The following is a 72,089-nucleotide window of genomic DNA, read 5'->3' as shown; positions in this document are numbered from 1 at the left end:
TCACACACTCTCTCTCTCTCCCTCGGCAGGAGAAGAGCGAAAAGCGGTCTGTCTTCGCGCGGATAGGATATACTTTTGTGCTTCCCTCGCACACCAAGCCACACGCAGACACACGGAACCACCAACCCACACAATCACACACAGCCAAAGGCACTCGCACCACACACTCGCACACAGGCAAAAGAAACTCGCGGACGATCCGTGGATGTAATAGATAAAGAGCGGGAGAAAATGGGCAAATAACTGCTAAACCGCTGAATCTCCTTCCTTCGAGTGGATACTACTTTTCTGGGGGAACTTTTCTCGAAAATTCCATTACCTCTATCTCAGCGACTTCCCCTTCCTCACCCTTCCAACCCCTCCCTCTCCGCGCGCAGTCCAAAATCCTTCCTGCTGTCTAGCGGCTAAGGCTCTCTCGAATAAAAGAAAAGACACAAAAGCGGAACTTTCAAAGTTGAATAAAATAAGATCCTCTTTTTCTAACCCAGAGCTGCTCTCTTCCTTATTTCTAGTTTCTCTTTACTTTTAAACCGGGGGACTTTTTAAGTATCGTCTTAGGATTTGGCAGTTAGTACGGAGGGCCGAGATAGTTCCAAAAACTGTTAGGATTCCCCTCAGTTACAAATGTCCCTCATTCAAACCCCTGCAGATGCATCCAATGTACAGGCGTACTTCCAAACAATGTGAAAAAACCCCACGATAGCTTTAGGGTGTGGGAGGGTGGTGTAGGGGTGGAGTCTTGCTCTTGGAATGCTCACTTGCCAAGTGTACAAGAACTTTGAACTGGCTGAAACTTTTCCTTGCTAAAATATTATCCTTTTACGACATCTCCGCGATACAGTCCTACTTCTTAGTCACTTGAAACTGGCACTCACATGACATTCCTCCCGTCGTTGCACTTTCAGAATACGACGGGCGATAGCCTCGAATGACTCCGTGCCGTCGCAGCCCGAAGGGCATCGACGCTCGTAAAAAATATACCGTCCGGAAGAAATAATTCGTATGTCACTGCTGCCAGGCTCTTTGCTGTCGCGTCGAGGCGGCAAATGTCTCGTAGGCTCCCGGTCGAATCGCCACCCGGCCGAGCGTAGAGAGCGACCACCCCTCACCGGGATACGACCGGAAATAACACGCGTCGACGAGACTGCGGACCGAACGCCCACACCACACCAGACACGGTAACGCACGCGAAAATGGCAGAGCACGCAGCACCCTGCCAAGTCCTCGTTATTTCTGCACTCCCTCGCGCACACGACACAATCTGGGTGATGACGAGTCTTTTCCCAAGTCCGCGTTTAATTCAGCACGGCAAGAGGAGGCGAAGACGGAAAACACATTCGCGGTCCGAATAAGTCGGCGGTGAGGAGTCCCCACGGCGCCGGGGCTCGAAGGGCCCCGTTCCCTGGCACAGTCGCCCGTCAGCTGTTCTCTTCTCGTCAGCAGAACTCGAAAACGAGGTGGTTCGAGGAATCGAGAGATAGCGGCACTCCTGGTAAACACACCCCTCTTTCGAATTGGCAGACCTTGGATAAACTTCAAAAAAGTCGACGACGCTTGACGGCACGAGACTCCCCCTTGTCAAACGCCTTATCACCGAGGGATCTCCGCCGATGGCCTCGAGCGCGTCCAGGGGACTGAACGATGACCACGAGGGTGAGAGGACAAGGGCACGGCGTGTATCTTCCTCCTCCGTCAACGCCTCCAGAGGAACCTCTCCGTATGATGCGGATGGAGGGGAGGAGAAGGGCTTTCGCACTTCAAAACTCACGTCGAAGGGGAAAGGGAGCGCGCGCGCCAGGCTTTGAACAACCGCGGCCACACACTCAAAATACAATCGCCCCCCCGCCTCCGGCGTGGTATCCAGCGAAGACCCTTCGAAGTAGTCTGCGGAGGGAAGCGTCGAGCGGTATGGTCCGTCCTACTATCGGCAGAGCTCTCCGTCGAAAGGGGGCGGCGCGCTCGAGGGAGGCTCGTGGTGTTCGGGAGTTGCGTCTTCGACTCGGGCGACAGACAGCCTCGCACGCGAATCAAACAGCCTTAACCGGCCACCTGCGCGACTGCCAGTGGATCACTGCCGGAGCGAGGGCGAGGACAAGGGAGGGGAAGCGAGAGGCTCTCGGGGCGGGAGGGGGGAGGCGGGAAGGGGGGTTTGTTGGAGGGGCGGGGCGTAGTTGGCGGCGGCGTAGAGGGCGGGGGAGGAGGGCGGGGGAGGAGGGCGGGGGCGTCGGGAGGTTTAGAAGAGGGGTATTGCGCAGAGTGGGGAGGAGGGGAAGAAGTTGGTAGAGCGAAAAGGGGGGAACGGCAGGGAGTGAGAGAGAGAGTTGGTTGCGGTGAGTGCGAGGGGAAGGGGGTCTAGAGGCCGCGGTAGAGGTCCGCTCTTGGGATTTTGGCAGGATAAATAGGCGCTGGAATTTCATTATTAGCGAGATTATGAGTAGCGGACGAGATGGTGGAGAGAGGAAAGGAGAGCATCGCGGCGGTAGGGATAACGGGGTGGTGGGCATTCTTCCCGGCCACCTTGCTCTACGTTTAAGTAGTCATATTGGGAGAGGAGGGGACCGGAGACCTTACGTATGCAAGGGGAGTAATTACTGCCCTTCGTGGGTTGGTCGCTCGCCCTCGCGCGCGGGATCCCTACACCCACCGTCAGCGGGGCGACCACGAGACAGTCCGAGCTCGACCCTTCCGTTTGTGAGCAGTGCAAGCACTACTACATTTGGGACCCCCAACGAAGCAATTGTGTGTCGTAAGATAGGTTTTCGAAAACTTACAAGTATATCGAAAGGGAAAATATATTTTTTCGAAGTATTAAGGACATTATCACGTCAGCGTAGGATTTCCAACTTGTGTTATGGGCAAAACCGTTTTTTGGTGATTATTAGTCTATTTATACTATAATTATAATTCTATTTCGTGTGGATTGAAAAAAAGTTTGGACTTAACGGTATATTTGTTGTGTTTCTAGTAAAAATGTCCAGGCTAAGGAGCTGAAGCTAGAGGCTCACTGGTGGGAGGTTATATTTAGGGACCGGGACCTCGTTGACACATTTAGATTACGGTACGTTTTAAGAATATTTATTCTGCATTCCAATGAAGAGCCTTCAGGATAAAAAAAAATATAAAAATACCTTTCTTTACCGGTGCTTCCCTTTTCAATGGAAATAAGTTAGTATCTTGTAACTCGAAAGTACTGCCCTCATTTGAAACAGGAGGCCCTTTAGAATGTATAGTATTCACTGCTAAAGCAATCTAACCTGATCAAGTTTCTTAAAAATTTATATCAACCATTGGTTGAAGGAAAAAAACGGATTTTCCGACGAACCCAAAATATGATGACCACGAAGAAGTGAGATATTTCGTATTTTTTTAAAGAAAACATCTACGCCTTTCGTAAAAAAAAGCATTTGATAAAATAAAAATTCGAATGCATAAATAAGAATGCATACCCATGTTTACTTTTAGAAAAAAATATCCCCAAATAGACATTTTCAAGCCCGCTGCGTTAGGAAACTGGAAGATTCGTGGACCCGCACAGGTCAATGGAATACACTTAGAGGTGCACTGCTGCAGGACAACCTCGCGCTTCGGCCGTCCCCTACGGCCATTTCACACCCCTCTCCACTCACAAACATGTCTGATTGAACGAGCGGCTGCGGAGGTCGGGAGTCGTTTGTATTGCCAGCGGGAGCCCGCACGCTAGGCAGCGGGGAGGAGGAAAGGAGTGTGGAGTCCGTCGCGGAGTGCCCTTATGTTGCGCCGTCCGTTCGCGACGTGACGCGTGGGAGGGATTCCGGCCTTGCGTTTTTTACGCGAGCGCTGCACACTAGGTCTCTTTCGCTACCCCTTCTCGAGGGAGTGTGCGTCTTGTGGCTTGACGTGCTCATGGCGGTGACACCAATTAACCAGTGATGTGCGTAATTTCGCGTCGCTCCGAATCCATTTTCCAAATTTTTCCGAGGGAAAAAATCTCAAGGGCATCCCACCCTGCTTTCCTCCCAACTGCAATTGACTAACAGAGTCGACACGAACCACTGCCGCATGAGCTAATCTTCACGAAATGTTTCCAGTGAAATTGCTTCTAATTTTCTTCGGGATTCCCTCAAGCTTTCCTGCTGGCCGCGACGACTCTTTTCGGATGTCACGACTGGCCTCTTTTGGCAGGAATTACATTCGTAGAATAAGCGACAGCACCGTGAAGACGCCGCCTTCTATAATGGCATGCATGGAAAATATGTAGCCTTAGAAAAGGCTACATATTTTCAATTACAAAAGGCTACATATTACAAGTTATTCCATTGTTTCATTTCGGTATCTTCGAGTAGAAGTTTGGAACATTCACAGCAAACTACATCGCGAGAATTAAATAATAATCGTAGAAAGGTTTTGAGGTCCGTGAAGAACCGTCATGAATGGATATTAAAACCCTAAACACTGTACTGCTCAATGCCAGAGTTAACTTAATGCAAATGTATCAACATTGAAATTATGCATAGACCATCGTGTAATAAGGCTAAATTGGAAAATGGGAATGAATTATTAAGTCGCTCTTTAGAGGTATACTGTCAACCGCAAAAATAAGAATAGCGTTTTTCCATCCCCCAACTCAATTTCACAACACAAAGAGTATCAAACTAACTAATTAACCCGAATCTCATTTTTTTTAAGAGTTAGCTGAAATGGCTGACATATTCAAATGGCTGATTCCCTTTCACACCATGCTACACGCTTATCAGTTTTGTGTGGATCTGGAACGATTTCGGTTGATAAATCATCACACTTTTTGATGCCGTTCTTCAATAAATTCTCCCTAGATCTGAACTACTTCGTCAGTATTTTTCCGCCTCCATTTTTCATATGTGCTCTTGGATTGTCCTAACGTGGGCTATAGCTCACGGCTTCCATTTTCCAGGGGAGGCCACTCATCCTCTATAAAGAGTATAACGAAAACCACCGTGAAATTCCATCCCACTCGATTTTTTTAAATATCTAATTCAAAAAGTGACGAGAAATATTTTGACTAGGGGCAATTAAGAAAACAGTTCCAAATGATTGAAATACTGCACCCTTTGCTAAATAACTTTCCAGATTGTAATAAATCTTTCGTCCGCTACTTCTGCTCATACTCATTAAAGTTTTATCCTTTCGTCTTCACTAGCAGTTCAAAAGACAAAATTACCAGTTTGAAAGTATGCATTCTAAATAATTTTCATCCTAGCAATATTTTTTCAAATAAATTTTATCAACTGGTGCGATCTTGATTTTTGACATAAAAAACTCTTTTACAGAAATAAATTTAATGATGATTCATCTTTAAAGTAAAATCATTACCTAAGATTTAAGTGAGTTGATTGTTTATGTTACTTACAAAGAGACTAATTTTAATACCATTTCGGAAACTATACAAGCAATGGTATTGCTTTACGTGGGCATAAAATTTTTGCATGTGCAGTTTGGTTATTTCTATATCTGCTGTATTCTGTGCAATTAGATAACGTAATTTCTATATATTGAACATATAAATATTTTTCAATTGCTTTTAAAGCCTTCTACAGTAGTTTTATTGAACGTATTGAACTAATTTATATAATATTCATGTTAGTAATTTCACACCAAATTGCACCAGAACGAAATTAAGATTCAAATTTTTCTCAAAAATTTAAAACTGCGTATTAAAATAATATATTTTAGCTTAATTTATACTATAACTATTTCTCCTTCATTTCTTATATCGGCTTCGTAGCTTAAGAAAAATGCACTCGAAATTTGAAGTTAAGGAGCTGGATTATGTATCAGTAGAAAGCTTACTTATTACTGCCTTTGACAGAGAAAGTTAACCCTGCAACTTGTCATTTAAATAGCTCGTCTTGTCGGATTTAACGCATTATTACAGTCTACGTGGCAAAAGTGGTGCTAAAGCCTGGTGCTACAGAGAATCCCATGTTAACCGTCTCATAACACGGAGCCTGATATTCAAAGGCGACCCCACTTCTCCGAGTATCATGGTGTAATTATGTAATCTGCCAGGTGAATAGACATCTGGGCACCGTGCAGAGTGAGACTTAACTATCGTTGGCGGGGGTTGGTGCTCCAACTTGAGCATGGTGATAGCCGCGGCTCGGCAATTGAGCACAAGTTCGACGGCGAAGGAGCGGAGGAGGTCAAGAGAGTGAGTAGGCAGGGGTGAAACCACTGCCCACTCCCCAGACAAGCTCAACAGGCACAGGATAACTGTTTAACCAGCGGCCCTAACAATATACACATAAACGTATTCACTCAGCGGGGGATCAGTGATTGCTACCTCTGACGAAGTTTTCCTTGGCGGAAACGCTTATCGTTTAGCGGCAGTAATGGACGATTATCCACTTACCGTGCCTCGGATCCAGCTCTCGCGACATGCTAGGAAGTTGCGACAGCGAGGTCAAGCGATCCGGCCATAACGGAGATATGCTCTATGGTCAGCTTATTACAAATTGACAGGGTCAGGTAAAGGATTACCCAAGGATGGGGCGGGGTACGTGCGCATATAAGTAATGGCCGCATCTAGGAATTACTGGAGTTGGAGTGATTGTTGGATAGGAACCTACCACAAGGAGCGTACTCCAGGTATTATTTGAGATAAATTTTACAGCCGTTTACCAAAAAATTATTCGAATACGCTATGTAAGTGGCTTGATTTTAAAAATCATTTAATGTTCCCATGACTTTCTCTAGACGGAAGAAAGAAATGTTTTCGCTCGAGATGTTAGGCAAATCTGGCAGGCCGTTCTCCGTTTTTACCTCTGTTTCGAGGGAATCCAATAGAAAACATATCAAAAATAGAGAAACTACGGAAAACTACCAGGTATTCAATGGAATCATTACTGCCACCATCGCCCCCTGGTCACAATTATAGACCTGGGACTAGCAACTACAAATTACTCAACTGGCTACGTCCACCCCTTCTTTTCAAATGAAAGTGAAGCGGATTTATTTTATAACGGATATATATATATATATATATATATTTATTTATTTATATATATATATACACTTCAATACTTATCACGTAATATTTTTACAGTGCTCATTGATTAACATATTGCTGTAAAAATTATATCTATTAATCTTCTTAATTGGCTTTTAACGCTGTGTGCTAATAGGTGCACATGTGGTAGAAGCTACAGAAAATATCATTTCTATCCCTCGTCTTAGATCAAAGGGTTTGTGAGATTTGGATAACTGTGACTTAAATCCGACTTATTCCAAAGCTTAATATTAAGTACTTGCGAATGCTTTATTAATTGGAAGTTTGGTACAGAGCGTGAGCTAAAATTTCGGACAGTAAAGAAACCGTACTTTTTTCTCTATAAAATTGAACAATCACTCAACCAAGAGTGATAGTAAAAGAAGTGAATAGAAATGCCAATGTTTAGATGTCATACTCGACGGTCTCGTGGACAGAGCTTTTGGCGTTTATTTTTACCGCCTTTTCCGAAGCAGTTTCATATCTACGGAAAGAGTGTTGGTAATATGATTCATTGGAATTCATATAACCAATTATTACCCTTCATTTACAAAATCAGTAGAGCAAACGACATGTTTAGGACCTTGCCACAGGCCGTGTGTGACCTGATGCGCGTTCCGCGTTCATTCTCGTTTCTCTGGAAATCGGAGTGGTTTCCGTTCTAACATACATCACTCATTAAACCCACCTTTCAAATGGAGAGAACAACATGTTTGTTGCCACTATCGTCTCCACCTTCACCGAATATCGAGAAATGTTGTAATACTCAAACCAAAACGTTTCTCTGATTCAAGGGATACGATGGCTTAAGTCTTCACTATATGCAATTATCATAACTCATGACATAATCATCCGTATTTGCCTATTGTTTTGGTAAAGCAATGCATTGATATGAGCATATGTGAGAGCACAAAAAGAATTGTAATCAATTCCATCCTTCAAGATGTGCTACCTCATAGGATCACGCGAACTGGAAAAATATACTCAAAATATATGTTCATACATTTTTATCGTAAAAATACAGGTTTATATTTCACAGAAAAACTACATTATTCGCCAATTATGACGTCATTGAATAGATTCCCCTAGAAGATGTACGGGGGGCTGCAATAAGTATCGCCCTAATGAATAGGAACTTTGGCTATTGGCCAAGGGCCCTGCGTTTCTCTTTTTCTAATTCCTCATCTATCATCTCTTTTTAATTATGGGATGAAGTTTCGAAGAAAACTTAAGGTTTGCTGACTTATGAACTTCGGTTGGTTACTCAGTGACCAGATAATCAAAAATCATTTAATAAAAACGTATCTGTATCGGCATTCATTTATTCATAACTTTATCTGAGATCTGAGAGAGAGATCAGTTTTTTTAAGAAAAATATTGGACAATAAATTCTAATAATGAATATTAAATGGAATGATATTGTATTCTCAGGACAGGCAAGGTATTTTTGAACGCATTTGCAGATAATCATCCCTACCAACCCCGCTTTTATTTTTTACGAATATTTTCTCACGTATAAATTAATTAGTAAGCACAATCCATTCATTGTTTTCTTGCTCACACTGTTCCACATATATTTTCTTCATCCTAACGGTAGCACGGTTCAAACAAGTTTTTAAACAATTTGTTCCACAGATGGAAAACATAGACCTGCATATATTTTTTCAATGCGGTTCTAGAGATAACTTATATGAACGAAGAATATGGAAAAAACGAGCTGATTAGGTGAAAGAGAAATTGCAGTAACTTCCAACATAGCTCACGGTGAAACATCAGATTACGCGCGCCTCTAAATAAGCCACTACCCTTGCATTTGATCAAACAATTCCAAACATACCTAGTCTGCCAGGGAGCATTCCACAAATTGAAATCCACGAATGCATAACAGCAATGGAGTATCCGGAGAGTGAGACGGGCATCATAGGCCTCGTACTTCGCAACGGTAGCCGTACTCGTACAATAGTATACTGAATTCGTAATGGATCCGCGTCATGCCAGAATTATGATCACAAACTTTCAAACTCGAGGTGGAACCACGGGAGACAACTCGAACTGTTTATGACATAATGAATTCAAGTCTAAACTGTAGGACGTCAGCTGAGCTACTAGTGAACGGCCTCTGCAGGGATATTTCCAATTCTTTCATTCAATGTTTCCGTACATTTCCCAATTGACAATTTACCAATGAAGGACTGATGAATCCGCTCGGATGTTTCCCAGAAATATTTTTTAAGAATATGAATTGAGAAAATCATGGAAAAAAATTTGGTTCATAGATTTTTACCTATGATGATCACCGCTGGAATTAAACTATTGGCATATATTTGTCTTTTAATTTACTTTCCTCCCTCCCGAGTTTTGCTATTTTGTTTGAGAAAACAAAGCTGGTGGAAAAATAGAAGTTTTTTAACATTTGATGCACTAGAGTGACTCCGATTCTTTTACAAAATTGTGTATCAAATTCTGTGAAAAAGAAGAAAACTAATAGTCGTCTTCTCTATATGCGAAATCAATTAGTCGGTTATAGATATTTAAGAGGGAATATGTCCGTTATTTTGGAACGCACTAAACCCGGAAAACAACATTCAAATGACGTGTTTTTCACGTTAGACAGCTCAAGCATTACATGAATAAAACCTTCTCCTCTGTAAAGCGAGGAAGCGAACCTGCGGTGCGTTTCATCATGGAGCAAAACATTCCCCTACATTTCCTCGCGGAGTTATGAATCTTGTAGATATCCCTAATAAAGACAAAATTCCTCTATCCAACTCTCGTGGTCTATAATGGGGCAATGCCTCATTAATGAATGGACGCAGGTATAGACTGTTAGCGGGCACGGGTACATCAAAGTAATGAGTTGACCATCTGTTGAATGAGTAAGTTTCTGGATACCCACTGACACGCTGTGGCCAACGAGGAAGATTATCATTTAAAGATAATGCATATAATTTCTGAATTTTTCCAGCATTTTAATACCTCGAAAACAATACCTACATATTGATGTAATTTACTTGTTTTCATCTACAGGAAAATTTCATATATTGGTCAAACCTCTCTATCCGACTCAGAATAGTAATCAGACATTAAGTTAAATCTAAAATAAAAATATTCCAAAAGGCTGAATTTGGTGACTTCTTTATCCAGTAAATTAAAGCAGAAAGAGGAAACAAATAACAAGAAAATGAATTCTATGGTCTCGGGCTCAACTTTGTGGAGGTTCATGTTCGTTTAAATGAATATACTTTGTAACTTCCACACAATTTTTATTCGTACTACCGGTTTCAACGCAACGGCGTCATCAACGGCGTACCTGATGATGACGCCGTTGCGTTGAAACCGGTAGTACGAATAAAAATTGTGTGGAAGTTACAAAGTATATTCATTTAAACGAACAAGAAAATGATTAATTCCTCATTTTTGGAACGTCTTTTCCAAAATATTTAGTAATTATATTTCCACAGTCATCACTTATTACGAATCTAAAACAGAGCATGAAAACTTATTTCCCTTAAATAAAAAGCAAAGTCATAACCAGGAAACAATCTATCTAGATTCTGAATGCCTATAGATGTGCTAAGAAATTAAACTGAGACAAAGGTTATGCATGTTAATAGTATAAAATAGAATAGCTGAGGAAGATAAACGATATTTGTAAAAAAAATCAATTTGGAAACATCGGCCATCCAGGAGAGACATACCTGTATATATTCTTGCAAAATAAACAGAAAGTGCAACAGTTTGGGTACTGTATGTATAAAAAGACCTTGATTATGATACCCTGGAATGAATTAAGAAATTACAAGAACTAAATGCCTGCTATTGAGAAATTTAAAGGTTTCCCCCAATTTAATGCAAAGCTAATTGCGTTGAATGGTAATCCAATTATTTCTCTATGTCAAAAGAGTACTTAAATAGTTCATGAACATAATGATGACGTAATTCAAAGAAGACTTATTTGAAAGCTATTCAAAGCCAGCTTTGCGAAACAATTAGTCAGAAGTAGGTGATGAAGAAGTAGTAAAGGGCAAAGAAGCCCATAAGACATACGGATTCCCACAAGACCTTTCCACTTAAACCAAGGATCGGGGTTAAAGAAGGCTGGTAATTTAAGGAGGAATCTCAACACAATATTAATTTGATATGTGTATAACTCACAACATAAAGAATAACAATCGCACTCAATCAAGTTTGCGACTGAGGAATGGTATGCGCACTAACAATTGGACTACCAAAGCTGGAAAAAACTGGTTTCTATTTCGAAGGCATTTTCAACGACTATGGCAAACGTTTAAAGAGTATAGCAGAAGAATGGTGGAAGACGGAAAGGCATTCTACGAAATAACTACCGTACTTACGGCAAGACTATTTACGCATCGAAATTAGGAAAGCCTTTGAAGGGCATTTAATTTAATAAGAAACATGGATTATTGCTAAAAAAGAGAAAAGAATATTAAAAGAAATGGTAAAGTGAAATCATATGGGAGTGTTGATAATGATAAATTGGCGTGATTTGACAAATTAACAAAATCTGATTCGACAAGAAGGAGAAGGAAGAAATGAATTGATAACTTAAATAGGAAGGAAAGCCATTTTGGAGTCAATACCTCAACATAAATTAAGCTGAAAGGGAAAAAAATGAAAGATTAGAATCACATGATAAATATATTTCATGGCTCAATTATGTATAAAAACTTTGCCACAGAACCGAGTGTATCGTGGCTCAGAAAACTCTATGAGGAAAGACAATAAACAGAAGTTAGAGGATTTTGAATGAGGACGCGGAGAAAAATATAAAAATTGGATCAAAAGGAATGAAAAAATAATCGTACGAAAACGATAGAGGAAACAACGATTCTGATAGGCAGGTAAAGAGAGAAAAGGAAGTAGTATGTGGAATGGAATATGAGGATCAGTAATAAGGGTTTAGTACATTCGCAGTTCCCTGGTACTGTTAACTTATATCTTAATTATCAGGAAAGGCAGTTTTTAGTCTTTTTTATCAGATTTTGAGACTATCGAATAAGAACGAAGATAAGAAGCAAACACCAAAACCCAAGTTGGAGAAAAACGCACCTAAACGGAAATTACCTCTGGGTGGACAGACGAAGCCGACAACAGGGTCGACAAAAACGCATGTAATGCACTAAACATTTCTTTATGTTTTCATGAAACAAAGAAAAGGAACTTACTCGACCTTTCTCATCCTATTTCATTATAACCATCTAGTGTCACGAGAAAGATTTAATCAAGTGCTCCATTGTATCTGACCTATTGTCCTTAGCTAAGGACAATTCTTTTATAGGATTTCATGTTCTTCGAATATTTCATTTAATCACATATTTGAGGTGAAATTTCAAACAGTATGTTTCCCATCATTTAAAACAGCCAGAATACCTAAATACTAAATAATTATAGTAAAATAACTTTCTTTGCTACAAGTTGAAGATGAAAGAACTGGCGTGTTACGGTATTTACCTAGAATTAAAATATTCATTTTCAGATTAGTGCTGCTGAGAATACAGTCAAGGTTATTTCTTAAAGATTTACAGAATGATTCGGAGAACTGGGATTCAATAGCCAATTCTGAGAAGAAAACTTTCAATTTTGATTTCAAGGAAGGTATGTATCCTTGTTATATATGCCAATATCAAGGTGACTACAGTTCACAATTTGAAAAATATGGAAATATATATTTCCATGAAACGTTTGAAGCAATAAAGTGTACATAGTTATTACATAATACTAGGATCCTTATATGAATAGATGCCCTTGCGCCCTGGAACTCTATTTTCCCAGAACAACTCCATAAATCTCATACCTCCTCCCACTCACTATTGCCAAATGTGACCGAAAGAAATACCATCGACTCATAGATATGTTCAAAGCTTCAACTCCGAAATTAAGGAAGTGAAATATTTAACTTGGCGCCATATTTGTTTTACAAATAGAAAATTTACAAAAAAAGTACATAAAGTCGTATTTAAATTTCGCTAATTAAAATTATTTTATATTTATGGATTATCATAATTGTGCTTCATGACATACAATATTATGAGTGAAAATATTTAGAACTGAGTAAATACCGCGGAATTGTATGATTGCTTCGAAAAGGAGGGCAAAATAAGAACTGATGTAATCATCCGGAAAAATATAAATTCATTCTTCATCAAATTCATCCGAGAGTGATCTTCTTGCCTGAGTGCATACATGTGTTTGTGACTTTATTCATAGAGACGATTGAAAATATAACTTTTGTACCAATATTATACCAAGGTTGATGCTAATTTTGGTGGATAAAATAATCATTTGTAGCAAATTAACTATAATGGCATCCATTTTTCAAAAGGGAATGAAATTTTTCGAATAACTTTAAAAAACCTCAAAAAGAAGGAAACGTATAAAATAAAGCAAGCAAAAAGTAACAGACATATTGTGTGGAAAAGTGAACATTGCATGAATATTCACAGGACATGTGACGTGAAATTCGAGACATTATTTAAAATAAGCATATTTGTTAATTTACTCCATTTCCGAGGAAATTATTCAATACATTTTCTATAAATAAATCTCCCGGAGATAATATTAGTTTATAATGCTTAAGTTATAGCAAATAAATCAAGCATTTTAGGTACAGTCATTAAAATTTGGTTTTCAAGAAACTTACCCAAGAAGACACTGAAGAGCCTTACAAGCCAGTGTATTTTGCCAGATTTTGAACTTTATATTAAAATAAGGTTTGGGTTAAAAGAAAGGGTAAGTAAAAACTTAATATCTGTAAGATGATGATTCACGATTAATTTCTTTTGTAATATCGTAGTCTTAAAATATGAATGAAAATATGATGCTATCGTTATTAAGCTGTTCGAAGAGATGTAATACCATCTAGCTCATTAAGTACTTACCTAGGTTGTGAAATTAAATTAGCTAGAAGCAAAAAAAATAGTCAGAGAGAGAGCTAATGCCAAAATAAAATTAATTGACCGTTTCTAAGATTACGACAAATTAATCATTGACTGGGTCATTTATGTACACACACTCATGTATATTATAAAATGTATACCATACCATGTACTACAACCCTGACGTGGTGGAGGGGCTTGTGCGTCCCGATGACCGCCAAAGCTGTGTTGGGGAGAGTAATGATAATTACCCCTGGTAGGGTCACCCATGCCAGATAGATCGAAGGTTAGGACCCAGACGAAAGGTAGTCCACGCCGCGTCTGTTCCTCAGTGAGGCGGCCGCAAATGCGTCTGACCCAAGTGGAGCAGCCATTAAGTAATGGTGCCACGTTAAAAACACTCTTGATGAAGGAAACCACCTCAATTATTAATCCCATAATTTTTATGATGGACAGAATAGAGAAACTGGATCCTTGATAAAAGGAATATTAGAGAATATAAAAAAAGATGGTAAGAGAACATACAGATATTTAATACCTATGCGAGGTGAGGTGGAATAATAGTGATGAATACTGGAGTGATATAAAGCGAAGTGGACGACAGCCAGCAAGGGGTTGTCATAATATTGAATAAAAAAGATAACTGGTGATGAAACATGGGTTTTTCAATATGACCCCGAAACGAAAAGACAATCCGCGGAATGGCACACTTCCGCGTCCCCACGTCCAAAAAAGGCTCGCATGAGCAAATCAAAACGATGTTGATTGTGTTTTTCGACCGTCATGGAGTGGTTTACAAGGAGTTTGTCTCACCAGGGGAGGCTGTGAAAGCGAACTTTTACGTGTAGGTGCTCACCTGCCTCCGAGAACGCGTGAAAAGAGTCCGACCGGCTATCGCAAACTGCTGGGTGCTTCATCATGACAACGCGCCGTGCCATGGCGCGCTCGTCGTCAGACAGCACCTGGCCAAATACGGCGTTGCCACGTTGCCGCACCCGCCCTATTCTCCCGATCTGGCACCACCGGACTTCTTCTTCTTCCCCCTGATGAAAAGACAGCTCAAGGGACGACGTTTTGACTCGATAAAGGCCGTTCAAGAGGCTTCGACGAGGGTCATCAACGGCATCCCCAAAAAAAATTTCCAGCGGGCGTACGGGGAATGGGAGCAACGTTATACTAAGTGTGTAGCAGCTCAAGGAGCATATTTTGAAGATTATTAAGTCGATGTAAGTAGATCGTCAATAAACTTCTTGTAAAAAAATCAGTCCTACCACTTTTGGGTGCTACCCTGTATATTGTGGATGGGTAGTGTTAGGAAGAGGTGTAAGGCAGGGTGGTCCACTGTCGCCGGTGCAGGTCAACGTATATGTGGAGGAAATGATTTAAGAGGCCTGGAAAGAGCTCGAGGTAGGAATGAAAGTAGGCGGGGAATTCGTAAAATCAGTTAGGTCCACTGATGACCAATCTTTAGTTTGTCAGTCGGCGAAAGGGTTGCAAGCATTGCTAAGTGAACTGCAAATTCAGTGCAATTGATACGAAATGAGAATCAATATAAATAAAACAAGGGTTATGTGACTTTTTATTATGAAAAAGCCTAAGCTAAACATTAAAATAGGAGGACAAAATAAAGACCGGTTTGGACGTATCTCGGAAATGTTTTGGACCAAGAAGTACAGGCATAAGTAGGAGGGTTGTACTTAGGAAAGAGGGTTTTACAAGGATGAGGGAATTGGTGATAGGAAGGTTTAGTAAGTATGTTAAGAAAAGACTCGTCAAAACTTTGTCATGGAGCGTAGTTATTTCGGCGCGGAAACTTGGTCACTGAAGCAGGACGTAGACTGGAAGCTTTTGAAATGTGGGTATGGAGAAGGATGGAGAAGCTGGAATAGACCAAAAGGAAAACTAATGAAGATTTACCTAGTATGGTGGGCGAGGAGAGGAGTTTGTTGGGAGAAATCTTAAGGAGGCAGGAAAAATGGACGAAGGGTTAATTGATCCGCTGTAAGATGAAAAAGACTAAAAGAGGGGAAAATGTTAGGAAAAAAAGAAAGGGTAGGGATAGAATAGGAATGCTGGACGGGATGAATAGAGAATGGAAGTGCACAGAGATGAAGAAGAACTTGATGTAGAGTGGGTTGATGGATTGTGTTTTACTTAGTCTCAAAATATTAATTTAGTAGTTGTGTCTATGTAAAACCTACCTTAACTGGTAGAGTACTCAATGATGATAATAAAAAATAAACACAGTAATCAACCCGAAGTTCGGTTTGGTAGGTGATATTAGAGTTAACCCAGTATTAAGTCCGATGACGTGTGAAATTCACGCATCAGGGTAGTGGGACCAGATCCTTTCCATGGGCCGGTTATGGTTCCCCAGGAAGATCTGGAAAATCTGAAAAATAATATAGCTTGGGTGGGGCTGCAGGTGCCCAGAGACGCTTGCCTGGAATTCGAACTCGGGCCATCCGGTCACAACCCGCAATGATATTAAATGTATATGTATATATGTGTGTGTATATGTTTATATATATATGTGTATGTGTGTGTGTGTATATATATATTTATTTATTTATGAGGAACATAGACATCACATGTATTTGTCTCTTAAACATCTCTAAGATGATCTATATTAGTTATCTGCTAAAATCAATGCCATTCACATGGACTGAATAAACCATATAACACGATGAAACGAAGGTACCGGAAAAAGTGAATTAATTTTAACCTTTTCTGCTCTTTACTAGACCCTTAAATCCTGGATCAATTACTGCCTTTTAAGGAAAGAATCTAGTTTATGCTTCAAATCAACGTTCTCTTCCACTGACGACAAACGATTGCTTTAATATTTTCTTTGGAATAATTTCAATAAAGTTTTTTCCCTCATATCAAAGAGTATTCATTCCGTTTTAGTATTATATTATTACCGAGGCAAAAAGGATATTATTTTTTAAATTTTTAATCACCCTAGGTCGTGGCATTAAGAGTCTTTCCTTTAGGCAGCACAAGAGAGAGAGAGAGAGGGAGATCATTTGTTGCGGTGATTACCCTTTCAATATATATACATGGGCAAATCGCGACCTCCATGTCCGTGGGGCATACGATGAACTCGCGACCTTTGTGCTTGATAAAGAGCAAAGTAACTCGACAAGTCGATGTGCTGTAATGAAGAGAGCGTTCTCACGAGGCGCTCAGTTGTATTCTGTGTTGTAAGGAGACTTTCGTTTGATGAGGGCAGAGGCCATAACTTAAATTACTGAGATAGAGGATGAGAATGAAGCAAAGAGTGATTTTCGAGTTTCGATAAAACTGTTGTTGGTGTTAATGAGGCATTCTATGAAAAATTATTGAGTTTGATTAAAATGCTTTCAGTCTTGCCCCCTCGGTATACTTGAAACATGCAAGAAGTATACTTTCATAATAATATTTATCCGGAAACCTCATTCTGCTATTATAAATGCTGATTTTTTTTACTTTTAAAGAAGTTCATTATTTTTCTAGCAGTCGTCATATACATTGATACTCTCCATGATTTAGTCCTCATATCTGGAGCAAGTGAAATAAAATTTTCATTTGCTTCAACTTTTGAACAATGGATTGCGAAAAAAACTCTCATCTTAAGAATCGTAAAGGGAAATGAACACCAGGAATCAATTCGGTTAGGAAGATGAATACGTGGAATCGTTTCTATGAGATCCTGCGCTCGGCAGTCAACCAGTTCATTACTGGTAAATTTATAAATGATAACACGGAACCTAGATGGTACAACGTGGATGTTAGAGAAGTATTGCGACGTCAATGGCTATGTCACGCCAAGATGGAAAATTCTGGTAATGAAATCTATAAAGACAAAGCAAATTAGATCACTTATGATTACAAGATATCATGGGAAAAATTTGAAAGAAAATCCGAAATCATTTTGGTCGTACATCAGCGCGGCTCAGTGAAATTAGTCTTTAGTTAATACACAAAAAATTATAAAGCCGAAAGATTAATCAACAGTTTTGGAAAGGATAACTGATTAAATTCCGTCTTTCTAAGCGTCTTCACCAATGTCTCACCGAATGTCTCTGATAGCTCACCAAATCGTGCCGGCCAAACGATGCCCAGAATTGAAATCTGATACAATGGAATAGAACGTTTGTTGAAAAATATTAGGCCTAATAAATCCTTCGGGACCGGTAAAATACTCGCTAGTATGTTTAAGGATATGCCTTCGGAAGTTGTGCTGTATCTAGAAACAATATTTAAGAAGTCGCTGGCAGGCCTCAAGGTTCCCAGAGATTGAAAAACGGCTAACGTAACACCAATATTAAAAAACGTTGGCACGGAGGAAACGAGCAATTATAGATATGTTTCCTTCACATCCATTTTATGAAAGGTCATAGAACCTATAGTTGCTAATTCGATCAGGAGAAACCTCAATAGTCAGGAGTTATTGATGAAAAATCAGCAAGGTTTCCAAAAAGGTTGATCCTGCGAGACACAACTTGCACTTTTTATTCATTATGCTCTTACTTCGGCAGAGAGCCGTGTTTCAGTAGACGCAATCTTTCTATATTTAAAGAAAGCCTTCGACAAAGTACAACATTGTTAACTGCTCGCAAAACCCGCAAAATATGGCATAGATAAAAATATTTGGGGTTGGACTATAGATTTTTTAAATGGTCGGGTATAAAGAGTAGTTATGGATGGAGTCAGCTCAAATGCAGTAGAAGTTACTTCGGGTGATCCACGGGGAAGTGTTGAGGACAATGATTCCGCAGTTACTGGTACGATACGTTAATTTGCTGACGGTGCGGTGATTTACCATGATATCCATGATCCTGAGGGCACACCAGCTTTGTTAGATGACCTTAATGCTAAACAACACTGATACGACTCCTGGCAATTAGATTTAAGCTTAAAAAATAAGTAGTGATAAATGTTTAGAAAAAGTGTATCCCTCTCCAGAACGCCCACTGAATCAGGAAAGCTGAAATGGAATGTGTAGACTTGATTAATTGCGTAGGTACCCTCTCTCACGACCTCTCCTGGGTGAAACACATACGGGGAAGATGTGTACAAGCTAACAAAAAATTAGAATTAATTAGAAGAGCACTGGGTTAACGTGATGTCATGGTCAAAGAGAAATGTTATCTTTCTCTGGTTAGCACATGGGATCCCCACGAAGTTGGATTGATTGCCGAATCGGATTACGAGCAGTGTAGGCTAGATTTGTAGAACGTTGTTATGATAAACTTAGTAGCTTATCCAAAATACTAGAGGAGCTAGGCCGGGAATCACTCATGGAGTGACAGTTAAATCACAGATTAAATGTCTTGCACTAATTGGGTCTCTTTAGCAGTGATATTGACAATGTATTATTACCGCTTCGACTTAGGTGCGAGATATCATGTCAATAAAATTAGAAAGATTAAAAGTGGAAAAGATAGATTTAAGATGCCATTTTTTTCCACGAACAATAAGAGATCAGTACAACATTCTCCAACTACGTTAGGGTCATATTCGAGGCAAATAAGTCTGGTGTGTATTTACGCCCTTGCCAAACACGCTATCGGTGGTTTAAATGGTACTAAAAATACAAAAAAATGTACTTGGGTAAATTATAAATAATGAATCGATCGCAGATGGTGTAATTTTAAATTCAATAAATATGGATATTTTTTTTATTTTTATAATGCAAAATTCTGTTGAATGGTTTTATTGTTATCCTGGTGCATGCTGTATATGCGGTATAGTTTTTAACGACCTGATTTTAGTATTACGTCAGATGCATCCCTTGAAGGTTGAATCATATCGCCAGTGGAAGCTTTACGTGTATGCTATGTCACAGGAGGTTTATGCAGCCTGTTCTTCCATATAGCCCAACTGGAAGACAGTTTATAATCTTTTAAGCGGTGAAAAAATCAATTTAAACCTAAGATATCCTGACTCTGATTTTACGAAGGTAAACTTTACACTACCGCAGTCATTTGACAGATGATGGGCCAATAGCGCTATGAGCACTATCAGTAATAATAAAAATTTCATTTAGACCTATCGACACAATAGTAACAAAAGAGCACCACAAGATGCATGTTTGCACGCGTTGGGTTCCTGGAATACTCATACTAGATCCACAGGACGTTCGTTTGCAGTTATATTCGCAGTTGAAAGTTATGTTAAAGGAATATGAGGATTTTCTATCGAATTTCATCACTGCAGATGAAAGTTGACAGCTTCATTTTATTCCTGAGGACAAATAGTAAAGTTTTGTATGGAAATCTCCAGCAGAATTCTCCGAAAACATATCAATCGCATGTAGGGAAATTTCAATTGGTTGTTGCGCCGTGATAGTGCATGGTAGCATATTCCAAATTTCATTGCGAAATATCTCAAAATAATCTTTTTAACTGAGTTCATCATCCTCATTATCCACAGTTACTTTTTTCTGTTCCTCAATATGATAACACACCTTAGTGAAAAGTTGTTTTCAATAGAAATAGGCGGGGGCAAACTGAGCATGTTTCAACTTGCAATCGTTTTTGCCGACTCAATGCTAGATTTAAATAAATATGTATTACATAAATGTTTACACTCAGAAAACTCCAATTAGATGCAATAAAAATATTTCTTAATGAACTATCCGAATAAAAACTTATCTCTGTTTATTGAACATAACACTGTAATTTCTTCTCGTTCTTGGGCCTTTTTTATTTTTGGAATTTTTATTAAATCTTACATTAATTTAATGCATCATAATTAATATAGTTTATTTCGTATATTTTTAAGTTGGTTTCTTCGACCATTTCTTCCATTCAACCATGAATATCGACTTCTTAGGCCTTGGATATGGCTTAATATCCGCATTGTTTTCTTCCGCACAATCAGAGGCAGCTCAGAGATAGAAATTATCTGGCAGAGCTCATATCAATCATATCTCTTCCTGCTCAGATCATATCAAATTCTCACCCTAATGGCACCTTCTTTGCCTCTCAATCCCCTTCGTAATTTCGTTTCATTGATCAAACCCTGCCTCGTGCTACATATTTATATTTAAAGTCACGAAATTTTCGCGATATCTTGTTAGATTTTACTCTAGCTGCTGCCAAATTTTCATCAAAATTTTCTGGCTACAACAAATTTTATCCCACATAACTGGTCCATTGTGCACTATTCATTGTAGTCTCTGTTCACTACAGGGACAATAAGCATTCTCACTTTTACAGAAACGATAGGAAATTGACCTCTCTTGGAACACGGTTGTTTGTTATAAAACGTTTTGAGGTGGAACCAGTGCCAATTAATGTAAAAAAAAAACTTTGCATTGATAGTTTGTTTCAGAGTATTAAATTTTTAAATACTCGTTAAAAACGATTTCATCTATCTTTAAACCAGCGTACCTACCAACCAACCAAGCGTTTTCAAATCTTTTGGGTCGATTTGGAAATATTTTGCTTTAATGATCTCATTCCCTTTTTCGGATGGATGGCATGTTATTAATTTTTTATTTATCTAATTATAAGTCTTTCTGGAGAAAAAACGTTCTTTCTTTGGTAAATTGTAGCAATCCCATAAACTATAGAATTAAGAAGAAAATAAGACTAGGGGAGAACTAAAGATCTGAATAGATGAAAGTAGAGGACAAGAGAAAATTGTAAACCAAGATGGTGACAATATATTTGTTTAGCAAGAAATGAAGACTGAAAAAAAGAAGATTCCTAATATGGATCAATGATAGAATTATGCAACAATTCATTTGCAATTATACCTGAAACTGAATAGTAATTAAGATCATAATAAGATATCTGTAACAAAATAGAATAGAGAACGGCTTCCAGGGCGCGTACCGGTCATGGCAGGGTCACTGGAAAACATTTGTTGAGGAACAAAGGTAGTAATTTGAGGAATTTTAAGTGTTTGAGCAAATCTGTTCTATAATTTACTTTTTTAAAAATAATTGCGTTACTTTAGGAATGCACCTTATTTAAGGGTTTAGAATCACTAACGCATTAGATCAAGACAGGAATATTGATTGGAACAAAAAATAAACAAATGGTTTATTGAAGTTATAAAATTATGACAGAACACGAGCTTTGAGGGAATTTAAAGCAGGAGGGAATCTTTTATCTGGCTGACACCGCTAATCATGATGAACGGATATTCACCGCACATCATGCAGAATTCTGAAGATTGTATATGAAATGCCTTTGATGAAAGAATACCTCAACGCTCGAAGAAGACAAAATACTTAAAAGGAGCGCAGTACGTGAAAATATTCGTGTGGAACATTGCCGCCAATGGGTTAGGGACGAGGATTAAAGGAAAAGCTATATGCCTACAGTCCGGGGGGGCATTACTTTAATTAAAACATTTTTCGATTTGAGACTTTCACTATTCAGCGGACAGGAGGTGATACGAATCACTCCATGAATTGGTTGCTAGAGAACAATTTCGAGGAACAACTTTACAGATAACATGAGATACGTGAAAGTTGTCATACGCGACCGTAAATCATAGAAACCAATTTGGGGAACTCTTCAGTACTAGGAACTAGGTAAGAGGAAGGAATCAATTTTATAGACCACATGGTTAGTCACAACGAATGTTTTCAAGATTAGAACACAATGGTAAATAGATGAAAAATCTCCGCGAATTGATCATGTGTAGTATCAATATGTACCTGCCGATATATCAAATGCAGTGGGATGCAGAGCGGAATGGCTGTTAAGATTTTAGAGGATCAAAAATGGATAGGGAAATGTGGGTGTTTCAATCAACCAATCGCCATACTGACTTCCAAATCAATGAATACTTTAACTCCCTTCTTATTTCACCCTTGAGGTTTGGAATATCGCCCATGATTATGCTTATTTGCTTGTTATTAGGATATGTTTATGTGTATGTGTTAAAGATTTTCCCTCAAAGGTAAATATGTCAATGAAACCACGGAAAATATATGATTTTACAAAAATCTAATAACAATAATACACTAATCACAATAATTTTTAGTAATGCATGGCGTAAAAAATTAAATTTTGCAATGCATTTTCTAAAGTTTTACATACTTAAGTACAAATGAATAAATGCAAATATTCGAGTAAAAATGGAATTCAGGCATAAAAATATTTCTGGAAATAGTAGTGGCGATGAAATATTAAGGTACTGGAATAAAAAAATTTCCCTTTGAAATTTATTACTACTCATTTCATTACAATACTGCTATTTTCCGAAGCAGAAAGTATTCTGTATGAAATCAGAAAACTGGCAAGAACTCAGTAGAACTGACCAATACCGGAATCCATTTTTACTCGAAAGATTTTGAAAGTATAATGAAAAAGCCAGAAATGCAAATTGACACTTGAGCACAATTTTTTTAATTACACTTCCGGCATGAATTCTTTTTGACTTTGATCGTGCTCGTCATGAACGTCAATAATTTCATGATCTAGGGCTTAAGGAGTAAGTTAAAAAATGAAAGTAATAAAAACACCTCCGCCTACATCCTCCTCACTTCTAAAAGAAGCAGGACTCAAGAAATTTCGGAATTGACCTCGGAGAAAAACAAATGGCATGACATTTGAGACAACGACTGACGAGAAATTCCCTGCCACACAAACATTCATTTACGTGAACGATCTCATGCAGCTCGCGTCCCGCACTTGGACACAAGTGGAGGAACAAAATTAAAAAAAAAAGTCACTCAACAATCACAGCAGTCGTGCATTCTTTGCTTCTGAATGGAAGCCAGGAATGCTTTCTTCCATGAATTCAAGGTCTTCCTAGAGTCTCCCGGAACGCCCACCCTTTCAAAAACGGACAACGCAACAGCTAAAGGCTCATCCGCGATCTGTGACCGGAAATCTCAAAGTCAAGCGAAAGACACGGAATAGCATATGAGAGTAATCTCGTAAATGGCAGACTGCACTTCCTCCCTGTCACTTAATGGTACGGTCAGTAAGAATGGACTAGGCCCATTTTGAAGCATACGTATATTTTTTACCGTAGCCCTCTTGCAAGGGTTATTTTCACAGTCTAGTGATACTAGGACGCCAGCGTGAAGAGAGTTAAGAACGTTTCTCATCCTTGTGTGCCAGTTCGTATGGTACTATGTAAATCGAAATCGATAAAAGAGTATCTCTTTACATTGTACAATTTTTGCCTTGTTTTTGTACATTTTAAAATTATTTAATGCTTAAAAAACTTAGGGGTTTATTTTAATACAATATCGTACTCAATCTGTCAGAATTTAACCACGCTAGCAATATAAATTTAATAGTAAAGTTTACTTTATTTTTTTAACTTAAATTTTTTGATCAGGCTCATAATCAATTTCTTTCACTTCTATGGGGAGTTATTTTATGGTGATGTAATGAAATAATTAAAAATTGATCAGTGCTTCAGGTTTAGCCGTCCAAGTTTTTCACACTACAATGCCCACAAAACTGAGCAACAAATAAAATAACTGCTGTTAAAAAATTGTTATTAAAAAAAGTATACTTACACACAATGAAGTCACCATAGTCAAATCATTCCCGTGTTTTTAATTGATAGTAAGCTTTCGAAAGAAGGATATTTATTGATAGTGTCCACACGTTTGGAGAGAAATCGAAACCATTGAAAACCCTTAATCTTTTGCAATGAAATCCCAAACTACGTGACAATAACCAGTTAACGACCACAATGTTTCAGTTAATAAGGCAGCCTTAAGGAAATCGAACCTCCTAACATATTGTATCAGATTATTAAATTATGAAAAATACCTTGAGTACTCATGCAAACGTTATGTAATTTTTTAACAAAACTTCATGAAAAATATACAATTTGCAAAGGCTGGGGGGATTTTAAGAGATCCAGTACGTATAGGAATCCTCTATAGGATTTCAAAGGGTCGACAAGACTGGATTCATTGGAACCCTTGTAGCGCCTGGAAATGCATTTGCGGGAACGCTCTTAAACCCGTTTCATACGCCACTGACGATTTGGATTGTAAAAACTCCTCCCTTTGTGACAAGCAATTTTCCGTGACTTGAAGAGCTACGGCGGCGTCGGAAAGTTTACACCCCATGGGAAAGCATATGAAAAGCCCATAAACGTACGTTCCTTTTACAGGCGATATTATGATGGATTGTAAGGTGGTACGGTTGGTTTATTTGCAGTTTTTGGTGGAATATGAAGGTTCAAAACCATGACGTGAGATTCTAAGTTACAGCTCTTTCAGTTTATCAAATATAATAAGGCACCCCCGGCTCTTTATGGTGAGTGACATATTCGGAATTCGAATGCCCTCTTTATTTTCATGAGAGTTGTAAATGCGTTTCTTTTATTGATGTCACTTATATTTGGCAAACTAAATGGCATACATTGATTAGAATGCATTCATATTGTAACAATTGTTAATGGAAATGAAATTATGAATGATATTTATATTCCAAACAAGCCCTTTAATATTCCTAGAACTGCATTTGGCCAAATTTCATGTTTCTGGAGAGGTTTAACGACTTAAAAGAAGCTCCTTATATGTGCTCCAAACTATTAAAAATAAGGGCCACGTATGACGATAGTTTTAGTATTCTCTTCGATGTTATGATATCAAATATATAATATCTCATTAACTTCTATTTAATGATCTCAACTTTAATGCATAAAAGAAACAGCTCAAATCAAAACTGGAAACCCAAAAAATATACATATTTTATCATACAAAATGGTATAATAGCAAAGATAATTTGTTTGCAAATACTTAGGAATACACAAGAAGAACTATTTTAAATTAATTAAAAAATAATCATATAAAGATGCCTTATAGAAATTCATGTTAAATGGTATATATTATTCTTCTTTTGGTTTTAAAATAAACTCGTACATCATCGAGGGTGCGCCCCCAGCTGTTCCCGCCGAACCCCCGAATCCCCCTCCACTTGAAGGGAAATTTCAGAGGGAGCGAAAGTCGTCAACGGAAGAAAGTGATCCGAAAAAGAAGAGGACGGACGACACTGCACTGCTGATTTCGAACATCGGTTAAGCTGCGGTCCCTACCAGATCGGATACACTCTCACGACCACCGGACTCTATCTCCGTGACCCCGTCAAAAGAGGACGGATCATCCTGCGTCTTTCCTTTCTCTGGCCACGCCAACGACGCGTTCTCCCCGCAATCCTCGCTTCACGGGCTTCCAACTCTCCGAGAATCACGGGTGACAGCGGGGGAGGATGCATCCGATTGTGACTGTCCCCCTTCCTCAACGGTGGGCCCCTCGATTCCGTTATCACGGAAACTCAAGAAAGTATCACCGGCCGCGGAAGTTGACACATGTACGAGTAAAACTTGGTTGACGTTAACAATCCCAGACATTCCACCGTCCTTCTCCTTTGAGGAAAGCCAAGGTGTCAACGATCTTCCCAGGGCTCCTCTAGAGGCGGACCAATTCGACCGATCTCCTCTGATTTCTCCCGACGGAGCCCCTTCGGCAGATGACCACCAGTCCACGACCCCCACCACCTCATGGGCTGGGACGGCCCACAGCTTTGCTCGCTCGATGAGGGCCCCCCGTGGAATGCCGCCGAGTAACCCGCTCTTCGTAGAGACCACGGCTGGGTCTTCCTCTTCGGACGAGGTCGGATGGGAGGTATGCGGTGACAACTCGAGACCTCGATTGTCGACCCGTCGGACGAAGCGTCACGGGAAGCGGCGAAGCGCATCCCAGCGGTGCCGACGCGTGGCGCAAGGCACTCCTCAAGGACGCGTGGTAGGAACTCGCGCGCGACGTATGCCACCGGAGGGCATTTGATGAAACGAAAAAGGTCGCTTCTCTCCTGCGAGAAGGAGAAGCAATTCGGGTCAAGACCCTGTTTGTCAGAGCGCTTACCGAGCAGCAACAAAATACACCAAAAAGAACGATTTCTTGGAAAAACTGGGCGATTAGCAGGGCGAACGATGAGGCACGTAGTGGAATGTTTAACCTAATCGCGAACACAGTCATGACGAGGGAAGAGAGGGACCACCTTCAGCTAGCCAATTCGCCCCTTTGTCCGTCATGCGGTCGAATGGACAACGTCGCGCATCTGATCCTTGGATGCAACGATAAAATCAGAGAATGGGAAGCTCTAGAAAAGATCTACAAAACCTGGGATGTGCTCGGTGGTGGTGACATTACCGACATAAATCTGATCACCTTGACCTTTCGGCTCTTTACGAGCTTCAAATCCTTCATAATGACCACCCTAATCGTGGAATTCACACAGATGAGAACCGCGAAAAAACATTCTGCTAAAGGCATGCAAGCATTGGTGGAACGGATGTGGCTGCCCCCGGTACCGGACACACTTCGTCCATGGTTAAAAAGTTGTTTTTTCTGAATAACTGTGCTTCAAAGCTATCAATAATTCCAACCAAATGTAATGTTCCGCTGCTAATCCAAATATTTCCTTCTACATTTTGTGAACCTTGCCATCATTATTTCCTTCCACAGTATTGTTCATGGTCACAATTGTTTTATGCAATGTATATGAATGTATGTCTATGTAAGTGTGTAACCATAATAAGGAAAGAAAATATGCTGTAACCTTAATCTGAAAGCTGACCATGTGTACAATGTAAACACAAGCAGTGTAACATACTAGACCGAATAAAACTAAATTGACCCATAGCTCAAGTGGTTAAGAGCATCCGCCCGGCAAGTGGAAAGATCCGGTGTTCGACTCCCGGTCAAGGAAATATTTTTACTCTGTGATCCGTGCGATTCCGCCTTCCCCACCTCTATTGTGTTCGTCCTTTATGTGTGTTCCTATCCCTTTTCCTTATATCTGTTCCCATTTAATGAGTATTTATTCGCCGTTTGGCGGGATTTTGTGTTTGAATGTTTATATATAAATATATATATATATATGTATATATATATGTCAGCCCATTATATATATATATATATATATATATATATATATATATAAATATATATATATATATATATATATATATATATATATATATAACTGACATAATATAACACAAATAGAATAGAATAGCAACATTTAAAAGGACACTCACACGGAGCCGAAAGTTCGAACAACTTACCGTGTGAGTGTCCTTTTAAATGTTGCTATTCTATTCTATTTGTGTTATATTGTGTCAGCCCATTTTTGTGCCGCTCGTGTGAGTTTTTCCGTATATATATATATTTCATATATATATATATATATATATATATATATACACATTTATATATATATATATATATACACATTTATATATATATATTTTTTTTTAGGAAATATTATTAAATTCGTGATCTGCTTGATTCGGCCTTCCCCACCTCTCCTGTGTTCGTCCTTTATGCGTGTTCCTATCCCTTTTCCTTATATCTGCTTCTATGTAAATGAGTATATATATATACACACACACATGTATATGTATCATATAATTTGCAGGCTGTAAGAAAACTTCTTCACCAGACGCAATAATTTTTCCTTTACCAACATTTGTGCCCAAATATTTCCGAGATGTATTAACTTTTCCACCAACTCCAGGTTATGAGCACCTCTTTTAATAATAAACTTAGCATTCCTCTTTCTCGGAAACCACATAACTTTTCTTTTTTGCATAGATTCTTATCCCATACTTAGCGTACTAACTTTTAATTGCGATCCGCAAAGCTTGAACTCATTTGGCTGAAAAGCATATAGTATTGTTAAATCCTATTGATGTGGTTAAAAGAAATTCAGTTATATACAGGGTGAAGGGGAATGGACTCCCTAGGTTTTAAAATCACTGGAGAGCACGAAGGTGAATTAGCAAAGCGAAAATAGAAGCGTTAGCTGAGTGAAACAATGTCATTTTTATAAATTACTATGAAAAAAAATGAGAGTGTGGTGGCAATGTAGGGGGCTTTTCGTAGGTGATTTTTTTGACTCGTCATGTCAGGGTTCTTGTTGCTAAAACCATTAGGAAATGGATTACCAGTGTACGAGCGACAGCATCAGCACTTCCTAGAAAATCAACAGGGCGACCTAAAAGTGTGCGGGCACCTGAAAACATAGTGGCAGTGCGAGCATCCATTTATCAGTCTCCATCGCGCTCTGTGTAGAAACACGCTGCTGCTCTTTGAATGTCTCCCAGAACAGTAAGGCGAATTTTATACTCCGGCCCTCACTCACACTCATACAAAATGATAGTTGCTCAAAAATCCAGTTCAGATGACTCGGTGAAACGTACAGATGGTCGCAATGCAATCTTCACCTCTGTATACACTGATACTATTCTGTGGTCTAGCGATGATGCGCATTTTCACCTCTCCGGCTCAATAAATAAGTAATAATGTCGTTACTGGTTGACTGACAACCCTCGCGAGCTTCACTCAAGACATCTCTATAGTTCCAAAGTGACATTTTGGTGCGCTGCGTCCTCCATAGGCATTATTGGGTCTTACATTTTTAAATCTTGATAAGCAACTGTTATTGTTAACTCTGTGCTTTATTGTGGAAAGCTAGATAAATTTTTACTCCCCAGAATGGAAGATTTGGGTGAAGAATATGAGACAGAAGCCTTTTGGTTACAACAGGACGGTGCCATGGCTCATACCACCCCTCGTTCACGTCAAATCCCACAAGATAAACTTCCTAGCCGCCTGATCTCCTTACGAGGGGATGCTCCTTGGCCCCCTCCGTTCCCGGATTTGAGACCATGCGATTTTTTCTTTGAGGATATCTCAAAAATGAGGTTTTTATAAGTTCTATCAAGGAATTTGGAAGCTCTTAAGGAGGCAATTGCAGATTCCATCGCTGGATTAACGCAAGATATACTGAGAAGAGTTTTCGAAAACCTTTTTTGAACGACTCAACAGGTGCATAGCTGTCTATGGTCATCACCTGGATGAAATAATTGTTAAATTCCCAAGGAACGAAACTAGTATTAAATTTCGTTTTCAAAAACAAAACTTTTATAATTATCTTTGCTTGTTTTTCAACAATTTAACTGTCAAATCAGGGAGCCCATTCTGCTTCACCTGGTATTTGGGAGGGACTTTATGCGCATGATTAGACAAATTAAACGTTTTTAATTGGAATATTCAATAACCTTCTTACTAAAAGACCAAAAGAGACGAAAAGAAAGTTGCTGAAGCCATAGATGTATTTTCCTAAACCAGGTACCTTCCTAAGTTCTGCTCTCACTATCTCAGGAGATTTTTGTAGAGCTATTTCAATGCGGATACTTATTCCAATAAAAATTTGGAAACAGAGGTACTGTGATTTAAATTATTTTACAATATATAATAATTATATAAAGACAAAATATAAAGGTTCAGGTTTTTAGAAAAAAAAACTGACGGCTAACGGAAAAAACTGAAAAAAATTGACGGCGCAGCACACCGATGAATCTGTTAGCCAGAAATACCTTGTTGCTGTTCTTTGAAAAATTTCATAATTAATTCATTGCTTAATACAATAGGTAATGTTATATAATTTTATCTATTTGCCAGTTCCAGGGAAAATAGGAATTGCTGGAAATGAGAAGATTGTTCTAGGGGGGTATGGGGGGCCTCAATGCTGCTGGCCTAGAATCTTCGATGATGACGCCTGAGGATCTGAAAGTGACGTTAAAGACCGTATTTTAAAAGAATTGGAAATCACACTTGGCGGATGGTTACCGGGAACAAGATTCGCACCGTGAAACCCGTGACTTCATTGTGGACATATTCTCTCAAAAGTACACCAGGGAAGGAGGTCGTCATCTCGATATTAGAATAGGGCCCTATCCTCAAACTCACTCTTTCCACTCTACTAAAATAAGACTCATCTCTCTATGAAGATTGTGAATCCCCAAAGACCGTCGCTCACTTACTAATGGCATGCGAGAAATAACAGGCTGTAGAATAGAAATCGAGGGAAACCTCGTTTCTGTGCTAGCCGATTACTCGGATTTCCTTAATAGACGATGTACTAGGCAAAAACTTGGATAAATTAGCCGAGTTATTTATTTTTTAAAGAAACAAAGTCTCCTCTGCCTCTAGTAAAATGCAAATGATACACGACACAAATCACCGCGTGGTTTAAATGTTATTTTAATTTTGATACTACATAATCTTGCCTCCTGTTTCATATCTTTCTCATAAAAGTAATGGGTAGTGAGAGAACCTAGATGCCTTCCGTAGTCGGCGCACCCAAACTACTACACTACTGCGATTGCAACATACTATATGTTCTAACAAAGCGTTGTAAGAATTGAAAGACGGTATAATTTGAGCATCTACGGATACGTTTTCTTTGCTCGCTTTTTAAATACGGATACACTTCTGTCTATTATATTCCTTTGGAGCAAGTAAATGGGATTGTAAGGACACTAACATTCATTATCTAGTTAAGGATACCTGTATCTTAGGTGGTAATAGTGATGATTTTTGAACACTATCTCAGATGTAACTTATCTCAGGTTCTTTGAATTCACGATTTGTAAGAGAGAAGAAAGGGTTTTAACCTTTTAGTGCTGATGTCTCTTACTCTTATTTTATGCAGTTGGTCTGACCCCCTGGTGTAATATGGATTTATTGCATCGGGGGTCAGGCTCGTACAATAATAATTACGATTGACGTGAAGATTTCTTAAAATATTATCTCACTACTACTGTCTACGAATACTATCCCAATAAATGCTACACACATTAAATGCCAAACTATCATAAAGTGGCTTCTGTAAACTGAATCAAAACATTGACTGATATTCGAACCCGGATTCCCCGATCCCAGTGAAAGCAAATGATTTTTGCACTCTTAAATTGTTGAATTGCAATTCCAATTTAGCGGATGACTCCGTTAAAAGTTACTTTCGCGGCATCTCCCACGGTTTCTTGGAATTAATCAACGCCGATTATTTCTACTTTCTACAATACTAGATTCCAAATGTTTCCACTTATTTAAATGGGTGGTTATCCAAAACGAAATACTGGCTTTCCTCTTTAACCATTTTTATACTCAGAATTTTTAATGAAGCCGATTTCCTTGAGAAATGATCCCTCCTATTCTTCTCATTAACAGAACGCGAGATTTATTTTTTTCTGGCTGGTTCCTCGTGCTCCTTGCTCTATAAAATGCATTGCCTATAAGCTAGTCAAAAAAAAGGTATATTTATGATTATACAATTTTATTCGGGATAAAATGGGAACCAACGAACTATACTTGTGATTCTAATTACTTCAACCAGGTATTTTGTCACCAATGGTGCGTTATGTAAATAACCACGTAGACAGTGAATCTCAGCATTCAATCTCAAAGGAACGGTTCAATCATTACAATGACATATTTATGTAAGGCCTGAATGACTTTTATGTAGAAATAACTACCGAGTCTACTTTTGTTTGACCGTGTGCCACCATCCACTTAGCACACTTGACAAGGAGGAAGAAGTCTGGTCATGCACACAGTTTCCATTATTTCAACTTAGCCGAGCCCCACGGAGCAACTGAACGCAGCACAAGTTCGAAGAGTGATTTATCTCGCCATCTCGAAACAAAATTGCGACCGTTGGGAGAATTTTAAATGGGAGTGTGTTTTTTTTACGATGGCCGTCGTTTAAACTTTGGTAAGTGGCAAAGGGGTCACAGGGGTGAAATTCGCGCGGCGAAAAAAAAAGGAGAAAAATAACGCCTCCTCCTGTCTCATAGTTTCCCAGCCCCCTCACCGTCCCGTCCCCCTTTCTTTCCATCCCCCATCCCTTCCTCGCCACTCACACTCTTCCCTCCCTCACCCCAATTGCCCCGGCGCGTCCGTTCTTTATGTGATTGCACCGGGCGAGTCCCACACGCGGTCCTCAGAGCCGATGGGATTGGTTGTATTAGAGGTAGGTACCTAAGTCGAACGGCCACAGGAAAGGGAGTCTAATCGAATGAACGAGGCGAGACGGGAAGGAGCTCACGGGGGAGGTCGTAGGGGGGTGGCGGGATGGGGTATTGAGAGGGAGAGAAGGGGATCGGTCGAGTTTTGTGTGCTGGATTGGACAGCGTGACCCACGAAGTCTCCTCCCCTCCTTCACCCCCTCATGTCTTCCACTCCCTCTGCGGCATTAACTAGCACTCCCACGTCCCATGTCGTGCTCGCTGATTTATACCTGGAAACACTCGTCTAGGATCCTGGAGACGCGAACTCATTTGATTCAAAGAGAATTCTACCCTCTCACTCCCATCCCGAGGCCTTAATCTAGGATGAAATTAAAACGCTTGACTAAAAGTAACCGCATACAATCAGCAGCTTCAGTGAAAATAACGCTTACTGCTTCTTCTATATGCGGATTGGCCATTTTTTTCGAGGTCAAATGTTTCGCGTTAAAATATCGTCTGAGGATGAGAACACACATCATTCTCGTTGACACTGATGCCATAAGACCTGCCTTGGGATTGAAAGATGTTCGCTAAGCAGCAATTTATTTTTTTAGAACGAAGTTGGTTAAAATATATCCGCTGTGAATGCAATAGGTAATTCAAAATACAAATACTAGAATTTTCATTTCTATCTATTTCATGTTCCTCAAGTGGCGAAGTATTGTGGTCGCTAAAACGCAATTTCCTTATTAATATTCAGTATTAACTTATTATTATATATATAGTTTATAAATTTATTTAACGACTTAATCGGGACGAGATTGAGACTTTACAATCCCTTCGTCCGCTTAAACCTTGTACTTTACATAAACACAATTACAAAAACTACGCCCTATGTAGGTAAAAACACAAATTGGCGTGAACCGAAGCCGAAATCTCTGTGTTGGCAAGCGAGGACGTTACCCCGTCGCCACCAGGGCCGGCTATATTGAGTGGCATTCAATGACAATCCACTTTTCAGGTGCTATGGAAGTAAAACCATTTATTTCAGCTGGTGTGTGAAAATACATTGCGCAATTTATTGGTACACGATTATTCTAAAACACTATTAGAATGACTAACATTACATATTTTATTTATACTTGAGAATAACTAATTATATTATCAGATTTCTCCCCAGAAATAAATACTTTATTGCAGTTATATAATTGCTTTATCGTTATTATAGACTATGAAATTCTTAGTGCAAACGACCTTATAACCAAAAAAATAAAATTTGACAGATGTGTTATTTTATACATCGCTTATCGACGTATCTTGTGAAGCTTTTTTATGAAAGTTGACATTTTAGAAAAAAAAACCTCTTTCTGCCTCAATTTCAGGAATTAATGACAGCAATATCGCAAAAAATGAAAGTTAACTATTATTTAGATGTCATCACTGGTTACGTTCATCTTGGGCAAAATATGTAGCCTAGTAAGATGGAGCATTTTATTTTTTAGCATATGTGTATGAGTATATTTCTTTACAAAAAGATCGTTTAATTCTGGAAGTGGATGGATGTTGTCCAAAATTTTCAGTGAGATATTATTTTGCAATTTTGAGAGAAAATTCAGTGGAATATTTCGTTATATTCTGCCCCGTCATCATCTCGGAGAAAAATATATGAAGGTATTAAAAAGATAAATGGAAATACATGTACATCTATCATTACATCTTGGTATCACAATAATTTTTGCGAAAAGTTTCGGAAACAAGATTATTTATGAATTCTTCATCCGTTTTTGTCTGTTGATATAGGGGCGCCATGATTCTAGAGGTCCAAGTGCAATGGCGTGCGATACAACTACATTATATCCCGCAAGCCGCCGCAAAGGCGTGTGGCGGGGGGTGTTAGGTCACCACCCGTAAAAGGGAACAAAACCACATGCAAGAACAACACATACATGCAAAACTATGTCCACAGTGGCGTATACTCTCGTGCAAATATCCCTTCATCCCGCACGCATGCAAACACATACACCATAAAATAGCAAACAATTGGACCCCAGGATGCAGCATAAAATTCATCCAATAACTCTAAAGCCAGAATATGAAAAGTAAGAAGGCAAAATGCCACTACGATATGAACATGCAACACAAGGGATATTGTTGCAGTGGATCTTTCAAGTACTATTGCCTCGGCAGGAAAGGGACTGAAAATGAAGCCTAGGATCTGATGACCTCGGATGAGATGACCTAAGTTCAGGAAAACCTTGAGGCAGTGAGTTTATAATGAGATATATATGTAGATAAGTGCGTTACCTTTGTTGGACGGAATAGATCCACCTGAAAAGAAGAAGGATCTGATAAGAAACATAAAGAGATACTTCCCATAGAAATAAAAAAGAGAAGGAATGTTTGTGAAATAAACAATTGAAAAAATATCATTACCTGTAAATCAATAAAGCAAAGTCAAAATCAAATAAAACTTAAAATAAAGTAGGGATTTGCAAATTTAAACAAAATAGGTGAAGTTGGCAAAGAAGAGAAATTAACCAGTGCTGAGCGGAGGATAGGTTAATTAGAAGTGTACACCAGGTGTATACTTCTAATTAACCTATGATTAATAATACCTTAACTTGAAGGGTATTTAAATCAACGGTAACTCATCCCACTGTTATCGGGTCACTTGAAGTGAAATACAAGCCATTCGAATAATCATCATCGGCAATGTATTGTCATTATTAATATCCATTTAATGTTTCTCCTGAATGTTTTTGCTTTTTCATTGTATATTCAAGTAACGACCAAATGCAAAATCCCTACCATTGCTAATAAAATATAATTTTTATTTTTAATAGTTACGCCTTCTTCATATGGCATTTCTTGTAAAAATAATTTAAAATCCCTTACTTTCACCATGAATGCGGGTTCGAGGCAAAGGCTAAAGTAATGAACACAAGTAAAATACCATATTCGTACACTTCGGTCATTAATCAAGTCAACTGGTAAATTAAGAGTTTTTCCCCTGTCAACCATAAAGTACATGTGGGACTTGTAAGGAATTCAGTCCGCAGTGCACGGTTCACCACCACCATCGACAATTTCTGCTCCCCGATAGTTAATTTTTGAACACACGAACGGGTGTTGCGGGGACTAGTGGTAGATATTTAACGAGTGGAGCGGGTCCCTCCACTGAGGCAGAATTAATGACGGAATGTAATTAATGATTCAGGAACGCGACAAAAAATTCCCTTATGATATGAAATATTTAGATCAATGTGCCCAACTGGGGATCGCGGCCCAATTTTGGATCGCAGAAAGCTTCCCCTTGGGCTGGGAACAACCGTCAAAAGAAAACTTTCTCCCAATTTTTGGCTATAGGTAGGCTTTGCTCCGAATATCGAAGTTTGTTCAAAGCACTATTTCCTCACAGTATGACGAATAGCAATTAAATTGAATATCAGCTGAATGAATTTTACGTTGACGCTCACGAATGTCATTTACGTGACTGAAATTCTGAGTTCAGGATGCGCATTTATAATTCAAGACAACGTAATTAATTTCTCACTTAATTAGAAATGTGCTCTATTACGGAAACATCTGCAAAATATTATTACAGAACAGTTTAGTCTTGACTCTAAAGTAATTAAAAAGCATCCTATTTGGAAAGTATGGTAAAAACTATTGAGCACAACGTTGAACCTTTATTGTTGCGATCGCTATAAGTCTCGGTCATCCGAATGTACGGTGACAAAATGAACATTTGAACATGTCTATATATAAACCTATTTATCCTTTTTAGAAGGGGTATTTAAAAGGTCAAAGAGTGGCAGGTTTTAATATTTCGATCGGAGTTTTATATAAATCCTCTGGTTTTTGCATTCTTTGAAAGGCAGCCTGGATATTCGGAACTACAGGAGATTATCTTCTCTCTAATAATATTATTATACTTAATTTAATCTCTTGTGGTTTTTTCGTGTACCTGACGGTCGCTCAAAGATGTCTGTTTATTAAATACTGTATCCTTGGATGGATTCCCAGGGATCGTCGCATATTCTAAATGTGTTTTATACCAAGCAAAAGAATACCCCTTTACTCCTTCACTGCATTTACTTAAATTATCCTCTTTTATCCAACTAATGATTTCTATGCTTCTCCACGGGGGTTTTTATAATCTTCTCTGTGTTTTAATGTTTAAATTTTGATCGGGAAATGTATTTACTTCTAAGGAATGGACCTACTCTGTCACTTGATTCAATCTCACTTTTGTATGCAATTTATCGAAGAAAAAAAATTGTCATGCTGTGAAATTCGATGCTTGTCATTCATGATAGCACTGCACAATCCAAATTTTGCAGAAAAAAGGTTGGCAACAATGCACCGAAGAAATGTTTGAAGGCATAGGCAGTGACCTATGCCTTCAAACCTGCATTCGTTTTCTTATTCCACTTACTTTGATGTATTGATTGAAGTTTAAACTACATGAATTTTGTTTATATTAGAATAAAAATAAAAATTGATGAAGAGAAACAAAAATTGATCCTCCGACGTGTATCAAAAATCCTATTATATGGAATTTTATAATAGAAGCTACTTTTTATCAAGGTTCATTTAAAGTTCACGTAAAAGGACTACACCATTATGAACAAAGTCGCTCTTTCGAAGAATAATGAAAAAATCATCGAATTCTATCCCTGTATTCTATTTCCGGTTGATATTTAAAAAAATAAAGTTACTACATCTGAAAATGATAATACTATATCTGTTTGTAAAAACGTAATGTGGGTCATAACCTGGGTATCAAAACAAGTAAAAATTCTCCTCTATTTTTCCATCAATTATGGTATTCAGTTAGCTGCCATACCTTGGAATGTATCAAGTTAATTCCCGCCTTCAGCTTCAGAAAAAGTCTAACATAAGCTTCTCTCTTTATTTCCACTTCGAAATACAACTTTGTGCTTCAATCTTTAATCCGTCTAACATCATCATTTTTCTGTAGCGTCATATTTCAAGTCTTCATTTCTCTAAACCTTCTAATGTCCACATCTCACACCCATAGAAAAGTAGACTCCATTCATAGACTTTGACGAATAGTTCCTCAAATCTAGGCCGGTAGTACTTGTAGTTATTAGCTGTTACTTCAGATAGAGAGCTTTCTTCGCCATTCTTATTTCACTTACTGCAACCACCTTTCTTCTTGCATCGCTAGTAATCACATGGCCTAAATAGATTGAGTCTTTCCCTTCTTCCCTAATGTCATTTAAATAAGATCTTTCATATCTTTCATATTTTATTTCAGAGCATTACCTTGCTTATTTAGATATTATTAATGCTCTTTCACTTCAAATTACCTATCCCACTCCAAATCCTACATCCCTGCAATTTCGTCTGTTTTTCTGCAAGTAGAATCAGCAATGCATACGAGTGCTTGTATTGCTTGTATACATGTATACCATCTTCAAATCGCGTCATATTCATCCTCTCTCCGTAAAAGTTGTACTTCTCCTTTTACCTTCACTTAGATCTCGTTAATTATTCTCTCGATTAAATTATTATATCATATTCAAGCTTTAATTACTAATATAGCCTTGTATAACGTACTAAGTACTCAAAATGTGTGGGAGTGGAGTATTTATGTGGATCTAACAGACCGGGTCTCGATTAAGCAAATATTGTCATGGCGTTTTTAATTGTTTATTCCGTAATCCTACCTATTAAAATCAAACAAAGTTGGTACAACAAAAACCCGAAAGAGTGTATTAACATTGTTTGAAAAAAACTTACTCACTTGAAACTAAATGGGTGTATGTTACCACTAATAAATCTAAGTGTGATACGTATACTTTTGTTCTATCTCAAAATAAAACGCCCTGAGCATATCTCAAGAAGAAAATTGTGTGGATCACATTCTTGGTTTTATGTGAAATAAATGCATGCATGCACATATTTTTGGAATCTGAGGTTTATAATTAAATAAAAGCGTATAGATAGCCGGCTTCAACTTTTAACACACTGAATTCAAAACTGGGAAATCGCGAAACCTTTTTCCGCATTCCGATCAAGTCAAATTATTATTTTAATAACAAATTTCCGAAATTTCAACTATTTCATTTTAATGTTGCACTCAAGCACCTTTCTCATCAATAATGATGTTTTCAAAATCTCTCTCTACTGATTTGGTCTCTGAATACTTATGATTCCAACCCGCCTGATCAATACCATGTTTTTTGGAGATCCAAAATTTGAGAGCGCTTAGAAAAGAAGCGATGGGGACAGACAAAGGATGCATTCAAAAATAAAAAAAGAGATATTTCATAGTTGCTCCTACGGTGATCACACGAGCTGGGAATTAATTTCCTTCCCATTCTTTTGAAAATAACCCTTTTGAATTGTCCCAAAAATGTCACTTGTGCACGGCGACTAAACAAACATTCACCGAAGTGATGAATTTTCGGGCGACGATTGGCCACTCGCAGCGATACAGTCTGTTGTATAAAAGAGACTTCGATGGATTTGAACGAAAGTGCATTCCGCATTATTTAAAAAAAATGACTAACTCAGCCTTATGGTCGCGTTCGTGTGACTGGAGCTCGTAATTACGATTGAGAAGAAAGTGCTGCTTACAATTTCTTCCTTATAGGCTAAAATTGCAAATAAAAATGCAATTCATTTCCCTCGGAGTAACTCAAACGCAATTTTTGATTTTTTATGCATACTCTTATATAACATGGTGGTGGTTTGAATTAATTTCATCTTTTTGAGTGGAGCATCTTCTCAGTACTTTTTGTGAGATGAAAGCCAACATTTTCTTTGTTTTGATGTTTTAAGCAAAGGTGAAATTTTGATGCATATTGCTCAATACCAACTCGAAAATTTAGGGTACTCTTCTAAAAGATGTTATTTCTACTTTCACAAGACATTTGGTTAACATGGGATGGGAGTATATGGTGGAATGTTACATGCACTGTGCATGCATAACCTACTGAATATATATAAGAAGTTGTTGGGTTGATTTTGACACCGTGGAAATAATTTTAATTAATCATTACTTTGGTTCGTGCGACCAATAAGCTTACGCTTAGTGGTCACACTTAGCTTAGCTTATTTTATTGTCATGCAGACCTCGGGATATAAACGGAAGCCCTTTTTCCTGCTTATAATTCGTGATTACAAAATAAGAATACCATAGGTACGGTGTATCTACAATGTTACTCGAGAATCAAATATTGCCTAATTATCTTCTAATCTTCATGCTTCATAAATGAAATTACCTTCATGCTGATGATTAAGGTGTTTAGTCAAAACCCTTGTTGCAATGTGCATATATATGCATAATACCTATAAATCCACATCTAGTAAATAAAATAATAAGTAAATAGTCCTAATTTTCAATCACTCTAAAGCATTTTTTTATTCATCAAACAATCTAGTTGTGAAAATTGTTGTAGATGTGAAAATGGGACAGAATACCAAGTAGGAAAAAGAGGAGTAGGTAAGGTGTATTAAATAGAAATATTTAAAAATGCCAAAACTTTGGAGGATTCAAGGAATATATTTAAAAACCAAATTTTCAGGGGAAAAACAATCAAAGTTTTAAAATATAAATAAGAACAGAAAAAATGAATTGAAAAAAGTTACCATTTTTAAATAGAAATATTATGGAATAGAACCAGCTACATTGAGAGTTGTTCGAGCCCTTGCCAATAAACGCCGGGAGTTTGAATAACAGGTGTAAGGCAGGCACTGAGCAAAATACCGGCAATGTTTCTGAGCGATATTGGTGTGTGAGTGCTGTGGATGGAGTGAAAAGTTAGACTGTGTGTGGTGTTTGAGGGAGTGTAATTTTTGACGGGGTGTGATGTTGGACAGAGCGTAATTATGACGGGGTGTGATGTTGGTCTGCTCGATTTTGGACGTAGCGTAATGGATCCGGCCATGCCTGGTATTACTTTGTATTTTCCTTGATTACCCGTGTAGTGGTTAGGGTTTAAAATTTTTAATAATTGTATAAATGATTGTTTTTTGATAATCCCTTTTGTTATTTTTCTGGGTAAAATCTATCATAATTCTAGAGACTTGTATTCCACATGGCAATGTCTCTATGCAAATATTTTTATTAATGAATAACGACAATAAACGAATGAAATAATTTGCGAAATCTGATATATGCAGGAAACTTCCAGTACTCTTTCATCTAATAATCTTGCTACAAAATTTGATTGAAGATACAGTAATTGCATAAAGATCACTTCCATCATCTTATTTCAATAGAATAACATTCCGCACATTCAATCCATAGTGTGGAAATTTTAAAGTTCACCCAAGTGTGTGCACACTGTATATGTTTATTAGATGGGCTTATGCAGATAATGCTCGTTACCTAATTGACCGAGACATGTGTATATGCAGATTATAATCAATGGAAACATTCCCAATTCTATGGTTTTGGTGCTTAGGGAATAAAGGAAAGACGTTTATGTCACAGTTCAGGGATGAACCGCTTTTTCATGAGATTCCTGAGGTCAATCAAGGAAAGCTAACTCGACCAATAATACAACCTGCTGTATTTGATTTAAATGAATATTGGTAATAAGTTGATCGAACAGTTTGCCAACATATGCCGACGTTTTGTATAATTTGAAAACCATCATGATGACTAAAACTGAAGTAAACATATCACGAACTGGTAAATAACATTTCAAAATCAATATATAAATTATGTTGAATAACTCGCCATTTTCATGATCCTTTAGCAGTCAATAATATCCTTGCACATATTCCTCTCCCTTTATTCACCATTTTCCAAAATGTGATGCCATAAGCCATTATGCATTCCATTCCAAATTCACGTCAAATTGACTTCGTCTAGAATGTTGAAAAAGTAGTACCCTAATGGCACTAGTTTCGAGATTATAAGACAGCATCATAGTGCATTTTAAATAAAACCATATTGGCTTATTCAAATTTTTGTATAGTAAATCAAAATGTTGGACATAAATAGATAATGAAAAGGAGGAGATGCTGTATAAATATGAAAAGGTAATACTGAATATTATATGAACATAATAATGGTAGTTTATTATTATTATTATAAATACACATGTGCTAATAGACACTGTCAGGTGGCACACAAGTCCCAAACAATTGCAAAATATAATACATAAAACCAGACAAACACAGATCTCTTTAACAAAACAAGTGAATCCCCATCCCATTTACAACCATTAACCAGCAAGAAAAAAAAAGATACATAAAAAAAATTAAGCTATAACATATAATACCATACACCACACATAAATCAAATTTTTACATATATACCTTACATCTATTCTTAAAAGTATACACTCTGTTAGGAAAGGGCTCGAATATTTTTGCAGGTAAGGTGTTCCACTCAACAATTGTTCTATTTAGAAATGAAATTTTTTTTTTATTTGTCCTCTGTGCCCGGCATTTTATCTTAAATTTGTGATCATTTCTGCCTATAAAATTTGGGTTCCCCGCCTCTTTCCTAAGATCTGCCCAAGCTTTCTCCCCCTTCAAAATTCGGAACATTCCACAAAGTCTGCTTACTTTTCTTCTAGATTCTAGAGGTTCCCAGCCCAGCGTTTCTAGCATGTCAGACACACTCTCCATCCTCCTATGCTTCCCCAGTACATATCGGGCAGCCTTTCTTTGCACCTTTTCCAGTTTATAGAGTCATATGTTGGCTTTTTGGTTTTAATCATTGATTCTTATACCGTATACATTGTTTTAGGGACGGCTCGCGTAAATTATGATCAATATCCTCAACACCCAAATTACTTGATACTTTACTTCCGTGGTCAATATCTGAAATGATGCACCGTCAAAACATCCAAGAGAATTTTTAGACTAGCCGTTATTACAATGCCTCAAATCCAAAGGAAAAATCTTGGCAAAGTCTGCGTCAATACTGGGGAGTTTTCTCTGTCGGAGACCCGACCGACTGCCTAAGACGTCATGCGTCCACTCCAGGCTACTGAGCACTATGATTGGCGTTGGCTTCTGAGAGACTCATACGTAAAAAAACCATGAGGCAACAACACCCAAGGAGTGAGGAGGGTCCGACAAACCCGTCAACCCTAAAGCCTGGATAATGGAGGGGCCCTGTGGCCATGCTGGTCAATTTTGGGCATCCTCGGGAAACAATAAATGACACAGTAAACACAGGGTAGATGAAAAGAAGATAAGGAAAAATGAAGTTCTCTCTGGAGGAAATCTACGTATACATATCGCGTAAAATACATAGTGGGGTAACAACTATTATGTGTTTCACAGAATTTTGTACAGGTAACCTATTTGTTACGATGCTATAATGCATTCACGTAATCATTTTTTAATAGCTTTAGTTCACATATTTAAAAAAATGCTATGGCAAAGTCATGAGTTTCAACTGACAAAACCATATGACTACAAACTCACAGTTTTTGAGTTTGCAGCATTGGGGTGTTTTAGCAAGGGCATTCTTTAATCCTTTATCAAGGAAGAAGAGAGCTCCACGTTCGATATCATTGGGCATTAACAATTTTGCTTTATTACCATAATCACAAAACCTTCTGAATGTTCTCCAGGATGTAGGCACTACGTTGTTAGATTTCGTGAGAATAAGGAACACTGTATATATAATTCATATTTAAAATTAACGCCACTTTCACACTCCTTCAATAAACAAATAAACATTAGAAGATTTTCATGTGATTTCATAAGACGTAATGTTTTTTACCGAAACCTTGAAAATTTCTCAGCGTTATTAGGTACATTTAATCTAAAATCGTTCATTATAAATTATATGAACCTGTTTATTTGGAACAAAGAGTGGCTTCCATAAAGTCCTTAAAAATGAGTTTTACATATACTTATTATGCTTAGTACCTACGGCGATATCATGATTTGAGCACATGTACGTAAAAGGAGACATAAAAAGGAATTCTAAACAATTGTTAGGTAAGTGATTTCCACATTTTTCGGGCTGCGTCCGCGTATGTCGTTTAAATGTACAACAGTTTCGCCAGCTATCCTGCTGGCGTCCTCAGGTCAAGGATGAAAAGAAGCTTGTTGTCCCGTCTTATATAGGGAAAATCCGGCGCCAATACCGGGAAATTTCTTGGCCAATCAGGGAACGTCCTCATATTTGCGCGGAATAATTCTTTTCCACGCACTGTGGAGTGGATATCCATCCTCTCTGTTAAAATTTTCTGGCCTTTTAACGATTTCAATGGCCTCTCTGATTATTCTCTGGAAGTATTTTTCTTCTTTCGCTATTATTTTAGCGTCGTCGAACAGAATAGAGTGTCCGGGTTCACTCCAGGCGTGCTCAGCGATGGCCGATGCTCTAAACTGTTTGGCCTTGGTTGCCCTCTGGTGTTCACTCATGCGTGTTTTCAGCGCTCTGCATGTTTCACCGATGTACCATTTGCCACAGGAGCATGGCACTTGGTACACGCCTTCTGATATTAACGGTGAAATTTCATCCTTGGGTCCGGGTAGGGTGTCAGCTATCTTGGTGACGCAGTTGAATCTGGTCACCACATCATTCTTCCTTAAAGCCCTCGCGATTCTTTCCGAAGTCCCTGCGATGAAGGGGATGGTGACGTAAGCCTTCGGTCGTGGTCTGGAGTCTTCCTCCCTGTCAGGAACAGCGGTGGTTTGTCTCTTCTTTTCTTCCTTCTCGGCCCTTTTTTGGATCATATGAGCGCTGTATCCATTCCTTTGCAGGACATTTGTCAAGTGTTTCTTCTCGTTGGCAATAGAATCGGAGTCACATATTTTATATGCTCGGTTGACAAGTGTGTCTACCACTGAGGTCTTCTGACTGGGATGGTGGTGCGATGCAGCATTAAGGTAGCGGTCGGTGTGAGTAGGCTTCCTGTATACTCTGTGTCCAAGCCTCCCATTCCCTTTATTTCTCTTCACCATGACGTCCAAGAAGGGCAGTTGATGATCCTTTTCTACCTCCATAGTGAAGTGGATGGCTTGATGCTGTGAGTTCAGATGTTTCAGGAACTTTTTTAATTCTCCCTCTCCGTGTGACCAAATGACAAAAGTGTCGTCGACATATCTTAGCCACAGTGAGGGCCGCTTGTCGCAGGATTCCAGTGCTTTCTTTTCGAAGCTCTCCATGTAGAGGTTGGCCACAACCGGGGAGAGGGGTGAGCCCATCGCAGCTCCTTCCGTCTGCTCGTAATGGTCACCATTCCATAGGAAGAAGGAATTGCGGAGGCAATGCTCCACCAATCCTGGAAAGTCCTTAGGGATTCCGCGGGAGGTGAGTTCCTTGATGATATTCAGCGATTCCTCAATAGGGACGCTGGTGAAAAGCGATTCAGCGTCGAAGCTGACCATGAGATCGTTGTCGTGGATGGTGATGTTTCTTATTACAAAAATGAAATGCGTCGAGTTTTTTACGAAGCTGGGTGTCTGTCCGACATGGTCCTGCAGAGACCGCGCCAAGTACTTGGCGGTCGGTCGGTCCCTATATAAGACGGGACAACAAGCTTCTTTTCATCCTTGACCTGAGGACGCCAGCAGGATAGCTGGCGAAACTGTTGTACATTTAAACGACATACGCGGACGCAGCCCGAAAATGTGGAAATCACCTACTCATCGCCGCGGAAACCTGCGAACGCATTGTTAGGTAAGTAATGTAGATTTTGATTGCATAATTTTTACCGATACATAATATAAACAGCTATCGGACAAACAAAATACTTGATTCGAATATTATAAAAATTTTATGAATTCATTATAAATATACCTGTACTGCCTAATATGAACGCTTCGCAGCATGTATTAACTCCACAGAAATATGCATGCCCAATTACCACCGTCACAATGCAAAATAACCGTAATACGCATAGCATCACTTCTTTCCGTACTCTCACCATTTCCATATCGAACTTCGAGTCTTCGAAATACCAATCTTCTGCAAATTTACGTGAAATGCAGGGAGGGAAATTTGCGAAGCTGCATAAGCGATTAATGATAATAAGATCTCAACGACAAAACTGCCTCCGGAGCGAAAGAATTTTTCCAAGAAAAGGAAAGGGCTCCCTCATCATACAGGATTGATGAGATTTTCCGGCATTGGATTCGGTCCGTGGATGATGAATTCGCTCGTCACGGTGCAAGATACATTCTATTACTACGACCAACATCCGTCAGTTGCGGAGGGAGAGAAGGGGACGGACACCCCGAATGCTTGCGGAGGAACCTTTTGAGTAGTCACTGGCGGGAGAAGTGCATGCGATCTGGGGGTTCTCAGCAAGGCCGGGTTACAAACGAGAGCGAGGTATAGACAAACGGCTTTATTAGTGTGAAATTGACACCATTCACTCTGCCTCACCCCCGTTACGCTTGACCCTTGAAGGGGAGGAGAGTGGGCGTGCTTAAGAAACGACCGGGCAGCGAGCGACACGGTGGGGCATTGGGGGCCGAGGGTAGTGGTCGGTCGAGTGTGGAGGCGAGGGGGTTTCTTAAGGCGGATCCACGGGGTGGGCGGGTGTGGGAGGCGGGCGTCGGAAGAGAGGCGTCCCGAGCGTATCGCCCCAAATTGCTCGGACCTTCTCTCTCTTAAGCGCCTTCGGAAGCGGTCGAGGCAAGAATAAAAAAAAAGACGTTGACGAAGCTTGAGAAGAAGGCTAGAGGCGCGGGGTTGAGGGGGAGAGACGTTGTGCGGCTGGAGGCTGAGTGCAGGGCCCTCCCCCGGCGGAGTGCGTTGGAAAATAAAGAAACAAGAATGAGTCAGCGACACGAAGAGTCGGTCTCCCCGGCAACCGCACGATGGAAGGTATGGGAGGGAGTTTTTTATGGGACGGAAAGATGACGTCACACTCTCCCCCTCTATAATTTGGATACAGTGACCGCAGAGGAACGTGCCGTTGACTGACGTGGGTGGATAACTCAATGGAAAACATAATATTAGCTTAAGATGTTCTCAGGCATTGAAATCCAAGTCGCACCCACCCGTTTCACTATGACGAACGGTCAAAAACAGACTATTTTACGGAAAAAAAGTAGTCTGAAGGGGATTTGAGTTACAGAGTTATTGGTTTTCGGCATAAAGGTTTGCGTATTACTTGGAACTGTGGCTGTATGCGCTCAATTTACGAGCAAACTCCTCTTGTCTCCTGCAATACCTCGGCTTTGAGACACTCGTTCTGTCGACAGGCACCTCAAAATCGAAACATTTGAACTCCCTCTTAATCCCCTGTGAATGACATATTCGCCTGAGACGCCGATCTAGCAGTCTCATTTTCCTACGAAATATCAAAAACAGATGCATCTGCTATTATAAAGTAGTTACTTCAAATTAGAAGCCTTTTTCTTAATTTTAGGATTATGATTGAAATGTCCTTTGAGACATAAAAACACTCGATCATTTGTTAAGCGTACATATTTTCTTTTAAGACATACCATTTTTCCATGTTTTTATAACAATTTAAAGGCACCCCCTTTTTTCGAAAAGATTTCTTGGTAGATGACGTAATCTCAAGCAAGAGATTGAAACGTGTTCCCTAAGGATCATAAACCATATTATGAAAATATTTTAAGGAATATTACGCAGAAGCGGGCATGAAACTGCATCTAGGTATTCAAAACCATTATTATTTTCGTGGTGTAAAAATTAAATTATAAATAAAAATAGCATTGAAATTTATTGATAACAAATAACCTTAGAGAATTAATCTGTTATTTCTGTGGTTTAATAGATGCAACCCTAATGCATAAATAATCCTGGATTCAAGACGAGATTATTAATTAAACCTAAAAGAGGAAGGGGTTGAGCAAAATATATGCTTAATAAATTCAGAGAGGAAAATTATGCTTTAAAAGAAACCGTAATGGAGTGTATATCGCTGGGTTAAGGTGGGAATGGATAGTTTACACTTCGGTCTTCCTGAGGAGTAATGAAGTTACACGCGTTTCCACGCTATGCGCTTTCCTAATTCTATTGTAGACGCGTCTCTCCATTTATTTTCTCAAAGCCACTTTGAAGATGATCAAGTTAGTTTATTTTCAAAAAGGATGAGGACATTTAATTAAAATATTTCAGCATAACTGAATGAAATGTAAAATCCAAATTCAATGGCAATGTGAGAATTTAAGAAAGAGACGTTTGCATTGGCTGAAAAGTTTTTATGAGGCAAAAATTCAACGCGGCATTCCTCTGAAAGCACCTTTTCTTCCAGGAAAGGAAGTCTCGGGAGAACACATGAGTCGTAAACAACTGAGACGTGGTCCAGTTGGACTGTTTGTCGGCCGACTTCACCGCCAAGGACATTGTCTTATTTTTTTCTTCACTCTTTCCCCTCCCCCCCAATCTACCAACCTCACTTGACCCGCTTGTATTAACTTCGTAATAACAGTTGGTTGGGTCCTTTCGGCTCCTCGTTGCTACGTTTAAGCGCGGAGGGGTGTTTTGTTTCCGGCGGAAATTGCTAGTCTGAAAGAAAGAATATGGACGTAAGACGATTCGACTAAATATAGTGTTCATTGTCACGAATTTCCGCGAATACGGAGATGGATTTGAGATGTTTTTTTCCACATGCCGGAGAGATATTAAGCCATTGGCTATAGTAGCATGAACATTCGTGGCCTCAAGACGTGGCTGCACTGTTGAAATTTTTCCCTCATTCGGTAATAGTTTCTTCTAATAACTGTCGAACTGAAGAATCAAAGAATATTCATAATATTAACAAAAGGTAATGGAAGGATGTACGAAGCGAAACCTGTGTATAGTTAAATTTAAGTTGCGTTGTGTTATCATAAAGTCATATTTGAACTTTTTAATCGACTCAAACAAATTACTAGTTAAGGTTTACTGGTCAGAAAATGATATTCACAATTTCCGAAATTTAGGTGAAAATGATAGACTCTGATCAAATATTCTGGCACTCTTCCGAAAATAGGTTTCGACTCAAGTTAACCTTATGGTACAGGAGGCATTATACCTGAGAATGACTCCAGGAGTCTGAATGCGCGTCCATTACTAAATTTATTTGGCGGTAAATTGGCTGAAAATCAATATTTTGAATCTTGAGTATGCCTGAATCGTCTGCACATTCATCTTATGCATATGCGACCTAAGAGTCATCAATCTAAAATTCACCAAATATCATACAGCTGCATAATTACAACTATAAACTATGTACACGTTTATATGAACCCTTAATGTTTATTTATTACCATTTTGTTATACTGCAGCATGTGAAATGGGAAACCGTAAGAATAACAGCATGTTTTGAATAAAATTGAAGAATAGAATGAAACCAGAAAACATGTTGGTTAGGCATTAAAAACCGAGCAATCTTCTCAAAAACAACACTTAAATTCACGGATGGCATTTCAGTGAAAGATAAACAGGAGGGAGAAAATGGACTCCGATCAAACGCCGTAATGACTTTTTCGGTTTCCTGATTGAGTTAAATTGCACTTGGCGTGATGGAGAGGAAATCAGCTGAGGAACTTTCTAATTAAACAAGGAGATTTGGAGAAAATAACATTTTCGGAATCAACACAATTAACTTGGAAGGCAACATAACATTTTGATGCAAGAAACGTACATTTTGAAAATAAAAACTATGGAAAAAAACGAAGTAATATCACGTAGGTTCACGCCAGTGATATTTCTGAGTGCTCTCTCATTAAAACTCAGGTTTTTTTATGTTAAGAGTGCTCACGGGTAGTGCACAGAAAAAGTTTGGAATGTTTCGGAGCGTGAATTCAAATTAGAGCACTCGGCCCTAACACTGAATCCAAGTAATATAAATATTCATCGATCACCATGCGAAACAACATAGAAATATCCTGAAAATATTTGAAGTAGCCCCAAAAATTCTATTCTGATATCATTCGGTAGGGGAGGGAGATACAGGTAGATATGGACCCAGAGTTTTCTTTTAGTAAATGTCAGCAGGAATGATCTTCATCAGATTCATCGGGACAGCTCTTTTGTGTAAAAGGAAATGATAAAAAGGAAGAAAACAAAATGTTCGGTATACCTGAGATATTCTGGTAAATAAAGATTTATTAATCAAAGAGGTTGGCAGGTAATAATGGAAAATTTGATAGTTTTATGAAATCAGAATTTCGGATCACATCGTGAGGAACAAAAAGTATGATTCACTTTTGTTTACAACAAATAGCTTGCGACCTCAATGCCACATAATGTATTCTATTATTTGAATAATAATGGTGATAGTAACCACCGATATTAACCTTTAGAGTCAGGCAGCTGTCTTCAATGCTAATGGCCACTATATTTTCTATCATTATTTGACCTTGATTTTGAAGGCATGATTCGATGAAATAAATAATTTTAAATTGTATTTGTGAATGATTACCTTAAAATTGAGTGCCTATTATGAGGTGGGAATCTTAGGAAATCTTGGTTCTAATAAAAGGCAAATATTTTTTTGGGGGGATATTAAAGGCAAAAGTTTAATCCTGAACCACCTGGTTCGTGTCGAAATGATCGGCACTATGGATGATAAGCCATCAGTAGTAGGACGAGAGAATTAATATACCGAATGTCTTCGGATGACTTCAAACTGTAACATCCTCATGAGATAAATGTTCTCCCAGTTTATTTGCCAGATTCTCTTTTGAGCGAACAATTACCCTGAATTGAAACTGACAATCCTTTCCAAATGCAGAAATTGTAATAAGCTAGTAGCATACCTTGCTAAAGGTAAACGGCTTAAATAACTCCAATTAGACGCATTAGGTGCACTGTGTATTGTTAATTGAATGTGGGCATCCAAAGGAATTTATACTCGCATCAAAACTATCGAAAAAATATTTGTCGATTCTAAGATTGGTAGCTCAAAGCCTTTTTGGAAATACACTCTTCCTTTAGAATTGATACCCTTGGATATTTTTTCTGTTGATGGACCTTTGTTACAAACGGCTTTGAGAGCCCTCCTATTTTGGTATTCACTCCACAGGAGAATCGCATTACCAGTGTTAACTGACCAACCGAGAGGTTGATTTACTTGGTAAACGTGCTTGCAAGAGCACTCTATAGGACCTATCAAGTAGGAAACATCAGAAATGCACTTCTATTCAGTGTTGGAGTCGACTGCACTCATTTAAGTGCATGATAGCGAACAAAGTCAACGTATATAATATTGTATTCGAACACCCGAAATTTTCAAAAATAGTTTGATCACAGGGAACTCAAAATATGTTCCAGGGCGTGGATGGTATTGGGCCCTTTTATCGATCATTTTCAATATTTGCAATTGCCACGTGTGGTCACGCTATTATAAGTTTTCATAATGAATAAATATAAAGAATAATTTACGAGTTGTATTGATTAAAAAACGTTTCTCATTGAATTCACTCAGAAAAAAGTTGCAGGGATATATATTTTTTCATACCAGCATTCGTATTTTCATTAGATCAATTCCTGTTGTATGTCTAGTCTTGTGTTAGGCTGGCATAATTAAACGATGATTGCTTATGCCAATTTTACGAGAGACTACATCGAGGAATGGACTTCATCAGTATTAGTTGTTAAAATATTTTGGAAGTTGAAATTGTTCATTTCTGAATTGAGTAAAAATCACTTTTCAAAATGGGAGCTTGGGTTGAGAAACCACATAACAGTCATCAACTCGAAGGTTGGTAGGATGAGGGTGATCACAGCTCGTAATATGCACTGCAGCGTGTGAAAGTCACACATTCAAGGTGATTTGGGGTCCAGCTCCTCCTCCCTGTGCCATCTGCGGCTTCCCAGATGTATGTGGCACCGAGAAAATCACAAAGCCCTGTGTGAAGCTGGGGGTGTTTAGAGCCGTCGTCCGAAACTGGACTCGTTGGTCCGTATCCTTAGCGGGTTACCAGCCGCCTTTGAGTTGTGAGCTTAAGTTTACGTTTTGACGAATGGGCTCGAGTTGAACTCACTTTGAAAGCGAGTTAATCCGTCCCCATTTCAAATTTATATTAATAAAACTCGGAATCACGAATCGCGTGCGTCCCAGAGATCTCTCTGCGTCGACCCTGTGGTTTGACTTAACGTCGAGGGCTACTGCGCCGTAACATTTCTCTTTATTTCACCTTGTTAAAATGATTTTTAGTGGATGAGACCTCAGCTGTCGGAACGCGTAGACCCGAAAACGGATGGGGGAGTGAATTTACTTCTCTTAGTCCGCCGGGAAGATTTCAATCGCAGTCCACAGCATTTTGCCAGGCCCTACCTCATAGAACTCTTTAGTGTTCCTATCCTTCTTTATCTCCCCCAAGGACTTCACTCCCCCTACTCTCGCTTTGTCGGCAGGCTCCTAGTCGACCACCCCTCGCCCTCTTCACTTCCATTACATGCCCCCTTTTTTCCGCCCCTCGCATCGGATATCCCACTTCTCTCCCACCTCTCCCCTTCCCCCGTTTCGCTGTAACTCAATAGCGATAGCAGGGCGGCGGCGCCTGCGATGGTGGACCGCCGCGATGCAGTTTAGGGGCGGCCATTGATGGTCGATAGTACACACATCGAAACATCGACGTTCGTCTGCCGACGTTAAATTTCTCCGCCATCGATATCACTGCGACTGACAGTATTGACCATCGGTGCTAGATATACTGGTAAATAATGTGAAAAATTATATAGAAAGTCAAGAAAATATTATAACTATATTTGGTATCCACAGATAAAGAAATTTAGTGAAACCAATTAGGCATGCCACGAATTCAGACTACGTTTTAGCACCAAGCAAGTTATGTTTTTTGAAAACCGCCTTTCATAAATAATATGTGATTGCTATGCTTCAGATTTAAATGGATAAATGGTTTTGCAAACAGCACTTACAATATTCAGGCTGCTATCTATATCTTTAAATCTAAAATTCATGATCGTTGATAATTATATACGCAAAAATTGAGTGCATAGAACGCAATCGCTGATCGGAAATTTCAAATAGTAGTTTATTCTAATAATTTCTCCAAAAGTGAACGCGTTTCAGGTTCCACGAGAAAAAGCTTTAAAATGATGTTTGAGAATCTAAAACAAAACCCTGAAATAAAAATATGCAAGTCAAGCAGTAGCCATGATCTAAAATTTTCAAATGATTCACTAATTTTAGTTACATAGTTACCTCAGAAACAATTTTTTTGGGTAATTTTGGGACATTTCATGTCAATTAGTATAATATAATTTTACGCCATCACCATAAAAACATAACACAATCACGACGCGGGTTCAATAACTAATCATCACCCGGATATGTTAAACGAGTTTTAATAATCTTGTCGTGAATAAAAGTTGTTTTTCTTATAGTGGTGGTGTGACTAAATTTTGCTAATAATCATTATTATATTCCACCACTTTCATAGCAACTCCACGGAGGCATCATTTCAACATTTGTCTATGATTTTATTCAATCATACTATTTCACCACGGTCCTAACATAGAGAAGTTTCATTAAACTGATCGGACCAAAAATGTTAAAAAAAACAATAAAACACGAATTTAATTAGATTAATTCCTTAGTCAACGGCGCCCATCTATATGTGGATATCACTCGCCGGCCGATGGTTTTCTACCATCGGTGACCATTCTTGGCTGTCGGTAGTAAACTCCTAGGGTCCGACTACCGATGTCCCTTTTCCCCTAATGCAGTTCCCTCTCTCCATTGGCCATCAGACGGCGATGCTTGCGGCGTTCGGCCGGCGACGGCTGCTCCCTCCCGCAAGGATATGGGTGTGAGTGAGTCAGCGCCACCGGGGAGGGTGGAACGGGGAAAATGTGCTCGGGAAGGAATGGGACAGGAGATGGGGGGGGGAGTGAGGAGAAGACGAGAGAGTCGTCCGAATAAGGGAAGGGGAAGTAGGGCCGAGCGCGGTAGAGATGGTAAGGGGGAGAGGGAGACATGGCGTGGGGGTTTAAATGTGTGGAGAAGGTTTCGCTGCGAGTGTGGATGGTTGAGCAGACGGGCTGTGGCATGGGGGACTGTGGACTGGGGCGGGAGTGTGGGGAGGGGAAGATGGGGGGGAAAGCGGGGGCGGGCGGCAAAAGAGCCGCATCTGCCGCGCCGATAGGCGGGAAAAGAGGATTGGCATATAAGGAAGGGCAAGAGGAGGCGTAGTCAGACTTTGGGGGGGCAGGGGAGATGAGGGTGCCGGTAAGGGGGGAGGCGAGACGAAGAGAGAGCTTCCTCGCGAGAAGTGGGGAGGATATGGCCAAGTAAGAGTGCGGGAGGAGGCCGGGTTGCGTAGGGTTGACGGCGTGAGTGTCGGTGGGGCGAGGGATGAAGGCGCAAGAGCGGGGGAGGGGGGGTAGGAGACTGGCGCAGCAACACCAGCACCTCTCGCGGGCACTCCTCGAAGCTCTCTCTCTCACCCACCCTCCCTCTTTCCTCGTTCCAGGATTTTTTCCCCATCTCTCTTTCTCCCTCTCTCTCTCGTCTCTCTTCGCTCCCTATCTCCCCGTCCTAATTGCCGAGCGTTTATTATAGTTGTTAACATTATTGCCAGGGGAATAAACTACAACCTATCCACTCGAAGCACACGGAAGGCTAAGTATACCCACATTATCAGTTTTTTAGTAGTCGGGGGGGGGGGGGGGGGAAGGGTGAGGGAAATATGGGGAGAGGGGACTTACAACGTCAGCTGTAGCGAGAGAAAAAAAATAACTCGATGACATGGCTTCTTTTTTTTCATCCTCGCGATGGCGTATTCCCGAGGGCTGACTGTACGCAGGGGACGCGATGGCCTTTATTTCTCTCTGAAAATAATCGTTTTTCCGCCTGCTTGGATCTCTTCCTCACATCCCTTTACCCCTTCCGCCGCCTCTGCCTCCCCTACTTAAACCCCACGGCCACGTAAAGCCAGCCGTAAGGAAGGGGTGGGGAGGGAGAGGGTGGGGGTGGTACCTGTCTCCTAACCCTATTGTCGATGGCTCCCAGTTCCTCCCCGGACATGAACGTGGGATTTTCGTAATGGCGTGGAAGAAGAAGGGGGCCTCGGCCCTTTCTTTCCTCAATCTCTTTCCTCCTGGCTGGAAAGAAAAGCTCGCGAATGAACAAATGAATAAGTAACCACCCCTATCTCCCTCCCCGCAACTCCTCTCCCTCGCTCCCTTTCCCTGCCCCGCGCCTACGTCACCCGTGCCCTCTTCCTTCCGAACTCCATACCCCCTCCGACTCTTCCCTCCCATTTCCCTCCATATCTTGCTTGGTCTTCCACCTTCGTCTCCGCTGCCGCTACGACAGATTATTTCATTTACGGTTATTGCTTTTGTTTAATGAATCCTCGGGTCACTTCTGTTGAATCTTAAGTCTCCTCAGACGTAAGACATATTGTAATGATGATATTATACCCGTGTTACCCTCTCTGCATTTTTTTCCTTCTAAGCTTCTTTCATAACATTCAACTCGATCTAGTCATTCTGGCGTGTATGGTATTCATCGCTTGATCGGAACGTTGGGCAAAGATGCTTTTATTTCTACCGGAAAGGATGTTTTCGGGCTTGAGTTCTCGGTGTGAATTGACTGAAAATGTTCTGAGATCAAACTTCACGAAAACAACACAGACGTTATTAGTATGTTCTGTGGCGAACGGAAATAAGAATTTGGAATCAAATTTAAGTACCTATAGTTTTACTTTAAAAAAAAACCATAAACACATCGTAATCAACCCGAAGGTCGGTTTAGTAGGTGATGGTAGAGTTCACCCAGTACTGAGCCCTGTACGGCGTGTGAAATTCACACAGCAGGGTAGGGGGGCCAGTTCCTTTCCCTGTGCCGGTTATGGTTTCCCAGGAAGACCTGGTACCCGAAAAATCACTTTTAGCTTGGGTGGAGCTACAGGTGCCCAGAGTGCCTTGCCCGGGAATCGAACCCGGGACCCTCCGGTCAGCAGTCCAACGCTCTACCCACTGGACTACCGCGACCCATAGTTTTACTTATTATTATTATTCTTTAGTTACTTCGATGTGAATTTATTTTCAAACAGAGAAAAGAGACACTAATTACTCTTTGTCTTGAACTTTTTAATTAATTTTGAGGAGGATAAGAATTAAAATCTCTAACAGCGACGGTATGCGGTGCAAATGGATTTTAATGCACTGGGCGAGTTTAAATGCGTTATAGGTCAACTCCACCATTTGTGAGAGCCTGTGAGTGTGTGTCGATGATGGTAAAAATTTTATAGAATCGTTTATGAATGACTGATGAATCATGATGAAGTGCGTAAAATATAGCCGAGGGAAAAATATGAGAATAACGTATGCTCATTAATGACAGTAACTTCACGCGGAGCTTAAATCTTTATTTTTCAAGCTTAAGATTTAACTTTTTATGTGGTCATCCCACGTGAGCCAGTTCTTAAAAAATAATTATTCCAAAGCTTGCAAAACGCTGTATGTGGATGTCCGGTAAAATAATAAATTATGAGGAGATGAATTTATACCTTACATTCGGGAGGAACCAATTTTTGGAGTATTTTTATTTGTATTTTTTATTTATAAGGCAATTGAATCAAATTGCATTCCATTTCAAGGACATCAAAGGAGCCAAGGTGAATGGTAAAGATATTAATATGCTCAGGTTAGCAGATGTTATCACAGTATTTCCAGAAACGTGAGATGACCTTTAAGCCACTCTAAATGTTAAGAAATAACTACCTTTGGAGTATAAACTGAGCATCAGCAAGAGTAAAACTAAAATTCTTGTGTGTGGAAGTGAAACTGAAAGCAGATGTCACAAATCTAAGAGAAAAACATTAACAAGTAGACTCCTTCACTTACCTGGGAAATAGTTTGACTTGGGATGGAAGGAGTTCAACCGGCATCAATCGAAGAATATCTCAGGCTTAGAAGGCTTTATTGAAGAGGAGAAAATCGCTACACGTATGCTCAAAGAACCTGATGTTGCAAACAAGGAAGCGGTTTGTTAAAACATGCGTTGGTATGGAGCATGGAGATCTATGGAACATAGGCATGGAACATTGGTCAAGTGAACCAGAGAAGAAAAAAATCATTTGGAAAATAGTGCTAAAAAGGAGGATTCTGAAGATTAAATTGAGTCAAAGCGAGGAACTAGCTAGTATTTGAAGGAATAAGAAGAGGAAAGAAGAATACGGAGAAATCTCCGGCCCAATGGAAGAATAACTATAAGCATAGCTAAAAGAGCATAAAAAGATTAACTAAATGAATTGGATACAACTTCAGGTACAATGGATTTGTTGGAAACATAATAGAGGGTAGGGACGATTCAAGAGAAGGGGAAGGTGAAGATATAAATACATAGGACAAAATAAGAAGGAAGTAAAGCAGAGGAGCTACCAGAGGAAAGGGATTAAAAACTGAATTGAGAAGAATGGGGGGCTACAGTTGACCAATCATAGGATTGAAATACTGAAGATGATGACGAAGGTAATTCCAAAAGGGAATATTGATTGTTGTAACCCTGCATGTTTTTCTCAAGGTCCTATCTAGATGGAAACTTGCAGAATCAACTCAACAAATGCAATGTTATCAAATGGGCTAAAGGTTATGCCACTTCTCTATAAAACCGAAATATGCAAATGATATACGCATAAAATACACGATTATAATTCTGTCATCATGTTTTGACCAAAAACGCGTTTTTATCTGCTGATGAATGCACTAACCTTAATTAAGTCCAAGCCTAACAGGGTTTTAAATGGCCTACAACTTAGGTTTATGAGATAATATTTCATGTGCATCAGTTTCTTTTTCACGACGGACGAGAATTTGGAAATTTTTTGACACTAGTTCGTGTAACAAGTTGGAATAGCTAAATGCTTAGAAATTTAGTTTTTTATACAGGGAATAATTTTATTTCATGCTCGTGTCAGTTTGCGTCGTTTTCCTCGAGGCCAACTACTTCGTCGTTCCACATTTTACTTTCCTATAGCATGACCTCTACAGATCTTGACTTTACTACGTCGCTTGTTACATGCTGCAGGGAGAAAGGCCGAGAACTTGCGAGGTTAGTATACCAGGGCCATGGAGGCCCACAGCATATCTGGTCGGCCGTAAAACAAGGCCTCTAGACCCTCATTTGTCTGCTCTGTATCTATATATGTGCGCGCACTATCCTTCCCTTGCATTTCTGGCACCGCTACGTCTTCACCCCTCTCTCTTCCAGCTGGACAAATGCGAAACGTCATTAACTCCCCTCCACCCTGGCCCCATCGCTTCCTATTCCCCCTCACCTCCCTTTTCGTCCGTCACTCGCACATCGCTCTCGTCTTTCTCTCACTGCCTTTCTCTTTCTTCCGAAGGAAAAGACATCTGAAAGCAAAGCCATTTAATCAACTCGTTTTCGAAGCGTTTCTATGTAAGAAGTGTTAGAAAAGATGTCATAACGATTCGCCACAGAATGAGTCAAATATTTCAATCTCTAAATGAAGTGCCTATTTGATTGTTCGGGCAGGCAAATGCAACCTGAACCTCAGACAACAAGTTGACTGTATTAATCAAATCCGATGAATATTTCCCTTCTGCGTAAGTAGAGATATTTCTAATTTTTCCTAAACATCCCACTGTAAGCAATCGTAAATAATTGATGAATGATGATTACGATAATGCATTAAAATTGTTTTTTTTCAAAACGTAACTCCGAGTTTTGCTTTAACTCCCAATTCAATTGTAGCTCCTAAATTTAACTTATGGAGCTTATTCAAATTATTAATTAATTTGAGTCCTTGGATTTATTACAGCTTATGCAATACTGAAGTTGGGAAAATCTTTATGATTACAAATTAGTATCGAGGTTCATTAATAGTTGATAATAACTTCTTTATCTACTCTAGTTTGTTAAACCTGTCTGCAAATGTTAGCAGTGCACCATGCAAGCAAGTATTGAAATAGCGTTGGTGAAATTTCGCTTAGGGCGAGATCGGGAGGCAAGGGTGGATACGCAAAATAGTTCGTGTAGTTATCATGATCTACATTATCAGAATTATTTTACATAAACATATTGTGACTAAAATTTAAGAAGAGCTTCATTTTTTATGTTGCATGGCTGGTATAAATTCTCTCAGTGCCACACTCCCTAACTGTGGCTTGCAGGGTCCTGTGTAGAATAGAGTAGAATAAATCTCCTCGAGCAACAGTGAACGAAAAAATACAAGCATGACATCGAATTACTAGGAATACGGTTATTCGACGCGTCCATTGCATGTTATATAAATATGAACCCCTAATGTGGCTCCGTAATACGCTCTCTTTGGTTGTAATTAAAATTGAACGTAGATTTTTAAGCCATAATGTTTTACTGGAATCAAAATATTCAATTTTTTAGTGTGTCTAACCCTCGGCAATGTGTTTTTATTTAAATGTAGAATAACGAATAATTGCAGCTGTAACACTAACGTAAACCAACTATGGTGCGTAAAAACATGGGAATCAGAAAAGAACCCAAGCCAACAAACTTAATGCAAAGATTAAAATATTTCTAGTATTTGTATTTTGGCGTTCTTTATGCATATAGTGAATCCATTAGCAATCAGTACTGTAGTGTGAGGTGACTATTTTTAATAATGTGAATGGAATTTCCTTATGATCGATATACCTCTATACCCTATTATCAAAATTGAAGGTTTGGAATTTTTAAACATTCCCGATGGAAGCGATTTATTCTGTGCACAAAGTGTAGACATTAGTGCTTAAATGGCAAGCAAACATTTTGATGACCTATTTCGTTTCGCCGTGAAAAAAAAACAATTATTATTGGGAAACATACGTCATATTTGATGCACGTACTAAATCCCATAGAATTGTCTTACCCAGCAACAAATAAACTCATACTCCATGAATGTGTAAATGGATAACATTTGCATTGAATAATTAGGTTGCAAAAACGATGCCTATGTAGTGCGCTGGCATGTAAAAAAAAGAACCTTCGGCGATTTGCCATCTGAAGTTCATGGAACTCGATAGTCAAAATACATGCTCATTTCATAATCCTGTGGTAAGTGATTTCAATGTGTACCGCTAGAGTGAGCGGCGCTTTAGTGCAAATGTTGCTGTAGAATTACTGCTACCAATTGTTTGCTAATTACTTGAATCATTTCATTGAAATAAAGAAAAAATTAAAAAAAAGGTAAATCATCTGAAAATTACGGAAATTAAAAGTATACTATATATTGATGAATAAAGAAAAATTGATCGGATATAATCCCATCCCATACTATTATTGTTTTTATACCCCTTAGAGTAGGCGCGATAGTGGAAAGGGTAAATTCAGGGAGATGCAGCTTGCACTTTTTGTTCTTGATTTTATTACCCCTCTATGTACCCTTACCTGACCCTTCGCTGACATCATTCCATCTCACCTCGCCTAACCCTAAAACATCTATATTTCATCATGTCATCTCTACTTAATATTTTCTAATTCTCCAACCTACTACTAAGTCCTAGTATCCTAAGTTTCTATTTTAAGTACTTTGGTCCCTTTTTGCGTCTGCTGTGCTGCTGATGTCGGTTTTGCTTTGCATGAATAGTGTGAAATGACGACCGCGGGAACTTCTCCTCCCCCGCTGCCGAGCACGCTATGAAGCTGATTGGGCCGAGTCCTGCAGTTTTAGGGACTCATTTTCACTGTAACGTCCATTAAATTAAATTAATAAATAATTTACGTGGTTCTCTGTTTTCTTCCTCAATAGTGTTTATATTGTGATAGCGTCACTCAATGGCCGCGCAATTGGTTGGGTATATTTACCCCACTGGGGTTGAAGCCATTGTAGTCGCCATATTGTGGAGACAACCCTTGTGGAGACAGACACTGCCGTGGTGGCATCCCTTTAGCACCGACTTTAGGGAAAGAGGAAGAATATTGAAATGAAATGAAATAATTGACTTAGTTACTACAAAGTCAATTATTTAATTTCAATTCAATATGTTATGAAAATTCCATAAAGTTACGCCTGCGATAACAAATTTTATGAAGACGAAGAAGTCTAGTGGGGTATTACCACAAAAATTGGATCCTCACTAACATATCTGAGAAGCTCTTGGCAGATCCGCGTGAGTTTCCTTTTGTTCGTCCGAAAGCACTCGCGGCACCGCTTTCATACACATCTTTCTCACGCCCACGCGTTCGGTCACATGTCGATTAATATCACTTTTAGGGATTCCAAGTTCAACAGAAAATATGCGAGCACTTAATCCGCGTTCTTTATCCCACAAAGCCTTTACTCTTGCAAGATTTTCGTCACTTTTTGAGCCCGAAGCGCGTGCAGACCCTTCCACTCTCCCGAATCAACTTGTGCCGGTCAAAAATTTCCGAGCATTATTTTTTATTATTATTTTTATTATTATAAATTTTTCTAGTGAGAATTAATTCCCTGCCACAGACCCTATCAGGATGTGTATTATATATATATATATATATATATATATATATATATATATATCTTACATTTGACATCTCGACAAGTACATAACAAAAATAATAATCATAGAAAGTATCAAGCTTTATATAACAGAAAAATAGTAAAATCATATATATATATATATATATATGATTATATTATTATATATATATTTTTTAAGGTAATCTACCGGTTAAGGTAGGTTTTTGGATGGACACAACTACCCAACAAATATTTAATTACACCTAACAAAACACAAAATCCATCATCCTACACTATATCAGGTCCCTCTTCATCTCTGAGTACTTTCTTCCTCCCTTCATCCCGTCCAACATCCCTATCCTGTTCCTTCCCTTTCCTCTTTTGCCCAACATTCTACCCTCTATCACAGTCTTCAACATCCCACTGCCGGTCAACACCCCCTTCATCCACTTTTCCTGCCTCCATAGGATTGCTCCCAACAAACCCCTCTCTTCACCCACCATACCAAGTACTTCCTCATTTGTTTTCTTCTCTGTCCATTTCACCTTCTCCATTCTTCTCCACACCCACATTTCAAAAGCCTCCAATCTACGTCTATCCTCCTGCTTCAATGACCACGTTTCCGCACCGTACATCGCTACGCTCCATATCAAAGTTTTTACGAGTCTTTTCTTAACATCCTTACTCAAAGTCCCTGTCATCAACTCCCTCCTCCTTGTGAAAGCCTCTTTTCCCAGCGCAATTCTTCTCCTTAAGTCCCTACTACTTTGACCGTGTTGGTCCAAAACACTACCGAGATACGTAAACTGTTCTACCTGCTCTAGTTTTTGCCCTCCTATTTTAATGTTAAACATGGCCTTTTTCTTTCTAGAAAATCGCATAACCTTTGTTTTATTAATATTGATTCTCATCCCATACCTGTCGCACTGAATTTCCAATTCACTCAGCAATGCTTGCAGCCCCTTGGCTGACTGACAAACTAAAGCTTGGTCATCAGCAAACCTAACTGATTTTACGAATTCCCCGCCCACTTTCATTCCTACCTCGAGTTTTTCCCATGCCTCTTTGATCATTTCCTCTGCATACAGGTTGAACAGCAACGGTGATAATGGGCAACCCTGCCTTACACCCCTTCCTAACACTGCCCATCCGGACTACCCGTTTCACACCCGCACCTGAGCAGTCTGAGACATGTACAGGTTGCGGATTAGCCTCCTTCCCCTCCAATCTATTCATATTTTGTGCAATATACTAATTAGTTTTTCCCAATTTACTCTATCAAACGCTTTTTCAAAATCTACGAAACAGGGAAATACCTCCTGGTTGTGTTCTATATTCCTCTCGATTAATAATCTATATATATATATATATATATATATATATATATATATATATATATATATATATGGGCTGACACAACATAACACAAATAGAAAAGAATAGACACATATAAAAGAACACTTACACGGTAAATTGTTCGAGCTTTCGGCCCTCTCAGGGGCCTTCTTCAAGAGAGACTGAAAATATGCTATGGATCAGGAGAGGGGAAAGAGTTATGGGCGTGGAGGGGAGGTGTGGAGGGGAGGTGTGGAGGGAATGCTGGGAGGGAAATTAAATATGGCGGTTAAGGGTGGGAATTTTGAAGGAACGGAATGATAGTATGTAGGCGGATTCACGAGTTCTCACCTCTATGTTGGTAGCTGAATCAGGTAGGGATTCTAGGATGCTGAGGAAAAAACACTGGTCGAATGAAAGGTTGTGGGAATTAGCGTGTGAAGGGATAGGAAGAGAAGAGAGTGAGGCAGAATTACAGGAGTACCGGTGATTATTCATTCGGATGGATAAGGGGGTAATGCATTCACCTATGTAGAAGGAAGTGCAATGTTTGCATGATAAAAGATAAATAATATTTTTTGAGAGGCAATTAGCGTGGGAACGAGGTGGGGGGGTTATGAGGGGATGTAGGGAGAGGGGAGTAGGCATAATAAGAGGACAGGTTTTACATCGGGGGCGGTTGCAAGTTGGGGAAATATTGGGAAATTTGTCACGGGGGGGCGCCAAAGGGTTGGTGGATCTCAGAAGGTTTTTGAGATTGGCGGGTCGCCTGTATGCGATAGATGGGCATTGGGGTAGTAAGGATGAGGTCGCGTCATTGTCATGTAAAATTGGAAACAGTTCTTTAAGGAGGGTTTTCAGTCTGTGTGATCCGGGGTAATAGGTGGTGCAGAGGTTGAGTCCTGCGTCAGATGTGGGCTTGTTATTGTGTGGTGTGTGTGGTCGGGTGGAACGGTGGATTTTATTTCGTAGCAACTTTTCTGGGTAACCGCGTTTGAGGAGTGCAAGGTGTAGATTGGCAAGGTATTTGTTGAGAGTGGCTGTGGTGTTGCAAATTCGGTGTCCGCGGATAGAGAGAGAGTTAGGAATCGAGCGTTTCGTGTGTTGAGGATGACAGCTTGTGTGGTGTAGGTATTGCTGATGGTTAGTATATATATATATAGTATATATATATATATATAAAATAAAATAAAAAAGCACAAGAAGAGTTTTGTGGGAAAAACCTATTTAAAATATATATATATATATATATAAATATATATATATATATATATATATATATATATATATATATATATAAAAACACAGATGTAGATTTTTAGAATATAGAGACACAAAGAAAGGACACTCACAATTTGTTATTTTACGTTTCGACAGCACGGCTGTCGTCTTCAGAATGCATTCTGAAGACGACAGCCGTGCTGTCGAAACGTAAAATAACAAATTGTGAGTGTCCTTTCTTTGTGTCTCTATATTCTAAAAATCTACATCTGTGTTTTTATATATTTGTGTGTCGCCGATGAGCGTTCCATTTCGAAGATATTATATATATATATATATATATATATATATATATATATATATATATATATAGGTCGCGGTAGTCCAGTGGATAGAGCGTTGGACTTCTGACCGGAGGGTCCCGGGTTCGATTTCCGGGCAAGGCACTCTGGGCACCTGCAAGCTCCACCCAAGCTAAAGTGATTTTTCGGGTACCAGGTCTTCCTAGGAAACAATAACCGGCACAGGGAAAGGAACTGGGCCCCCTACCCTGCTGTGTGAATTTTCACACGCCGTGTAAGGCTTAGTACTGGGTGATCTCTACCATCACCTACTAAACCGACCTTCGGGTTGATTACTGTGTTTATGGTTATGGATAAAAAAAATATATATATACTATATATATATATATATATATATATATATATATATATATATATATATATATATATATATATATATATATATATATATAAAGGTTCATACTTTTTCTGATTATTATTTTTGTTATGTAATTGACGAGAGGTCAAATGTAAGAAGGTACCTTAAGGTGCCAATTTCGCCCGATAAAGACGTTATCCATCTATCTACCCATGATGTTATCACCATACGCTGCCTTGTGGATTCCTTGAGTCTCTTTCCCAGTTTTGCCCAGTTTCATGCAACATTTGATAGCGTAGCGCTGTTCCAATAACCAACTCGTGACGGAGCGTAACGAGGGCACATTATAGAGGCTTTGCAAACGAGCGATCCGAACTTCGCAGCAAAGACTGGGAGCTAACTGCCACCGACTTCCAGCTTTTCCAGAGACTCCTCTCCCTTTAACCCACCCAGAGAAATCGCCGCCCAACTGTCCGTCTATCAGGGAAAACATTAGTCACACATACTTTTGGGACAGACCTTGTATCTTTTATATTTAGTTGAAAATCAAATGCTAACAGCGAAATAGTTCTGAGACCATACATGGGCATCAACAACGATTGAAGTTAAACTGCGACGATACGCAGCTGAGGATCCGCCGTAAAGTTGCCTTACAATGGAAAATTTGAAGGATTCTTAAAAAAATCACCCCATCGCGTCATTTTGAGATTCAAATTTTTATTATTTCTAACAGTTTTTCCAACATATACCGGATACACAACCCGCAAATATCATTCACTGCCAAATATTCTCAATGATATTAGTGACGCTAGGATAACCATCTCTATACCTAATAGTGAAATCCTGAGACAAACGTTTCAGAAGGAAAATGGCGGTTTTTGACATGATCCATATTTTATAATTACCTCCTTATAAGTAGGCATATGTGTATTCGACATTATCCTATTTCGCGCAGGAGCTGATATAAGATCTTTGAAGTACTTGACCCAAAGTGTCAAATAATGCCTCTATTTCTTTCCGATTATTTGAAATAACCCGTAAGTGAAGTGCAAAACGAAGCGTGTTAATTCATTCCCGGTTCACCTTAATTCCTTTGATGCTCGTCTCTTGTACTTCTTTTATTGCCTTTTTCAAGCACACGTTTAAAAAGATTGCAGTGCTAACCAAGTTCTCGGAAGGGGCAATGAAAGAAGCACTAGGGACGAGCATTAAAATAATTAAAGTGAATGGGGATGAAATTAGCATGCTTCGTTCCGCAGATAATATCGCAGTTATTGCTCAGAATCGAGAAGCCTTACATGCATTTTAGAGCGCAGGGATCCAAGGACATGAAGGGCAAAACGTGCAGATCTGGGGTGAAAGAAATTAGTTCGTAGCATGTAGAAGAGAATCGGGAGGTGGTTATATTAATACTAGAAGAAACTGGGTTGGAATATAATATCTCATGTGATTCTTGTGTTGGGGTGTAAGTGGGGCGGCTGGAATCAAGCAATTGGACAAAAATGAAAGTGCGTTTCACAATGAAGAAAATGTACCATGTACCATAAATAAAAGCATACTATTTCACACACACACACATATATAAATACATACTTTCATAATATATATTCCTGGGAATGGGCACATGGAAAGGAACTGGCCCCCCTACCCTGATGTGTGAATTTCACACGCCGTCGGCAGGAAAAGTGGATGAAGGGGGTATTGACCGGCAGTGGGATGTTGAAGACTGTGATAGAGGGGAGAATGTTGGGAAAACTAGGAAAGGGAAGGAACAGGATAGGGATGTTGGACGGGATGAAGGGAGGAAAAATGTACTCAGAGATGAAGAGGGACCTGATATAGTGTAGGATGATGTGGTAGATTACTTAATTATATATATATATATATATATATATATATATATATATATATATATATATATATATATATGTAACTCTAAGGCATGGAGCTTCTCGTATGGACACAGCCTTTTCTGCCGTTAATTCCACTTGTCAAACGCTACCCTACCGTAATATGCCCTGAATCTCTTCATATCGCTAAATGTTGTACCTTTCTCTTGAGATAGGGACCGAAAAGATCATGGTAAAGAAAAGGTGGAATATTCGTGAAATTAATGAAATAGAGATATTCTAAACCCCAGTCAAAATTCTAATGGCGAATGGCTAATGTGACCAATTGTCGAGCATTAAAGAATGTCTTACACAAGAATAACATAGCGAGTTTTTAGCTTCATATTGTCTTGGGAATACGTGGGCGTAGAAAAAGGGCCTAGCCAGAGTTGTTTCATACAGAAAACAAGTTTAGAACGTGAGTACGCGGTATTAAGTAACTTCCATAAAATAAAATAATTAGTATTGGTGCTAAGTGGACTGAGGAGAGGAATGTCGCTTCCGCAGCCAAGATGAAAAATTCTGGATATTCATAGCCACTATGAAGTGTAAAACATTGTTCTAAATGGGCAAATGGATTGGGAAATGATGCTTAAAGAAGATGCCATGAGAAACGATAAATCAGAATGCACAATCATGTACGGAAAGCGAAACACTTTGTGACATATATAAAGATAGTTATGATAGCAGCCCAAGAAGAACAGAAGAAATCAGAATTTAGTTTTGCAGAAGAAGCTCTCGATCAATAGAAAGGACAAGTGGAAAATAATGAAGGCTGCTGAAGATATGAAGTGAGAAATGAAGTCATTTTAATTACTTGTTAGTAAGTTAGTAGGTAGTTAATTTGTAGCTGAAATAAGAGCCAGGCCGGCAATACCATAAGAGAGAATAAATTTGTTAGAAGAAAATGGTGAGGTCCAACGAGAAAGTTTAAGAGACAGGGTCATGAGTCAAAATACACTGTTTAAAGCAAAATAGTTACAAGCACCGACGCAGAAACTGTTGGATAAGTAACAATATGGACTGAGAAAGCATTGACGGATTCAATCTATTAATTTTCGGATTGAAAGCGTAATTAATGAATTTTTCTTTCGTTCCGCCTTAAATTTTTACCGTAGTTTTCCTTCTTTAAGCACACTATTACACATAAATAACAAATTTTGCTTATAGCAAACTTAGGTGAGAACGTTGAAATGTTTTCCTTAATATTTATTATTACAATATAATATGATAATGTATGAGGTAAAGTTAATCGCATATTTCACTACGGACGTTTATTGGTGACCATTATAGTGACAAGATACAAAACAGATGATTACCTATGATTACACTGACTCCAACTACGATTAAAAGTGCAACTCCGGTAACTATCTGAAGAATGATTACAAGCAACGACTTCAAGATATCCTCTTATTTGATTCTGCGGGTCTGGAAGACGACACGAACACCACCTAATTAAGTCTCCCAATGGCTAAAATTCATCCGTTGAGTCCCAAAAGAAAGCTGCAGGGAAAGCCGATAGGAGAAAGCTTGTAAGAAAAATGTTGTCGTTGCCAAATTAGTGATGTCTTTTACAAGTCTCTTCTTAATTCTCTAATGACTGTAATGGTTTTAATCTAGCCCAAAAGTTTGCCCATTGGGGGAAATGCATAATGGCGGCATAATTAAATGTATTAATAACACTCTTGCATTTCTCCTTTACGCTTTTATTTATGGCTTTTATCCCCATTGCGATTGATGATCACTTTTAGGGTTATTTCTATCCTTTACGTAGAGTATAACAAATACATCGAAACAGCAAGCGTAGAATCATTTAATTACCTAGGCGTCACTCATATTTACCATCACTTTTGGGGGAAACGAGGCATATACGGACGAGTAAGGAGATAATTAGTCACGCAATCTGGGCAGATGCGACAAGAGGGTAAAAACGTCGTTATCTATTTATCCTTGCGAATTCGATACGAATCAGTAAAATTCTCACAAATTCGGTTTGATTGCCAAAATAGATCTTCCTTTATGAAGAGAAGCTAATTAAAAAAAATTGGGATACATTTATTTTCTCATCTAGATTTTTATGAATAGTACAAGTATGTTGACAATCACTCAAAAACCGACCAATTACTTTACATTAAATCTTAGAAAAATTAGAAAAATCTCTTAAGCATGTTATAAAAATGTTTTAGATACTAGTCCCGTCCAAATACGGTGCAAACATGATAAAAATAAAATTAGAGTGATCATCTGTGGAGCCAAAAGATTTTTAACGCCATTTTTCATTCAAAGAATAATTCATTATCATGCATAACCGATACAAATGGCGCTTAAGACAGAAATATTAATACTAAGTAGCCTAGTTAAAATCAATTATTTACTCTAGCTTTTATTGTTCTTTAACCAATAATAAGGGCTTGTCTCTCATGCGTAGAGAAATATTTTCAAATTAAGCGGTGCAATGCATTAACACTAAGAGTAAACATTATTCAAATCGCTTGAATTATATTACGTCTTCATTAGTGATATCTATTAAAAATTTTGATTTGTATTCCAGGTGCGGAATCACCTCTTACCTCAACCCTAACTGTGGCTCGCGGGATACCATGTAGATGTAGATGTACCATCTCACGACTCCCCTACCGCACACTGTCCTCCACCCCACCCCACTGTCCTCTGGATCCCCAAGCTCCGCGACACCCCTAACAGAGACTTCATTTCCTCACTCCCTCCCTTGCCCCTCCGCCTCTCAGGGTCCCCTCCTCATTCCCTCCCACCCTCCTCTCCGCAGTATAACTCACCCTCCACCCACTTAGAAGGAGGCGCTGTCCGCATGTTCAATTGCCCTCCCCTCCTCTTCGCCCTTACCAGTCCTCATGAACGCCATTTACGAGGACCGCTGGCTCCCTCGCTGTCTCGGGCGGTGATGCCGCTGTTGACGGGTGAAGCACGACCACGCGCGTGTCGAGACCGTGGCTGGAATGGGCGTGAAAACTCAAAACGAGAGACAACAAGGAATGCAAGGGAACGACATTCTTTAAGCTCAAAACTGGGAACCATATCCGTTGCTCTCTGTTGGTTGGTTTTCACATTAGTTTATTCAAATGGTAGTACTCCAAGTACTTCAAATGGTACTAATTTTTAATGCACCGCAAGCCCATCGCTAACTATCCCAAAACGTTCTTATATATTTTGTAAAATCCAAGAACTTCTGTAATAACAAAGCTTAGATTAATTCCCTTATTTGAACTGATTTTCTTATGATCGTAAAAGATTCTTCAACTTCTTTGCTCATACTTTGGAACGACTGAGTCATCGAAACTGTAACAAAGAGTTTGCATATATTTGCGTAGTCCGAGCACTTTACATTCAAGCTTCACCTTTTCCCTCCGTTAATCCGATGATTGATCTCTATCCAAAACGGCTATTCACAGTTTCAACAGCTCCGCCATTACTTTGTATTGGCCAAGCCATCAAATGGGATATGTACGAGGAAGTTATCGCCAAGACAGAGGCGTATTTTGGAGAGTTCGACAAACCCTATTTTTTCGAGGGGTTTAAAAAATGGCCGGAACGTTGGGAGAAGTGTATCTATCTAAAAGGGAACTATGTTGAAAATTAAAATAAATGTTTTTGAAAAAATGGTTTCTTCGTTTCTAACACGGGTACTTATTGAACCACCCCCGTAACAAAGGGGAATTACAGTTTCCTTCTTTGGTTGCGAAAGGGACTATGCCAATCCGGTTGCCTGTCCGGGGTGATTATGCTAAACTGCTAACCCAAAAGTTCGTGGAATACAATCCAGGATCATGCATAGAACCTTATCATATCATCATCATCTGGGATGATTCCACAACTTTGCTTTCCTTCAATGCGAAGGTGAAACGCTAGACTAAACAGTATTGTGGGGAACTGAAATACCCATGAAACGACAAGTGCTTCCTCCTCAATTTTTGGTGTATTAAATACATTACAGCCAAACTACGACTTATTTTCTTATCCCAGAGTCTTCTAGTCAAATCATAATATATCCTGTGATAGGTAAAGGTACAAGGGAAAGCAACGGTTGAAAGGTAGACTTTGTTTTTTTACCTTTACTTGTTGTACTCTTAATTGTGAGAGCACTTGCATCAGATGAATGTATTACCTGTTTATACCCCCTTTCTAGTATCTATTTCACTTCCTACAGTCAAAGAAATTATAATGTCATTTTAAAAATAAATAGAAACAATTATGACGCAGGTTAAAACAAATTCAACGAACTTTTTAAAGCTATTTCACCGCATTATATTTTCAATCTCTAAGCATGTCGTGAAATATTTTCCTTTTTCATAAAAAATGTAGTTTCATTTTTTAATCATTACGTTAGGATTAACAAATGAGGCTAAGGGCAAAGAAGGAAGAAGGAGATGAAATAAAATAGAAGTTAGGAATTCAGCAGAGAGTTTTCTGTTATTTAAAATGATCGATAAAAAATTTTTCTTGATTAATAAGAATTATATACTAGCTCATAATATATAGGTGGATTATTATTTTCGACTATAGTAGCTATATTTAACATTTACTATCATTTAGAACGATTTAAATGATTAGAATGATTGTAATGTAATGATTAAAAATAATGTTTGCGTATTAACCTACATTTATGTCCGTTACCCTATATTATTTATTTATATATATTGAAAGTTGCTCAAAATATTTCAAATCTTGAATCTATTAAATAAGATTATATTAGCGTTCGGAAATATTTTTTCAAATTCACACATATATCATTGTCATTTACTTGGCAATGAAACCGTGCGAAGTAAAACTTAAGCGAAGGATGGCATGCCATAAATTTTGTTTGTCAAGGAAAGGTTTAAACGTATTCAGCAGAGGGCATGAAAAATGTAACAAAGTTGACCTCTGCTGTCTCATGTAAAATTGATTTAATGAAGTTTTACAATGCAGAGCAACAGGGGTGCAGCAGGAGCATCGATGCAACGGTCCTCTTTCTTACGACTCCCTAAGGGAATACGTGGAGGGCATTTATTATTTTATGGGAGCAGTCATAAAGATATGGATCTGCTATCTATTTTTCCAGGGAACGCAGCGTGTGGGTAGAGTTATGAGGTCATCCAATTGCTGCACGTCGTGTGATATCACTGAAAGCTATTCACATCAAGGTACAAACATTCATAAATATAGGCTAGAGAATGCGTTAGTTCCCGTGTTTCAAATTCTAGTTTTTCATACCTTAAAAATGTTTTTACCTAATGAAACACACTTCTAGTAGATTTTTAGCTCCATTTCACAATTTTTTGTCACTTAAGTGGTTTAAAATTCGATAAATGCGATGTTTTAGGATTGGTCTGCGGCATTCGATTGTATCTCTTAAGAGTTATGTCCTGAAAAAAATTGTTTGGGCATTTTTCCGAGAACTCGAAATCACACCATTAGATATAATTTCAACTTGGGAGTCACCATGGCCATGAAGTAGTTGTCAGGTTGTATCTCCAAATGCGCGGTCCGTTCTCCCATACCAGTGCGCGCACGCAGTCATTAGCTTGATGCGTCACACAGCTATCTCAAAAATTATCATAGCACATCACACAAATTATTCCGGTAGTCAAGCTACGTTTTTATACCAGTATTTTCACTGTATATGGTAATGTCTGAATAATAATTCTTCAACAGTAATACTAGATCTATCATTGGATAAAAATCGCTAAAATTAAAAATGAAAAGCTCACTTCTATGTGGGTCATAATTTTTAACCCTTGACTAGTGATCTAGGTAGGATTTTGGAGATCTCCTTGACTAGTCACTGCTTCATTTAAGTCTCGCCAAGTGCGACCCTAAAAACATTAACTTAAATACGCCATTTTGAACTCTAAATCAATACAATATCACTCCATGTAATATGATAAATCTTCTTTCTCTAACTCCCTTTCCAAAAATTATCCACTTCATCAGTTTTCAGCATTCTATTACCCCTCAAAATAT

This window comes from Hetaerina americana, unplaced genomic scaffold, assembly GCF_022747635.1.
Source record: "Hetaerina americana unplaced genomic scaffold, ioHetAmer1.1.p SCAF_10, whole genome shotgun sequence".
Taxonomy (NCBI): Eukaryota; Metazoa; Arthropoda; class Insecta; order Odonata; family Calopterygidae; genus Hetaerina; species Hetaerina americana.
Note: the sequence above shows the minus strand (reverse complement) of the source record.